We start from the raw sequence: 72089 nt of genomic DNA, 5'->3' as shown, positions 1-72089 counted from the left end.
TTCGGCTTCCAATACAGATAACACTTGAGATCCTCCTGTTACTCCTGAAATACTGATAGGTTCTGCCCCTTTATGATCCGATGGCATTAGGGTGCACTGTGCACCAGTGTCTACCAGGGCTCGATACCTTTGTGGTTTTGATGTGCCAGGCCATCGAATCCACACAGTCCAATAAACTCGGTTGTCCCTCTCCTCCACCTGGCTGGAGGCAGGGCCCCCCTAATTAAGAAATGGATTCGTGCTGCTCACAGGGACTGGACCTTCATTTCTCCTATTCACACTTTGGAAAAAGTGATTTGAGGCCCATCTACCCTGGCTGGGGTCCTGCTCACTGGTAACTGGAGCAGCCATCCTTCTAGAAAAATTCTCTCTGGTATTTCTTTTAGCTTGCAACTCACGTACTCGTGCCTGTAGGGTACTGGTAGGTTGTCCATGCCATCTGCTCGTGTCCTCCCCATAACCACGCAGGGTAAACCACAGGATACCTCGTGATGTGTTCCGTTTCCTTTGAGCTGGTCCTGTAGGAGAGTGTTTTCTCCTAACAGCTGCAACGCGCGCCTGTGTAGGTAGAGAGTCAAGTTTATTCTCTATCCTGGACAGTTTGTCTGACAGTTGTTTAAATGAGTCCTTGTTTTCCTTAGTCAGTTTTTCCACAGCCGAGATGCGTGCCTGCAGTGGGGAAGAAATACTATCTTCATACTGTCGCATACAGTTAGCCATTTCACCCACACTAGATCGTGCCACAGCATCTTCTCCCCAGACTAATATTGACAATGTATGGGTATGTGTCGGTGGAGCATTCTTCACAACCTTCCGGAACATGGATCGGTTGCATTCCACTTCATCAGGATCTACAAGATCTACAATGTCCCGTGGGTGTCTATAAATGATCTCTTGCACAGCTAGTTGTCTAAGGTAGTTAATACCTTTTTCTATAGTGGTCCATTTGCTTAGGTGGCTCATAACATCACCTTTATAGGGATACCTACTCTTTACAGCTGACAAGAGTCGCCTCCAGAGACTGATAGTGTTTGACTTTCTTGCGAGCGCCTTATCAATACCACCATCTCTGGACAGGGATCCCAACTGTCTGGCTTCTCTGCCATCTAATTGCATGCTGTCTGCCCCATTATCCCAGCATCGGAGCAACCAGGTAATAATAAGTTCACTGTCATAACAGCTGAAGTCTTTCCTTATATTTCTCAGGTCCTTCAGGGATAAAGAGTGGTAGGTTATCTCTACGTCCAAGTCCTCCTCTTGTGATAGTTCTGCTTTAGAAGGACCTTTCTTCTGTGATGGGTCTGCTTTAAAAGGACGATCGAGGAAACCCCCATCTGTGTCAGGCCCTAACTCTGCCTGAGAAGGGCCCTCACCTGGGTCATATGATGGCTCTGCCTTAGAAGGCTCTGAGTCATCATCCTCCTCTTCACGAGCTGATTTCTTTCGGTATTTCTTCCTGGTTACAGGAGCAATTGGTACAGATTCGATAGATGCTGGAGTCTGAGTAGATGCAGTGGCTGTCGGGGGAGTGCTGAGAGTCTGAGTAGCTGCAGTGGCCATCTTGGGGGGTGTAGCAGCTGTGGTACAGGCTGCCGAGGTTTCAGTGGGTTTAGCGGCTGTAGCGGCAGTACACACTGTAGGATCTGAGGTGGCTGCATGACACCTACAACTGTCCCTGCACCGATATTTAATCTTATCCCACATCAGAAACACATTCAGGACAAACAAAAATAAAAACATGCCACCTAGACAGCACCATCCTAATTTCGCAAAATCTAGTGGAATCAGCTTGGCAGAAAAGGAGAAGGTGCTATTTCCTGAAGTAAAACTGGAAGTGTAATCATTAACAGAATCAGCTAAAGGACGCCTGGAGCGTGCAGATGAAGTCGCTGCTACTGATTCGCGATTAAAGCTGCCCATCATTGTGTCATAGAGATAAGAGATCGGAATATTAACTGCCCAGTTTATCACAGCATAAATCAGTATCAAACCCCATACCAAAACAATACATTTCGACCAGCGCCCACTGCTAAACTGCATGTAAACATTCATAAGAAGCAAGCAATAACACAGTGCCCACGGCAGGTAAGGCATCATTGCAATACTCAATTGTGAAAGAAACTCCATAAAAAGATGAGATAACACAGCATTCAAAAATGACATCACCATCTTCACTATCTGTTTTAACTTTCCAACCCCTTGTAAATCTCAAAGGAAGAAATCTGTTACTCTCGCAGCTGAGCTCTCGGGGTCTCCTCCCCCCAGAGCCAGGATTCAACTTATCAGAGCAACCTGTTGGAGCTTCTCTCGAGCCCCACGTTGGGCACCAATGAATCTATCACGGTTTAAAGCTGGGCTGGCTATTAACCAGGTGGCAGATGCTCTCTGTTAACCCTCTTCCCCCCCCTAAGGGAAAGGGAAAGGGAAAAGGGAGAGAGACTTATGGGTTGGAAAGTTAAAACAGTTTTAATAAACTATAATAATGAAAAAGAGTATAATAACAATAATAATAGAAATAATCAAATATATACAAATATATACAAAGCCAAGACTGAGAGCTTGGAAATCCTCCTCAGGCAGAGTTGCTCCCCCCAGCACAGGCAGAGGGGAAAATGCAGTAGCTCCCCCTGCCATCACACCTGCGGGCTTTTAACTGGAGAATTGGCAAAGCTGGTACCAATCAGTGGGAGACAGGAGGGCCCCTCCCTCCTGGGCCCCACCTCCAGGAGGCAGTGGATTAGTGATAAATAGGAAAGTGAGAATGACGTGTATGGGATGGAATACTTCGTTGGTCAATCTTGGGTCACCTGCCCTGTCTGCTCCTCCCTGCAGGTGCGACCCCCCCTTCGGCTCTTCACTCATAAGCAGTGAGGAATTTAGCAGTGACCTTGGTTTCTTTAAGACTAATTGGCCTGGTTTGGGCCAAACCAGAACAATAGCTTATCAACAGTTTTGCTAAAACATATGTGCAACACTTCTAAGAATCTAATTTGTAATTTTATGTTAAGATCACAGATGAGTAATTAGCGTAAAACAGTTGTTACATGTTATTTTTCAACAGATCAGGGGCGGGGGGAATCCAGGAATTCTGTTTAGTATTCATAATAGTTTAACATTTGCTAAGTGGCTGTGCAGTGGGGCTAACATCAAATGCTAAAATGAAATCATTGTTGTGACCCCAAAGCATCACGAGGTTGTTTAAAAAAAACATAAGAATAAAGAAAATATGGAAATATTGAGGCCTTTGAATTTGTCTTTTTGGTTTGGTCCACTCAGACTATGTTTTAAACTTCTTCCCAGCACTAGGAAGACTTAAAACATTCTCACATTTCTAAATGAAAGCTGAGATAGTAACATAATCACTCAGAATCACAGAATCAATCATGTTGGAAGAGACCTCTGGGATCATCCAGTCCAACCATTGCCCTGACACCACCATGTCAACTAGACCATGGCACTAAGTGCCACGTCCAGTCTTTTTTTAAACACATTCAGAGATGGTGACTCCACCACTTCCCTGGGCAGCCCATTCTAAATTGTCTCTGGGAATTAAGGCTTTAAATAAACTCATTGCTAAACTGCTACTAAATAATATTCTAGTGGTATTATCAACTAATGATCAATCATGCTTCAGTACAAGCTACAAAATTTCGATCAGGTAAATACTGAAAGCACAGCTCTCAAACGCGTGCAGCTGCTGGGTCCCACTTTGTTCTGTGTCTTTTTTGATCTCAGGCACACTCAGCATGGAGCCAAATCCTATTTCAGGAGAAAGGGACATGCCACCAACATGCCCCCTTAGATCCTAATGCAACAGTACTACTCATCTTACAGCTTCTCTACCAAAGCACTTGAAAGGTATGCTCCTGGAGAGCAGCCCGTAACGCCAGTATTTATTTAAAAGTTAAAATAACTTTTACAGCAAAGATATTCCTTTTTTAAATTTGATAAATTGAACTCAGATAAAACTCTTCTAAAGTATAAATCTTCTACCTGATGTCACTCTTTCAAAAAACGGTGAGTTATCTCAACTCCCAGATATACTGAGAAAATTGAAGATCCATTGCCACAACAAGCATACAAAGCCACACTAAAAGTGAAGCCATAATCATGACCTTATCTTCACAAATGAGACAGAAAAATCACTATCTAGAAGACACTGGAAGTATTTAACAAGAAAAATAAGAGCTTCTCACCCTCAGGCTGACACCAGTAACTAAAATCATTGTCTTTTTATTTGAAAATAAGATTGTATTTGTGTGTATGGAAAAACATCCAGTGAGAGCAAAGAGATCTTGTAAAATTATCTGTAGTTTAGGTTTCAAATGTGGCAGAAGCAATCTGGTAGATATATTATAGGCCAGCAGTCAGAGCAGATTTTTTGAAAAAAACACCAGAAGTGTTATAAAACTATTACGTTTTCTGTGATGTTCTCAAAATTCAGAACAGCCTACTTACAAAAGCACTGCAGGTTTGGGATGATTTTTTTTTCATTATTAGCTTTAGCATTTATTATAACCAAAAGTGATCTTTTTTTTAATCTACACAGTCTGTTTTTGCTGTGTGCTTGCAAATTTCATAAGACTGTCTTTCAACTAAATGATCTGAATTTTCTATTCATACACTCAAGACTGCAATCACTAGAGCTATTTGAAAAATTATATCACAAGCAAGAGCAGGCAAGAATTCATTCTTTTGTAGGCTATGAAAGAGGAAGACATTTATTGTCAGTCTTGTAGGGGAGGGAGGTTGTGACAATAAAAGGTAAGTGACACCCACAGATTTCAACTGCATTGTGAAAAGCTGGGTTTGGTTTCAGAAAAACATGAAAATTGTCACATATTCTTACGGTTTTGCAGCTGTTACTTATATTCAAAAATTCAGCCACGTGTTTAGATTTATTTTGTTTGGTACCAAACCAAATTAGAAATATTAAACCTACTTCTGAACAAGCTAAAACACGGGTATTTAAAACTGCAAAAACTGAGTGTTCACATGATCTTAATAATGTTGAGTAAGTCATACACATGGACACACAGAATCAGACTGAGTAGCATGTTTCCAAATAAGTCAACCCATATCAGTGATCTAACCTGTGGGGCGATGTAGCTCCCAACATTACTGAAGACATCAGAATCTGACCCATAACTCTTTCTGTTTGGATAGATTAAAAACCAAACAAGCATTCTCCTTGCCGAGCACATACAGGGACATGACCATGTATTAAGTGACACCTATGGGAAAGTTCTCTATAATCATCTTCTGGAAAAGGTAATTGTGACTTTTGCGTGGTCTCTCACCTCTGTCATTTGTAGCAGCCTTTTATACGCAGCAGCGATGAAGCCCCCTGGTTTTAGACTTATCTTCTCCTTGTTCTGTGCAACCCTGTCTGCCTCCCAAAGAATGAGGCACACCTGAAAAGCACCATCTTTTGCTTCCACCCATCAGGAAGATGCTGACAGCCTGCCAAGCAACACGAACTTTCACAGTCCCTTCTGATGTTGTCTCCAAACTATCTCAGTCACAGCTGTAGATGCTTAATGGAGAACAGATGGGGCAGATGGGCTGACGAGAGAGTGTAACAGAGCTGGCATGGGTCACCATTCTTGCCACTCCTCCTGGCCTGGATTTCAAGTATGGCACATGGCCTCCAGTTATCTCCATTCTCACTGAGGTATCTCAGAAGGAAATGGAACATGCCATCTTCCAGTGGAAGACAGGAAGGATCTCTCTTTTGATACACAATTGTGTAATACCTTTTCCCATGTCATAACTGCCTTGAAAGATCTAATGTGTAAAAACAGCAGAGAGACTCTTTTGATCATTTTCACTGGAAAGTGTGAGATTATGAACATCATTTTTCAGAGAAATGTATCAATATGGATGAATCTCATCAGCAAGGGTTTCTCCTGTACTAAATTAAAGTATAATTCAATAACAGCAAAATAACCTGTCCTGGCACTGCTTGGAAGAGAGGACCTCATCCATAATGTGGGATACTTATGAAGGATATACCTGTTCTCACCTTGGAACTGATCTGTACTAACCACGACAAAAAGAGAAAAACAAAAAAATCCTTGAAGTTTAATTTCCCAGTGAGAGGAAAGTAATGTGGCTTTAAACTTCTGCTGCCTGAAAATTTAGATGGCTTTCTGAGCAAAAAAAACCCTCAGGAATACTACTGGATGTTGTTTTAAAATTTGGTCTTTTTGTTGTTAAAAAAATCAATGTTGCATAGTTGTGTTAGACAAAATATATGCCATTCTACTTCATATCCCTATGCCAGACATAAATATTATTCACTTTAGAAATTAATAATTTTAAGGCTAGAATACTGCTCATGAATATGGGTAGGCAAGGAACTATCAATGAATTTGGAGAACAAATATTCACAGAACAAGTAGCTACATCATTGTGTACCTTCTAATATCCCTGCGCCCCAAAATCTTGCACCACGCAAACAGCTCAGCTATTGTATTAACATACGACCAAATCAATTGGGAAAATAATTTAAGCAGAAAAATTGAATGATAATTTGGAACTGTGTAAAAGCATTTCAGTACAACTCTGAAAAGCTTCTGCCTGAAGCAATTAAGAAAGATGCCTTTACTGGTTAAAACTACCCTAACAGGTATGACAGCAGCTATAAAAGTATTGCTTGCTGATTAAAAAAACAAGAAGCTGATGATAAATATAAATCAGAGTGTAGGAATCGTAGAAAATTCATAAGGAAAGGGAAGCAAGACAACTCAATCTATCATTATGGCTGAGCTACGGGCAATTTAAAGGCATATTTCTCCACAATTAAGACAGAAAGGAGTCATACAATGGTGCCTCCAGAAAATTATAGCTCGACATCTGGAAAAAGGACAGATGATATCACTGTATGATGGTGAGTAAATGTTCTCCGTTAGTGCATACTTAAGCAAGATGTTAAAAAAAAACCTGGTAAAACTTCACATTATATGTGTTGGGTTGCTGGGGAAGCTCCAAAGGATGGGGAAAAAAAAACCACAAAGAACTAAGTTCTGATGATATCTTAAAGGAGTCAATAGAAAGTCGAAAAAATATATCTGTTAGTGGCTGGACTCTTAATAAAGAATCTAACTGGGGTAATAAAATTCATGTTGATGAGTGTGGGTCTACAGAAAATAAAACATGTTAATAACTTCATGCCTCTTTTTACAAAAAAAATATACTAATTGATAAAAGTAATAAGGCTAATGAAATGTACGTTTCCAAGATGATATACTTTGGCACTAGTGTCATTGCTTCTAGGTAACTGGGGCCTGGTTGTGTGTCCAACTGGATAAGCTGGTTCTTCTGAGAAGTACCACCAAAGCATATGAAGGCCTGGTAGACACACCTTGCAAGTATATTAATCCAGAATCACTGCAGCTCCACATCAATCTTTTGCTTTGCTTTGAAACTAAATACGAAGCTCCAGAGGTGCTTGTCCTCTCACCTCTAGATCTGTTCCTGTTCCAGCTTCAAACTGCCTGCAGCTGCTGCAGACTAAAAGCTGATGAGGACAGCAGAAGGCAGGGGAGCAGATTTTTCTTTCTCAAGAAGAAAACAGGACAAAAGACCAAAGCTACTAAGCTCTACCTTCTTCCTCCTTTTCTCTCTCTGATACACTACCACGGGAAGAAGTGAGAGGAAAAAGAAATAAAAAAAGAAAGAAAAGCCAATCAGGGATTACTTTTTCCAGCCAGAGCTGAAGGAAGCTTGAGGCTTCTGACGTCATTAAGAAACATACTGCATTAGAGCAGCAGCACCGGGGATGCTGGTAATGCTGCTCTGCCATGTCTTCTTGCTCCTTCTATTGCCAACTCCACTGTCCTGCTGCCAAATCTTCCTGAGTCCCTGCAGAAAAGAAGAGAAGAGAAAAGAAAGGGCAATAGTGCAAGGGCATGGTTTCTAAACCACTTTTTCTCTGACTTTTTGCTTGCATCATTTCCTCTGATGTAGTCTAGCCAGAGGCTGACCTCCAAATCACATTGCTGACCTCCAAATCATGTTAAGTCTAATAACTGCTAGAACTGTCCTCCCTCTTTTCTCTAACTGTATCATCATACTTTTGCATCTTTCCACTAATTGAGCACATTGTTTTGCCTTTCTTATTAGACTTCACCCTATTGCCCTGCTCTAGCTATCAGATTTATGAGTTTACTTTGCTATCAAGTTCCCCACTCAGTCTCCCAACCCCTGCAGCCCCAAGCTGGCACACACACATACCCCGCTATGTCAAGCACCTGTAATTTCCTCATTGCTGCTCCCTGCCAATAAGAAATACCCCTTCACAAAATCTTGCTTTGCAGCCTACCTTCAAGCATATTTCTCTCACGATGCCTACAGATAATGGCAGTCCCCAGTGGCAAGGCAAGGAGTGATCTGAGATTACTGTCACGGTTTAAAGCTGGGCTGGCGATTAAACCTGCAGCAGACGCTCTCTGTTAACCCTCCCCCCCCACCCGAAGGGAAAGGGAAAGGGAAAAGGGAGAGAGACTTACGGGTTGGAAAGTTAAAACAGTTTTAATAAACCTATAATAATGAAAAAGAGTATAATAATAATATTGGAATAATCAAATATATACAAATATATATACAAAACCAAGATCGAGCTCCCCCGATGTCGGCAACATCCCCACCGGCACTGCAGGGCAGGCTCCGGGAAGGCCCAGGCTGGGCCTAGCGACGGTCGAGAGCTGGATTCAGGGATGCAGATCAGAATCGGGGGCAGCAGGAAAACAGTCGGAGTCCTCCTTAGACACCGGCCATAGCAGAAAAAGCAAGAGGAGCAAGAGCGAGCAAGTTCGAGACCCTCCTGATCCCCCCGCTTTATACTGAGAATGACGTGTGTGGGATGGAATACCCTTGTTGGTCAATTTTGGGTCACCTGCCCTGTCTGCTCCCCCCTGCAGCTGCGACCCCCCTTCGGCTTTTCACTTGTAAGCAGTGAGGAATTCAGCAGTGACCTTGGTTTCTCTAAGAAAAAGTACAGCAAGAGCCTTACTGCACAACATCCCTACCGGTGCCTCAGCGATAACTACAAACTTCGAGCGTTATCAGTCCTGGAAGCAGACACTGTCTGCAAAAACATGCAGTTAGTTTCAGAAAGTGCAGTTACTTAGAGGAGACTTAGCTGAAAGTAAAAAATCACTGAAAGGAAAATCGGCCTGGTTTAGGCCAAACCAGGACATTCCACCCCTTATTCCATACCATTCACGTCATACTCAGATCACCACTACCTTTTCATTTTAAAATATATACAGATAACATTAGTTTATGATTCATTTCTATACAGAAAAAAAAAGTTCATCAAGTTCATTTAGTTCAGGATTGTGGGTTTCCATCTGGCTAGGAGTCTCTCAGGGCAGGAGACATGGTATGAGTTTTGTCACGGTTCATGCCCATGGGTTGCAGGTTAAAGATGTCAGTCTCGAGGAGGTTACTTGACGCCACTTGCAGCTAGCTCCATTCCCATCACCACTGCTTCAACCTGAAAGACACTTACGAACACTGTTAGTATTATGCAGCAATTAACATCATGCAGTTCAGAATTAAGTATTCTCACCCAAGATCAGATCACCTTCAGGGACACATCGGACTTCACCATCCTGCAGCATCACCCACCAAGTACATCCAGGTCCTTGAGCAAAAGCAATCCCATGAATGGGTTTACCTTTGCCCGTAGCAGGAAGAACCCAGACAGTTTTTCCCAACAGATTCCTTTCATGCACCACAGGGACTTTATCTCCTTCTACTGTATGTAAAAGGTCTGACTGAGCAGGGCCAGCTCAGTTGATAGATCCTCTGGTGTTAACTAGCCAGGTAGCTTGTGCCAAATGCTTATCCCAGTTTTTAAAGGTTCCACCCCCCATTGCTTTTAGGGTAGTTTTTAACAGCCCATTATACCGTTCAACTTTCCCAGATGCTGGTGCATGATAGGGGATGTGATATACCCATTTGATGCCATGCTCTTTGGCCCAGTTATCTATGAGACTATTTTTGAAATGAGTCCCATTGTCCGACTCAATTCTCTCTGGTGTGCCATGTCGCCACAAGATTTGCTTTTCAAGGCCCAGAATAGTGTTCCAGGCAGTGGCATGGGGCACAGAGTATGTTTCCAGCCATCTGGTGGTTGCCTCCACCATGGTAAGCACATAGCGTTTACCCTGGCGGGTTTGAGGGAGTGTGATGTAGTCAATTTGCCAGGCCTCCCCATATTTATATTTCAACCACCGCCCCCCATACCACAGACGTTTTAACCGTTTGGCTTGCTTAATTGCGGCGCATGTTTCACAATCATGGATAACCTGTGCAATAGAGTCCATGGTTAAGTCCACCCCTCGGTCACGAGCCCATCTGTATGTTGCTTCTCTCCCTTGATGACCTGAAGTGTCATGAGCCCACCGAGCTAAAAATAGTTCACCTTTATGTTCCCAGTCCAAATCTATTTGGAACACTTTAGCAGCCTGATCTGCTTGTTGGTTGTTTCGATGTTCCTCAGTTGCCCGACTTTTAGGTACGTGAGCATCTACATGACGTACCTTCACGACTAGTTTCTCTAGCCGAGCAGCAATATCTTGCCACAGTTCAACAGCCCAAATAGGTTTACCTTTACGCTGCCAGTTGCTTCGCTTCCACTGCTTTAACCACCCCCACAAGGCATTTGCCACCATCCATGAGTCAGTATAAAGATACAGCCTTGGCCACTTTTCTCGTTCAGCAATGTCTAGAGCCAGCTGGATGGCTTTTACCTCTGCAAATTGACTTGATTCACCTTGTCCTTCTGTGGCTTCTGTGACTCGTCGTATAGGACTCCATACAGCAGCTTTCCACTTCCGATGCTTTCCTACAAGACAGCAGGATCCATCGGTGAACAGGGCATACTGCTTCTCATCCTCTGGTAGTTCATTATATGGTGGGGCTTCTTCAGCACGTGTCACCTCCTTTTCTGGTGGCATTCCGAAGTCTTTGCCTTCTGGCCAGTCCATGATCACTTCTAAGATTCCTGGGCGATTAGGGTTTCCTATTCGAGCCCTCTGTGTAATTAATGCAATCCATTTACTCCATGTAGCATCAGTTGCATGATGAATAGTAGGAACCTTACCCTTGAACATCCAGCCTAGTACTGGTAATCGAGGTGCCAGGAGAAGTTGTGCTTCAGTACCAATTACCTCTGAAGCAGCTCTAACTCCTTCATATGCTGCCAGTATCTCTTTTTCAGTTGGGGTGTAATTGGCCTCGGAACCCTTGTATCCTCGACTCCAAAATCCTAGGGGTCGACCTCGAGTCTCCCCTGGCACTTTCTGCCAGAGGCTCCAGGTAGGACCATTGTCCCCAGCTGCAGTGTAGAGCACATTTTTAACATCTTGTCCCATACGGACTGGTCCAAGGGCTACTGCATGCACAATCTCTTGTTTAATCTGTTCAAAAGCCTGTCGTTGTTCAGGGCCCCACTGAAAATCATTCTTATTTCTGGTCACTTGATAAAGAGGGCGTACAATCTGGCTGTAATCTGGAATATGCATTCTCCAGAAACCCACAACACCTAAGAAGGCTTGTGTTTCCTTTTTGTTAGTTGGTGGGGACATAGCTGTTATTTTGTTGATCACCTCTATCGGAATCTGGCGATGCCCATCTTGCCATTTAATCCCTAAAAACTGGATCTCCCGGGCAGGTCCCTTGACCTTGCCTCTTTTTATGGCAAAACCAGCTTTCAGAAGAATTTGGATTATTTTCTCCCCTTTGTCAAAAACTTCTGCTGCTGTATCACCCCACACAATGATGTCATCAATGTATTGCAAATGTTCTGGAGCTCCACCCTTTTCTAGTGCAGTCTGGATCAGTCCATGGCAAATAGTAGGACTGTGTTTCCACCCCTGGGGCAGTCGATTCCAGGTGTACTGGATACCTCTCCAGGTAAAAGCAAACTGTGGCCTGCACTTTGGTGCCAAAGGAATAGAGAAAAATGCATTAGCTATGTCTATGGTGGCATACCACTTGGCTGCCTTTGACTCCAGTTCGTATTGAAGTTCTAGCATGTCTGGCACAGCAGCACTCAGCGGTGGCGTAACTTCATTTAGGCCACGATAGTCCACAGTTAATCTCCATTCTCCATCAGACTTTCGCACTGGCCATATAGGACTATTAAAGGGTGAGCGAGTCTTGCTAATCACTCCTTGATTTTCTAATTGTCTAATCAGTTTATGAATGGGGATCAGGGAGTCTCGATTGGTGTGATATTGTCGTCGATGCACCGTGGTAGTAGCAATTGGCACCTGTTGTTCTTCAACCTTCAGCAACCCCACAACAGAAGGATCCTCTGAGAGGCCAGGCAAGATAGACAGCTGTTTAATGTCCTCAGTCTCTACAGCTGCTACACCAAAGGCCCATCTATACCCTTTTGGGTCCTTAAAATACCCTCTCTTGAGGTAGTCTATGCCAAGGATGCACGGAGCATCTGGGCCAGTCACAATGGGGTGCTTTTTCCATTCATTTTTAGTTAGGCTCACTTCGGCCTCCAATACAGATAACACTTGAGATCCTCCTGTTACTCCTGAAATACTGATAGATTCTGCCCCTTTATGATCCGATGGCATTAGGGTGCACTGTGCACCAGTGTCTACCAAGGCTCGATACCTTTGTGGTTTTGATGTGCCAGGCCATCGAATCCACACAGTCCAATAAACTCGGTTATCCCTCTCCTCCTCCTGGCTGGAGGCAGGGCCCCCCTAATCAAGAAATGGATTCGTGCTGCTCACAGGGACTGGACCTTCATTTCTCCTATTCACACTTTGGAAAAAGGAATTTGAGGCCCATCTACCCTGGCTGGGGTCCTGCTCACTGGTAACTGGAGCAGCCATCCTTCTAGAAAAATTCTCTCTGGTATTTCTTTTAGCTTGCAACTCACGTACTCGTGCCTGTAGGGTACTGGTAGGTTGTCCATGCCATCTGTTCATGTCTTCCCCATAACCACGCAGGGCAAACCACAGGATACCTCGTGATGTGTTCCGTTTCCTTTGAGCTGGTCCTGTAGGAGAGCGTTTTCTCCTAACAGCTGCAACGCACGCCTGTGTAGGTAGAGAGTCAAGTTTATTCTCTATCCTGGACAGTTTGTCTGACAGTTGTTTAAATGAGTCCTTGTTTTCCTTAGTCAGTTTTTCCACAGCCGAGATGCGTGCCTGCAGTGGGGAAGAAATACTATCTTCATACTGTCGCATACAGTTAGCCATTTTACGCACAGTAGAACGTGCCACAGCATCTTCTCCCCAGACTAATATTGACAATGTATGGGTGTATGTCGGTGGAGCATTCTTCACAACCTTCCGGAACATGGATCGGTTGCATTCCACTTCATCAGGATCTACAGGATCTACAATGTCCCGTGGGTGTCTATAAATGATCTCTTGCACAGCTAGTTGTCTAAGGTAGTTAATACCTTTTTCTATAGTGGTCCATTTGCTTAGGTGGCTCAGAACATCATCTTTATAGGGATACCTGCTCTTTACAGCTGACAAGAGTCGCCTCCAGAGACTGATAGTGTTTGACTTTCTTGCGAGCGCCTTATCAATACCACCATCTCTGGACAGGGATCCCAACTGTCTGGCTTCTCTACCGTCTAATTGCATGCTATCTGCCCCATTATCCCAGCATCGGAGCAGCCAGGTAATAATTGGCTCACCATCATAACGGCTGAAATCTTTCCTTATATTTCTCAGGTCCTTCAGGGATAAGGAGTGGTAGGTTATCTCTACATCCGAGTCCTCCTCCTGTGATAGTTCTGCTTTAGAAGGACCTTTCTTCTGTGATGGGTCTGCTTTAAAATGACGATCAAGGGAACCCCCATCTGTGTCGGGCCCTGACTCTGCCTGAGAAGGGCCCTCACCTGGGTCATATGATGGCTCTGCCTTAGAAGGCTCTGAGTCATCATCCTCCTCTTCACGAGCTGATTTCTTTCGGTATTTCTTCCTGGTTACAGGAGCAATTGGTACAGATTCGTTAGATGCTGGGGTCTGAGTAGATGCAGTGGCTGTCGTGGGAGTGCTGAGACTCGTTAGAGTCTGAGTAGCTGCAGTGGCCATCTTGGGGGGTGTAGCAGCTGTGGTACAGGCTGCCGAGGTTTCAGTGGATTTAGTGGCTGTAGCGGCAGCACACGCTGTAGGATCTGAGGTGGCTGCACAACATCTACAACTGTCCCTGCACCGATATTTAATCTTATCCCACATCAGAAACACATTCAGGACAAACAAAAATAAAAACATGCCACCTAGACAGCACCATCCTAATTTCACAAAATCTAGAGGAATCAGCTTGGCAGAAAAGGAGAAGGTACTATTTCCCGAAGTGAAATTGGAAGTGTAATCATTAACACAATCAGCTAAAGGACGCGCGGAGTCCGCAGATAAAATCGCTGCTACCGCGGTCAGAATAGTAACAGCCCAGTTTATCACGACATAAATCAGTATGAAACGCCATAACAAAACAACGCACATTGACCAGTGCCCAGCAGTGATAAACTGCACATAAACGGTAACAAACAGTGCACACGGCAAGTAAGGTATCATTACACTTAACTCTGTAAAAGGCTTTATAAACAGATGAGATAACACAGCATTCAAAAATGACATCAGCATCTTCACTATCTGTTTTAATTTCCAACCCCTCGTAAATCTCAAAGGAAGAAATCTGATACTCTCTCAGCTGAGCTCTCCGGGTCTCCTCCCGCCGGAGCCGGGATTCGACTTATCAGAGGAACCTGTTGGAGCTTCTCTCGTGCCCCACGTTGGGTGCCAATAAATCTGTCACGGTTTAAAGCTGGGCTGGCGATTAAACCTGCAGCAGACGCTCTCTGTTAACCCTCCCCCCCCACCCGAAGGGAAAGGGAAAGGGAAAAGGGAGAGAGACTTACGGATTGGAAAGTTAAAACAGTTTTAATAAACCTATAATAATGAAAAAGAGTATAATAATAATATTGGAATAATCAAATATATACAAATATATATACAAAACCAAGATCGAGCTCCCCCGATGTCGGCAACGTCCCCACCGGCACTGCAGGGCAGGCTCCGGGAAGGCCCAGGCTGGGCCTAGCGACGGTCGAGAGCTGGATTCAGGGATGCAGATCAGAATCGGGGGCAGCAGGAAAACAGTCGGAGTCCTCCTTGGACACCGGCCATAGCAGAAAAAGCAAGAGGAGCAAGAGCGAGCAAGTTCGAGACCCTCCTGATCCCCCCGCTTTATACTGAGAATGACGTGTGTGGGATGGAATACCCTTGTTGGTCAATTTTGGGTCACCTGCCCTGTCTGCTCCCCCCTGCAGCTGCGACCCCCCTTCGGCTTTTCACTTGTAAGCAGTGAGGAATTCAGCAGTGACCTTGGTTTCTCTAAGAAAAAGTACAGCAAGAGCCTTACTGCACAACATCCCTACCGGTGCCTCAGCGATAACTACAAACTTCGAGCGTTATCAGTCCTGGAAGCAGACACTGTCTGCAAAAACATGCAGTTAGTTTCAGAAAGTGCAGTTACTTAGAGGAGACTTAGCTGAAAGTAAAAAATCACTGAAAGGAAAATCGGCCTGGTTTAGGCCAAACCAGGACAATTACCAAGGTGGCTAGCAAAGAAAAAAAGTCAACAGGCAGAAGTCATTACATGCGGATACTCTCTTCCAAGAATCAAGTGTCCCTACTACACTGTAGCCATGTTAGGCACAGGTTTAATAAACTTGTGCCCCTGTGTGAACATGGCCTCTGTTTGTATTACTGCACTCACGCTTGTCAACATGCTCACAGCACATTTACCTGTTGCAGCCTTTGGTTGCATCAGTTCTGAAATACTGCCTGTGACCTTTGTCTTTTCTTACATGTCCATGCAGTGTCTAGGGCAAGGTAGCTCTAATCTTTTACTGAGGTTCTTAAACACTACCTTCATATCACAGAATCACAGAACCACAGAATGTTAGGGATTGGAAGGGACCTCAAAAGATCATCTAGTCCAATCCCCCTGCCGGAGCAGGATTACCTAGATCATATCACACAGGAACGCGTCCAGGCGGGTTTTGAATGTCTCCAGAGAAGGAGACTCCACAACCTCTCTGGGCAGCCTGTTCCAGTGTTCAGTCACCCTCACCGTAAAGAAGTTTTTCCTCATATTTATGAGGAACCTCCTGTGTTCCAGCTTGCACCCGTTGCCCCTTGTCCTGTCAAGGGATGTCACTGAGAAGAGCCTGGCTCCATCCTTGCCCTTTACATATTTATAAACATTAATGAGGTCACCCCTCAGTCTCCTCTTCTCTAAGCTAAAGAGACCCAGCTCCCTCAGCCTCTCCTCATAAGGGAGATGTTCCACTCCCTTAATCATCTTCGTGGCTCTGCGCTGGACTCTCTCTAGCAGTTCCCTGTCCTTCTTGAACTGAGGGGCCCAGAACTGGACACAATATTCCAGATGCGGCCTCACCAGGGCAGAGTAGAGGGGGAGGAGAACCTCTCTTGACCTGCTAACCACACCCCTTCTAATACACCCCAGGATGCCATTGGCCTTCTTGGCCACAAGGGCACACACATATAAGGGGCTAACAGAAACAAGAGTAATAAAGCTACATTTTTATGGAGCAACAAGCTCACCTTTATGCTTGGTTTAAATCCTGCAAGAGTATGAGCTGTATGACTCTTCCAGCACGTACTACTTTGCAGGCAAAATTCTGTTTTACTCAGTGGATGTTTACACTCCCTTTAGCCACTGAGATACTGGACAAGTACAGTTTGAACACAATCTAAATTTTGTTCATTGGTTCTAGTTCATCTCTATTTCCAACATAATAGAGCATAAATCTGATCACACAGCTTGGATAATATCATTGTTCACTTTATAGCCATGGCTCACCGTCACACTGGACAAGATCACACAGGGGATAAGGTCACGGAAACTCTCTGTGTGTCTTCTACCCTGTGATGTTATCAGGTACTCAACCCTAAAGCAATAGAAACACACTGATAAAAAGAGGGGAAAGGGAACTGTGATAATAAATCAACTCAACTGCAGAGAAAGTGCCAGGGAAAACAATATTGATTTTTTTTTACAAGTCAGCGCACAGATTTGTCAGACAAAAGAATAGAGATGTCAAAACCCACAGAATCAAACACACTAATATTAAGAGAAAAACAACCTCACTACCTACAAAATGCTAGAGTGTGTGCATAGCGATGTTTATCAGGAAGAGGAATGGTATTTTATCATACTCAAAATGTAAAGGAAATATGTGTACAATGTGTATTTAGCAGCTACTCTTTGCCCCTCACACTGATTTCATATTAAAACATTTTAGTAGGGTCAGGCAGAAGGGGAGTCAGAGTCCACTGCAAAAGGAAAGAGCCTCTGGCCCAGTGAACAAAAGATGCTTCACTCCTTACCTAAGGGAGGTGACTCACTGGTCATCACCAGTGACCATGCAGTTACCTCCCCAGGTGGTGGTAAAGTATCTTGCTTCTCTTCAGTGACTTAGAGGAGCTTTCTTTCTGAAATAGCCATGTTACGCTCCTGGAAAGCAGGGGATTGGTCAGGGTAGGTCAAGCACACAAGATCATATTGGAGAGAGAAGACATTTAAATTCTGTTTCACTAAAGACATGAATTACTAAAATTATATAACCAATTATAATAAATATACTAGATGCCATCATAAACTTTGATTCTCTCACCGAGGATCATGAGGAAACAGTAGTTGTATGAAATGCCAAGTACAAGAATACAAATAACTAGCAGTTCAGAACAGTGATTCACCTGCTATCTAACACTTATCTTTAATAAATAGAGAGAAACTAAGGTCAGAAGGACAATTACTTCCATTATTGTGTCCCATGTAACAGAAGTCCTTAAATTTCATGCAGTTCCTCTTATTTGTATTCCCAAAACCTGTTTGGCTAAATCAATTCTTTTAGAAAGACATTCAGAATTGATTTGAAGATTTCATGAGGTATAGAATTTGTCAATTCCACTGACAATCTGTGCTAATGTTTCAGTGCCCTCACTGTTAAAAATTAGAACTGATTTCTTATTTAATTTTCTATGCCTTTAACTTTCTCCCATTAATCTTTTCTGTCTTAAATTACAGAGCACACTATTTTCTCAACATGAAGGTATTTGGGCATTATAATCACGTCACATTCAAATCTTTTCAGAAAAGTGGATAGATTGAATTCCTTAAAGCTCTCACTATAACTCACTTTCCTCACCTCACAAGTTATTTTTGTGGCTCTTTTACTCAACTCTTCCAATACTTTACAATTCTGGAGCTTTGAGGGGTTGTTACTCCTGTGGATGTAGGTTGCACCTATGACTGCCTGGAGATACACTAGTGTCACTTCCCTAATTCACAAGACTTCAGCTCATTTCATGCTACTGCCAGGAGGGTACCAGGCATACAAATGGCTATATGCCATTGCATGTGTACAATGTACAAACTAATATCGAACCACGGATGAAGCCACTGTATAAACACTACACTTCAGCAACTGCTGATATTCTTTACTCTAAATTTGGCATGCTGTTTTCATTTGCTTGGCCTTGCTTTTATTTCCGTACTTTTATTTCCATTAAATGAGAAGTAATGCTGAAAAAAAAGAAAATAAACTTCCTGTTTCATCTTCACTTGATGGTCAAGAGAATCTTGTTTAGGGAAGAAAGTACAGCATAAGTAGCAGACCAGTTCTGGCCCTCATTGTAAACGTAAATAGCAGTCTTGACTTTCAACACCTACCCTTCACCAGTTGCCAAGATGCTAAAAGAATTATGATCTTTCAAATATTCTTCAATTTTATTTGTACATTCTTTTAACTCTGAAATGGTTATTCCAAATGCAGAAATGTAATGCACAGAAAGAGTTAAAATTTATTTTATACCCAGGTGTTCAATATTCTCTCTCTGAATACTCAGAAAATCCATTCAAATAGTGGCTGTACTGAACTCAGTAAACCCTCTTTTTCTGACATTAGTTCCCCCTTCCAAGCTTCCCAAATGGAAAACATATCCATGCCATGAGCCACACAGCAAAACACTCCCGTGCCTGAGGTTCCCTCCTCACAGGGACACTTACAGTTACTAAAGAAAAGTGCAGCCCACCATAGCCAAAGTTATAGGTGGAGTTTTCAGCACAGTGAAGCAGCAGCCTGTGCTGTGAATTCTTCACATAGAACAGTCAGTTGCTGGTCCCGCCACTGAATTAGAACCTCTTCACGATGAGGAGACAGCACGTAATTTGAAACACGGGCTGATTAAAATGCCAGTATTTGAGAAGGCTTACAGCTAATTTTGTTTGCTTGGCACAGTATGAAAATAACTGCCTTTCCATGATCTCTTCATGAAAAAGCAGTTCAGTGGTAAATGAAATTTCAGAAGTAGAATCTGGGTCTTTCCTGTTTGTTTTGTTTTTCAAGCCAAGTAAAATCGTCTTAAAATGAGGGCTATTAAGGCAGCCTTCCTTCAGCAACTTAAAGGCTCTGAAACCAATAAGAACCTTTAGAAAAAAAGGGTGATAGTGCTAAATGCATTAGGAACAGGAGAAATACAAGCCACTGGATTGGCAGAGCAAGACTTTTCTGAATAAACACCTACTTCTGATAGATGATAAGAAGCAGGCAATAACAAGTCTTGCTGGAAAATATGCTGTTTCCAAAATACACCGGTTTGTTCTTGTTCATGAGGCCTGACAAACATAAAAAAAGTTGTTTCTGTGGATATTGTATGGGCTGTTCACTACCTGGACTTCTGAATTCAAGCCCACAGTTCAAGCCTATGGAGTCCTGGAAAACTTCCACCAAGAGCTCTAACACTGGATTCATTGTACTTATCTACGTATTTTTATGAAAACATCTAGACTTAAAAAAACATCTCATGGAACCATACTTCTTAGACCTAAACAAAAGTCCTATTTACCATGTAAGCAAGAAATTGTCTTTCCTATTACTCTTTCCTTAGAAATCTCTTTCCTGCAAAACATTAAGAATTCTCTTCAAACAAAAAACAAACCGAAAAAATTCCCTGATGGTTCTTAAAGAGGTAGAAAAGCCTCAACCATGTAGGTCTGCTTCAAGATTTTTATGACAAGTTCATACTACTTGTCTTACTAGAAACAAGTTCAAACTAAATTTATCTTCAAACTGCTCGAAAAAAAATCACAGCATACTGATTCCATAATTTTAAGGCTTTATTTTCCCATTTCAAGTGTGTGATTCACAACATGGGCAGCTATACAGAATACTGTGCCGTGGACTGAATCTTTATTCTCTTCCTGAACCAGGCTGCTCTGTATTCCCTGAACTTGGACTCAGGCAGCAAAACTAGGTGCCTGTTCCTTCACAGCTCCAACTGGTCCATTCCTTCCCTCCTTCAGAGTCTCCTGCCTTGCTCACTTTTCTCTATCTGCCAATATGACATCAGTATTCAGCACTGAACAGCAGAGGACCAAAATATTCATGACAAATTTATTCTGCTCAGCCTGTGCAGCTATTTGTCTGTTTTAAAGCTAAGCTATTCTTATGAAAATGTAAAACAACCACAACATGCCCACTGGCATTTTTGCTTTGCACCAGCACATCTTATGAGCCTAACAAGGCTCATCCATCATCTGCACTAACCATGGACTGAGGTGAAAGGTCAGGCATCAGGGTTTGGAGAAAGTCAACTGTAAGGGGACAGAAGGCATGCTGATAGGGAAAAGACTGTATCAGTGTTATCGACCAGCAGCAGTGATTGACAAAGACAATATTGTTTGGCACTACATGATAATTATCCATTTATTTCATACTTTCCTTTTGTACTCTACAGCTGTAAGATGCCATAGGTGCTGCTGCAAGTCTGTGAGAGACTTTTATGACTTCTGCTGTGTGTACAGTGCACAGCATCTCCTCATCCTTTAGAGGTGACCCCTTAGTGAAAGGCTCACAATTTTAGGTTCCACGTTCAGTCATTTTGACCGCACTACACAGATGAGATTTCTTTTTTCCTCCAGAAGATTCAACAACTGGGTGAAAGAAAGCAGATGGTCTTGCCACTGTCAGACTTTCCTGATAGCACTGTCCTGGACATTTTTCTCTGCAGGAATGTTTTTTTAAAAAAATGATCACCACGTTAGACTTCCTTAAAACCAACAAGCTTTATGAAGTCTCCCTCTGAGCAGGGCTTCTCTTTCACTCCCAACTATCCAAACTAGAAACTTGGCAACAGTTTTCCAATTTCTAAGACAATTGCTCTCCATTATTCTAAATCTCTTAACCATAAGATATGACAGCCTAACCAATAAAACCAAGAAAAACATATTCCAGTCTTTTTGTTTCATTTATTCAGAAAATTAAGGAGTAAAAGAACAGCATAATACATGGGATTATTTTAAGAAGAGAAAGATTCCTCAGCAGAGTCTGCTAAACAAAAGCAGGTCATTTTCCCTGAAAAATGTTCTATATCATAAAAGCAGTAAGCAGTAATATAAAAAAAAGTTTCCCAAGTGACATGACCTTCCTTTCACAGTCCAAACAGCAAATGACAGGGACATTGATCTCAGAGGGGTGTTTTAGGAAAACATATCCACAAAAAAAGTACAGAAATAGGATATCCTAGATCTAAAGACAATAGTCTCCACTTCTTAAACTACTGATATAAGGTAAAGGCAGAAATAGAACCAGTCTGTGACTGTCTTCTGAGGACCCAAGGGCAAAGTCTAAAATTTAAAATGTAAGAAGAAATCAGTCCTTAAAGAAAAATAATCAGAGAATTTAAGCCCTGAAGGGAACCTTCAGCCACTCATTCTGACTTACTGTAACATGCATTATGTGTCTTCCAGCTATCCTATGCTGCACTGAAAAACTTCAACTTGGCTGAAGTAACATTTGCCCAACAACTGCAGAAACATTTGCCCTAGGTCTTGCCAAGATGTGTCAGGTGAAGAGCCCCTCGTTCACCCCGCAGCACATTTCAATGCTTGCCCGCTCTCGCTGCATGGCGGCACCTCCCAGGGAGTCACTCTCGTGCCTTTCCAGCCAGAATGAAGATCTTTTCAACAGCCAGCATTTTTTTCACCTCAGAAATACTTACCGCAGTAATCAAGTTACCACAACCTTTTATTTTTCCTTCTCTCAGCTGAACAGCTGGAGGTTTCTAAGTCTGCCCTTCAAAAGCCTTTACATCATTTTTGCAGCTCATTTACGCACTGGCCCCGCTTTTAAAATATGACCACAGCCAGGCTGTGAGGAACAGGGCAGTATTTAGCTTCTCAATATCTGTCTCACTGACTTGGTTTAAAGAGGTAAAAATCACCTACTCATTGATCCTCTGTGCTCGTACCTAAGGATCACATTAGCCATTTTGTCAGCATATCACCGAATTCAGTACTTAGAAAAAAAATGCTGAAAAAATGCTGTTAGTGTTCCAGTATGCCACAGTTTATAGCTAAAAATTATGTCACCTATAATGTGAATGTCAAAAATCTCGCATTCCATTTCCAAAATCCCAGCCCACAATTAATTGGAGATACAGAGACAAGGAGGTGAAAATGTACGTAGTAAAGTGCTAGTCTTTCTTTCAGTTACAGCTTTTCAATGTTTTACATACATGTAAAATAAAATCAGTAACTTAAGGATTATAAACTTTAGTAGGACATTCTTTTTCTGTGCCCAGATCCAGAAGACTTAAGCCCATCAGCCAGCACATTTAACTCCCAGAAGACACCAAAGGAAAGGTCCATATGAAAAAGCCACTCTGTACAACTATTAATCCCCAAGAAGGATGACAGAGCTTACGCTAAGAGTGAAATATGTGCAATTGAGGGTGCTACCCATTTCATTATCGACTGCTAAATGACCCAACACTGCAACCTGCTGCAAGGAAGCAATGATTCTCCTTTCCTCCTCTGCCTGTCTCTTTGCACTAAAGTTCTGGGGTCTGGGATTTTAGCATCATAGTCAGACTGCCTTTTCTTAAGGATTTCTGGTTCCTGTTTTGGTAGGCAAGTTAAGTCAAGACTATTTTAATGAGAATTCTTGACTATGAGACACTGGGGAAAAAACACACCTACCACCCACTTAGAAATACTTCTATTTGCAATTGTAGAATACATTTAAGTGAGTATTTTGGAGCATTAAAATCAGTATCAGTCTCACCTGTGAATTCAAACTCCCCCAGGCTGAAAATAATCCAGAACCCAGACTCTCTTCTCCTGAGAAAGGCTCTTTATTACTCATCAGGCAAGGCAAAAGTTAATGCCAGCATTTTGGTTTATGCCAGCAGGTGGTTTGATTTTTTTTTCCCCTTGCTGTTAAACTCAGTGTAGTTGCAGGAGCCGATCAGGCGTGCTCAGAGCACACCTAGTTATTTCTGACTCCTCAGGGAGCTTAAAGCTGCCCACAGAGTAAGATTTTACACTGCTGAGACCAAATGTTTAAAATAAGGGCAGAAATATTAACTTAGGAAATAGCTCAAAGCTGCTTCTTCCTTTTATCTAAAAAGATTGTCATTTTTTTTTTTGACCACAAAACAGAAATTCTAGGCTTGTTCACACCATTTAAGGCTAATCTCCGCAAGATGGTGGGTTGTTTTAGCTGTCCTTCTCTCTACATAAGTAAAATTTTATGTTAAAATATTATTAAGCTTAGAGTTTTGAGTTTCTCTAACTCTACTCTCAATTACCTATTCACCTTTGGTTGTACTTTAAGGTTATCCAGATGGCCCGAGATGTTTCAAGAACACTGTTTTAGCACTTCTGAAAAATCTCACTAGGCACTTGCCTATCTATCTATCAAATATATTCTTTGGTGTTTTAAATCTGTCCTTTAATGCAGTGTACAGGTAACTGTGCTTAATTGTGTGTTTAATGAATAGGTATTTTTGAGGAAACAGTAACTTGAAATTATCAATTTGTCATTAGAGTTAATAGAATCCATGTATAAAAGTGGTTTTATCATGTAATTTTATTCATGTAAGTAATATAAAGAAAGATGCTTTCCCCAATTCAGTTTTAGATTTGCAACATTTTGTCTGGGTAAGAGAAAAATCATACTTTTAAGGTGTTACCCGAGTTCCTACTTTTGTCTTTCGAGCTATCACAATGACTCTCTATTTAGGGAGCTGACTTCCCTGCAAGCATGGAACACACTTTTCAACTCGAAAGTTTCACTTAAAGTGGGAATTGCTGGGTTTTTGAGCCCAAATCACTGTCAAGTCTTGTATTATGCCGGGTATTGCTGACATGCTTCAGAGACTAAAGCCAGAACAAAAAGTTGGTCCTTGTTCCCAAGAGGTTACAATCTAAGACTCAGCAGCAGAAAATAGAGGAATTAGACATACAAAGAAATACAGGGAGACAATGAAACATTGGTCTACATGATATATCACAATTAAACCACACAAACAGTTTCTGGTGGACCATGTAGCCTAATTGTTCTTTCTGGAAAGGTAGATATGAACCAAGTAAAAGAAACGCTTGTTTTCATCAAAGATCTGCATTATCCAATCTGAATGTCTCCACCATTTCAAAGGAGATAGTGAGCTCACTGGTTTGTCACAAATTTGCTTTCGCATGATTACAATCCTTTTTTGCATAGTTACTTCAGATTCCTATTCCAGGAACTTAAAAGTTCACAAATCTGCAGGTGCAAAGATCCAGTGTCAAACTACCATTACATGACATTATGTCAGAGTACTTAAAATATGTCAAAATAGCAACTGCCAAGCATTTGTTGGTTAAATTCCATTTAGTGATTTGATTCAGAAGAACCTTTCTGTTCCCCTGAAGTATGCCTCTGGCCACTCATGTATTTCCAAGTTCTTTTCCAAGCTGTGCTCTCTCTCAATATTTTTCAATATCTCTAAATACCCATTTTGATTTGGAAAATAATGTCTATGTAACCCCTCTGTGCATCCTGTCATGTTTTAGTACTGTCCTTGGTTAGCAGTTACCTGGTTTTGTTTTGCAATAAAGAATAAAGGCAGCAAAGTCCAACAGGATATATCAGTTAAATTAAGTTATATAACACCAAATAAATATATTTTTTGTCTCAGCATGTGATTACTCTCTTCAGTTGACAGATATGGTTAGTAGGATTACTTCATAAGAAAAGCTGTCTGCATGCAACTGTCAATCATACACTTCATCAGGTTTCAGATATTGTGTTCTTCTAACATTTTGATAAGGCTTAACTTAGACTTCTTCATGCTATACTCCATATCTGACATGCCATTCAATGCACCACCTTTCTAACAAAAAAAATCCACCTTGCTGTATTTATGGCAACAATGAAATAGAATCATAGAACATCTCAAGTTGGAAGGGACCTATAAGGAACATCAATTTAGATATTTCTATTAATGATAGTTTTCCCAAAAATTTTGGGTTTATATCTACTGTTTCCTTTGGCAAGGAGTATCTTGGATTTCTGGATCTGCTACAGAACTCATTACATAGCTTTAAATACTCTGTATCTGATACTATAATATTCTAAACATTTTTAAGTACTCTTATCTGGTAATCAAATCATGCATAATAAAACAGTATCAAACTCTACTTTGGTCTACTCTATCTCTCTATTATAGAGTATTAAATATTAAACAATTTAGATAAAAGAAAAATGGGAAAGAGGTACTCTTCTTATCATAACTTAGCATTAATATTTCATTGAAGTCCAGATGTGACATATTATTAAATAGTGACATTTTCTTTCAGGAGTATTTCTTCTTATCACTGAATTTTTAAATGACACATCTAAAAATGATCTTTTTTTGTATGAAACATATAAATTTTGAAAAAAAAAGTTACAGGATTCTGCATTTCTCAGACTTTTTATGAACTATGAAAGACTGAACCACAGTCAAAATCATATTGTCAGTATTTCTGGATTCTTGACAGTTTCCAAACATTTTAATTTTTTATCTATTTATTGGAAAATTAGAGTTGCATTGAATGACATTAACTTCTATTTTTCAAGCAGACTTCTGTTTTTTTGACAGAGGTGTAAAACTTCAAATGCAAAACTTTGTTCCAGAAGCAAGGAATGAATGGTCATCTTATCTAGTAATCTGAATGAGAGAAAGGCAGGAAGTCAATCATTCATTCAACTGTTTTTTCCAAATATATGAAAATAAATAAACAATAAATTCAGCTATCAGGTTTCTATTTCTCTCCAGATTGTTGAACACCCCTTTCCTGCTTCCCCTAGTTGGAGTTATTACAACCATCTTTTCCACAGGCTTTTGGTCAGTGTACACAGAATTTGTATTGATGGCTTAGCCTTCCAAAGGCATGGCTTTTTTTTTTTTTTTTTTTTTGAAATACATGATCTGTAGCCTGTTACTACATGTATTTATATCACCATGAGCTCTTTCCATTCTATACTTGTTAGTACTAAGGTTGTATTAATGTTCTGTTGAAATGCTTTGTGTCTAGTTAGTTGCATATGCTTCGGCCAACGTGACTCTAGCACATAATCATTGTGTTATGCTCTCAGGTCAGGGACTATTCAAAACATGAGAATTTTATTAAATTGTAGCTGCAATTTTATCTCATTTAAAGTACATTATAGTTTATATGTACTTTCCTCATCCTAAGGCTGATTCTTAATACCTTTAGCCTGACAGTTAATAATGTAGCAATTGCTTGCATTATTTTTAGTGTATTGTGCAGGAAAGGCAAGTGACCCTCGGAGCCTGTACTATTTTGCTGAGATAACTGCACATAGTGAAAGAGAAATAGCTAGTTCACCCATGCACATAACACACAGTACACACACAGAAAAAGAGAGGAACCGGTGAGACAGGTAAGCATATCGTATAGGCACAACACAGACAAGGATGAGATTAGCGACAATATGCTTATCATCCCTGGACAGTTCACATCCTTACAGTTATATCTCTGGTGATCAGGACCTTTTGCAAAGAATGTGATGACCTATTTGTCTTCCTTGGTGTGAACAAAAGGGATTTTTAGGACATCTTGTGAAATCAGAAAATGAAGACCTGGGTAACCACACAGAATACAAGGAAAAAAATATTTCAGGCTCTGGGGCAGAGATATTTTTTTCCTTTAGGACAAAACATTTACCTGTTTGTGCAGCCACTGTCCACTGCCCCAGCCATAAACTCTCAACTCATTCACACTGTTCACACACACATATATCCTTGGCACCTAAAAGCTCATAGGCTGTGAAGAAGTACGGTAGGATACTAAAGCAAAAAAAAAGGACAGGAAAAGAGAAGTTGGAAAGACTATGATAAGAGTAACTAATATGTGTTATCACTTCATACAAAGTTCTTCTGAGAAGGTGGAAAGCATTTGTTAGTAGACAAATAAACTGAATGGGTTAGGTAGTGACATTTTTCATCCTGTTTCCTTTGTTTATTCAAATGGAAAAAAAAAAGATCAATATTCATGAAGATAAAAGCACAAATATCATTGGCAGGGGGGTGGGATTACCATAAGCACTTTAATCACATACCATTTACTTTCTACATTACTTATAGACAAAGTGGAAAATTAACACAAAGTGGAAAATTAGGTTTAGCTACTTTTTGCTCTTTATGTCCATATTAAACAAAGCCACAGAAGTAGTTTGCTTACTTGTATGCTCATTAATAACAGACATTGATCAGCCTAATTGCAAGTGCACATTCACACATCACTGGTGAAGTTATTTATCTCTGCTGAAGTTATTCACCTTTCCCATTAAATTATTAACTCACAATTGTTCTCAAAAACATTTTGTAAGGGCTTCCATAAAATTACAGTATTTAGAAAGAATGCTCCTTGACATTTCCCATGTAATTGTTTTCTGTAGAAGACAGTAATTAAAGATCAACTCCACAAAACTAAAAATGTACTATAATCCATAAAAATCATGCATCATAATGCGGACCTGTGATGCAGCATACTTTTATATTGCCCAAGAAACATTTTTGTATATAAACGTAAGAGAAATTATCATTTTCATAATTTGTCATCACATCACTATATTCTAGTGCTCAGCTTTTGTAAAAGATGGAGTTAATCAGCATCCTTAATTGATTGTCAAAGGAGAGAATTTCATTTCTTCACTCTAATTCTATTTCCGTGTAAGTCAGAACACATCGTGGACAACAGGGGAACAGCTGCCCTTGTCATTTATTCAGAAGTAGACCCAAGTTCACAGGTAAGCTTAACGAAGTCTGTCAGTTCGGTTTACTCCCTGGTTTGCCATAATAGCCTAATCCCATAACCAACTTCAATACAGACATGAGAATTTATTCCTGAGCTCCAGTGTGGAATAAACCAAACTGTTCCCTTGAGAGATAGACTGAGATACATAAGAGACACAGATGATATGATTATGAACAATGTCACATTGCAATCCTCTACCTAAGACAGTCCTTCAGCACTGTCCTTGCATCTTCATAAACTCCAAAATACCTAGTAAAAACAGAATATCCCATTGACAGCACGGTGTAAAGTCCCAGTCTGTTGAGCTGCAAAGCAGCTTTCTGTTGAGTTGCCTGTTACAATTTGTTTATTACAAAAAAAAACCCTCAAAAAAGAAATAACCATGTCAAATGGTCAACCAGAGCAGCCTGTGGACTGGTAGAGATTGCAGACCTGTTAAACATCCAAGGGAGCTGAGATGAAATTTTCCTCAGGAAGATATCATGGTAGCAATATAGGGGAATGGTCTGGGAACTCGCAGTTGCCAGCTATGAAAGAAGCATCAAAAAATGCAACTTCAAAGTGGAAAATATGAAATCTCTGCAAAACAATCATAAGATGCCAGGGAGCATTCTGAAGGAGCTACACACATGTGCCTGCACTGTCTGGAGCTGCACAATATCACAAGCCAGGAAGCAGCAAAAGAGGCCTTTGCGTTCCCTGACCCTGCAATTACATGTTTTGGGGTTTCACTTCAATATTGCCTTGAGTCCATTTACCACTGTAAACATTACATCACAGCTCCCAGAATCCCTGAAGTCCAAGATAGAAACACCTTCACTTCTCCAGGCCATCTTTCTTCCAGTGCAGGTTTTTAAACCTATGGCAGACCAGTAGAACCTCGCATCCATGCTCCCAGCAGTTTCCACCATGGTGAGTCCCTGCCTCCAGTGAAGGAGATCATTCCCATTTCTGTGGGTGTTCTCCTCTTGTGTAGCTGCCTGCAAACAATGATGTCCTTGTTTTTCTGGTCATAAGACTATAGAATTAAGAGAGAGAAAAGGTCAACTAAAATTGTCCAGTCTAATCTTCTGCATGTTTGGGTAATTTTAATGATGCTATTCTCCAAATAATATCAACCTCAAATTACATTTCTGAGGATGCATTTTTTTTATTTTTTCTTATTAAACACAGATTTTTAAAAAATTTCAGAATTTAAGTCATTTATGAGTGTTCATTGATTTAACCATTTTGCTGCTTGCCAATAGAATTCCTGCAGAAAAATAGGCTTTTTCCTTGAAGTTTATGAATTATCTTTTAAATTTTCTTCAATCTTTAACTTAAATTCTTTTCCCATTTCAATTTTTCTTTTCTTGCCTTATTTTATTCCTGACTTTCTACACTATTATTTAGTTCAATCCTATATTGCCATTCAAACAAACGTAAATACATTGTTCCAGACTTTTGAGCAGATCTTCCTAAAGTCCTTTTCTTTGTTCAGGGAACATCCAGTTTACTGAACATTGAGACTTACCAACTGCCTTTGAAGTCACTGACATTGTGGGTTAATGTCCGCTGCTAAACAACAGAGGCAACAAGTGCTGTTTCAGACATCTTAGGTACCTGAGACATCAGCATGGCAGACATGGCCCAGGGACCAGAAGAGATCTGTACCTCCCTGGAGACCAACTGGAAGTCAGCTGTTAAAGGCATCAGAACTAGCAATGAAAGCTTATGTTTGGGCAACTGGCTCCTACCCAATATTTCTTCAATGAACATCACCAGTTGGGAGCCTAACCTACTCATTTCACAGTGGAACAACGGGACAGGCAGTGGCACCCTGATCCTTCAAACGCATAACAAGTTGCTAAGGGAATACTGTATTCAACACCTAGAAGGATTAAAAAGAGCTATGACACCATACGTTTGAATAGGAACTTTGTAATTCTGGATACATATCAAGGGAGGACCACTTTTATCAGGAAGGTAAGAACAGAATGCTTTAGAAACCTAAGTAATAGCGTGGACAAAACAAACATCAGGCTGCACTCCAAATGGAAACTGCACTTATCACTCCTAGGTGTCCCATGCAATCCCCTAGCTCTTTCCCTGCTGAGTGGTCCCTTGCTAAAAGAACAGTTATAAGAAAGACCCAGGGAAGCTGGGTAGCTGTGGCACCGTATCTCTACTAGTACTTGTTGCTGGGCAGAAGATAAATATAGCTGGACATAAGCACAGTATCACATCTACATGGGTTGAGATGCAAGCTGGCCACTAATAGATAGACCTGGACTACATCTGACTGTACAGACATGCTCCGAGATCACTGCCTACTCTGATCTGCCACATAAAACATTTGTGTGAGTGACTGCACAAGTCAAACGTGCTCAATAGCGAAAATCATGATCTCCAGACTACTATTTAGCATAGCCCATATAATTTAAATTAAAGAACAACTCAGCGAGCAGGCACACACAGCTCAGACAGCTGATCACAGAAGATGGTGAAATCAAACAGACAGTGACAGACTGCTTGGGGTAACTTCTTGGGCTACCACAACTGCAGCCAAAAAGGGGCATGTGGACAGGTCCTAATATGTTATCCAGGCTGTTTCAAACCTCTCCCTCTCTCTCTCTCTCTCGTTTGCATGTTTGTTTGTTGAATAATCAATATTGGAGGTAAAATAGTAAGAAATTGAATTATTTCTTACAACAGCATATGATGATTTTAAAGAGTAAACAACCTGTCAAACAAACAAGCTGGTTTTGACACTTGAAACTCAAGCAGCAATTTTTGAGCTACATACAAACTGAACACAACTGCTTAGTCAGAACAAGGCTACTACTGGTACATAACACAAAATTCTCTTGTTAAATATTTAATTTCCCCATCCCTTCAGTTACAGATCAGAAAAATCCCAGCCTCCCATATCACTTCCCTATATCCTCCTAGGGAAAGCACTAGCAAAACAAAGGAGAGAAGTTAATTTCTCTGCCCATTCAATGAACTATAATTTACAACCTTCTTCACAAGTAACAATAGTCAATGCCTGAGCAAGATACTGTGGCACCTGCGTTTCGTCTGTCCTCTTTCATTTCTTCAAGCCCTGGCTAGAAAGAAGACATAACTGGAAATACTGTGTCAGCTCTGCACCACTGAAGAAATCCACTGCCAAGGGGAAACTGTCCATCAGGATATTTTTTTTTTTTACCAGACTTACAGCTGCTTCGTTCCCCAGAAGCAACATGAAGCCGCTGGATCACACCAGTTAATCATGCCACAACATCCCCAGTACTTTCAAGAACAAAAATAGAGCAGGAAAAAAATCTAATCTTTCTCAGCTCCACTTCCCCCCAAAAAAGCCCAGAACCAATAGATCATGAGTCCTTCTTAAGACAGTACAAAGAAAAATTAAAAAGGCCAAACCGAGTGTTTTTCCTTTCCTGTCAAGTTAATGTTGAAACTTTGACACAGTATTTATTTTTTCTTCATCTAATTTCCTGCAAGTGACTATGTTAGAGAAGGAAAGATTTGGAATATATATTCAACAAAAATTAATTCCTTGGGAAAATGGCTTATACCAGATGTCTGTGAGCTGTTAGCCACATGTTGCCGATTCAGTCTTTTGTTGTCATAAGCTACGCACAGTTCCTCCAAGTATCATTCGTTCCTTCTAATGTCACCAACTAATCTGATTGAAAGACCAGACACTAGGCTCCAAATCCCTAGATAGGGACTGCCTGTAGCTGCTAATAATTTACACACCTGGGAAACATAAAAAGCTCTTCTTGTGTTAAGAGGGTTTTATTTTATTTTTAAAAAAGGTACCTCAGATCCACATCTTTCCACATACTCATTCAAACCACTTGCAAACGTTCTTGCACATTTTCACAGTCTTTTGCCAAAATACATAAGATCAACAGCATCAAATTACTTCCCCATCTTTTTGTGATTTTCAGACTCACACTTTTTTGGCTAGTCTGATGGCTGAGGAAATTGCAAGGTGCTAAAATGATCAGATAAAACAAAACAGACCATTACCTCCTCTTACTGGCGTATCCTATTCTCCTTATGCAACTTTCATATTTTAATAATGATAGACTGGGTACCTTCTAGCCATTGTTATTATAAAGCCAATGTACTTACAAGAATGGAATTTAATGGAAAAGACAAATAGGAAATATTTTGAACAAGCATAAACCTTCAACCAAAGAGTGAGCCTGAGCTGAAACAGCACACCCAAAATGAACTTTCTTCTGCATTCAGATCCCTAAACTAACATTTTCACTGAAGCATACATGCTTCTCAGCTATATACAGTATCTATAGATACAGTATATACAGCTATATACAGTATCTAAATATAATACACTTACATAGAAGTTTTTCTATTTTTAAGTTTCTTTACTGAATTCATTTATTCATTAAAATTGAATATCAACATAAAAAGTGTACATTTTTGTGTTCAAAAAGCCCTCTTTTTTCATTGCTATATTGCAGGACTGGAATATTTACTACTTCTAATCTGTCTCTGTGGAAGTGATGTCGAAGTATAGTGCAGTCTAATTTTAAAAAAGAGAAATTATAGAAAACCTTTCTTCCCAAACTTCAGCAGCTGAGCACTAAGGAAGCATCATAAGAAGGCAAAGTGTTAGAGGTTATTCTTCCCTTGCTATCTCTGAAAATGCAACAACATGTAAAATGTGTTATCTTTCCTTTTAATGCAAAGTGAAATGCAGTTTTGCATGCTGTCTCACGTAGATCTGCAAAACAGGAAATGATTGCTTGATAGGGACAATGGCAATCAAAAGCATCAACTATGTTGTTACGCAACATGGAAGTTATCTTGTATCTCAGAAAGCTGCATTTGTTTGAATTGAAGGCATATTCATTGACCTGGAGGCCTGTCAGGAATTACATCATACCTGGAGAAACTCAGTAAAATCAAAGATTATTTTCTCCCGTCCATTTATATTTCCGGCTACCCTACACTTTCATGCTTTTTGTTCAAAGCCAAAACTTCACAGATAAGTTTGGATCTGCTTCTCCAAGTCCTTTCAGTTTACTTTTTTCCACTACCTCTATATTTCCGTGTGCAGACAGAAATGAAAGGAAATAATATTTCTGTAGTATTTCCATTTAACCCAGAAATTGACAACACCTAACTTTAAAAGAGTTCTATTCCTGAACTATTTGCAGTTCCAAGACTCTCCTTTTCTGTTTGCAACCAAATTTACAAATGCTTTCAGAATGGTTGTTCTTCAAGGAACTCATCCTCCAGGCTCAAGAACGGCCCATCCCCACATGTAGGAAGTCAGGCAAAGGTGGCAGGAGGCCCACATAAATAAAGAGCTCCTGACTAAACTTAAACATAAAAAGGAAGCACACAAGAGAGGGACGCAGGGTCAGGTCATCCAGGAGAAATATATAGATACTGTATGAGTGCACAAGGATGGGATCAGGAAAGCCAAAGCCCACCTCAAGTCACATCTAGTGAAGGACATGGACAGCAACAAAAACGGCTTCCACAGGCCTACCAACAGCAAAAGGAATAATAAGTGAAAAAAGTGGGCCTGACACTGAATGGGGCAGGGGACCTGGTGACAATGGACATGGGAAAAGGCCAAGGTACTTCACCTCAGTCTTCACTCATAACACTTGCCTTCAGGAATTCCAGACCCTTAACACCAGTGGGAAAGTCTGGATTAAGGAAGAGTTACCCTTGGTGGGGGAGGATCCCACCAAGCTTTAGCTCTGCTCTGTTGTCCTGGTGGACAACAAGCTGACCATGAGCCAGCGATGTGCCCTCATGGCAAAGGGGTTGCATTAGGTAGAGCATCACCAGCAGGTTGAGGGAAGTGATTCTTTGCCTCTGCTCAGTGCTGGTGAGAGCACATCAGGAGTCTTGTGTCAAAGTCTGCACACCTCAGTACAAGAGAGACGTGGACTTACTGGAGCGAGTCTAATGAAGGGCCATGAAGATTGGAGCATCTCTCATAAAAGAAGTGCTTGAGAAAGCTGGAACCATTCAGCATGTGGAAGAGAAGGCTCCTGGAGATCTTATCAATGTGAATAAAAATGGGGAGATAAAGATGATGGAGTCAGACTCAGTCACATTCAGTGGCAGAGCAAGAGGCAATGGGCACAAACTGAAAAAAAAAGAATTCCATTTAAACATCAGAAAAAACTTCTTTACTCTGAGGGTGGTCAAACACTGGAACAGGCTGCCCATAGGTGTTGTGGAGTCTCAGTCCTTGGAATATGCAAAACCTGACTAGACACAGTCCTGAGCAACTTGCTTTAGGTGAACCTGCTTTGTGCATGACAGTTGGACTAGGCAGTCTCCTGGGGTCCTTCCAGACTCAGAGATACTGTGATTCCAGAAAGGGTTGCCAATCCTGTATCATAAATAACTCAGAAATAAAATCTAGGAACTTCAACATTTGATTTACGGTGTTTGAAAATGCATTTCAGTGACCACACAAGACAGACCTCAACAGTGGATGAGTCGTCTTTAATATATTTTTTTCAAAGGGGCAAAAAAATCTAGCACTCTGCTCTGTCACTCAAAATCACTCTAAATTAATAAAGATCTGAATAACTAATGGAACTTAAATAGTAATTATCTAGTGACTTAAATAGTCACTAAGAATCATCAAGTGGTAATGATTTTGTGTTACACAAGTAGATGCCTTTCAATATTTCATAAATGATCTGGAATTAAATAAAAACTAATTCATTATCAGATTTGTTGATCCACCAAAACCTGCAAAATATTAAGTGAGGTAGAGAGGGCAACTCTGCAGAGTGATCTGAGAAGTAATTTAGTAAATTTAAGCCCATTCTTACAGCATTACCTTAATACAGTCAAATGCGTGGTCATGGATATAGAAGCAAGGAATACCAGTCATATCCCTTGGCTAAAGGACTGTATTCAGGAAAACAGTGACTTCATCCATTATGTCTCTTAAATAATTGCCAAACACGTTGTCCTGGTTTGGCCCAAACCAGGCCAATTGGTCTTGGAGAAACCAAGGTCACTGCTGGGTTCCTCGCTGCTTATGAGTGGGGAGCCGAGGGGGGCTCGCGCCTGCGGGGAGGGGCAGACGGGGCAGGTGACCCGGGGTTGACCAGCGAGGTATTCCATCCCATGCATGTCATTCTCACTTTCCTGTTTGTCGCTGGCCCACTGCCTCCTGGAGGTGGGGCCCAGGAGGGAGGGGCCCTCCTGTCTCCCACTGATTGGTACCAGCTTTGCCAATTTTCCAGTTAAAAGCCTGCAGATGTGCTGGGTGGAGCTACTGCATTTTCCCCTCTGCCCGTGCTGGGGGGAGCGGCTCTGCCTGAGGAGGATTTCCAGGCTCTTGATCTTGGTTTTGTACATATTTGTATATATTTGGTTATTTCTATTATTATTGTTATTATATTCTTTTTCATTATTATAGTTTATTGGGGCTGTTTTGGCTTTCCAACCCATGGGTCTCTCTCCCCTTTCCCTTTCCCTTAGCGGGGGGGGAGAGGGTTAACAGAGAGCATCTGCCACCTGGTTGATGGCTGGCCCAGCTTTAAACCGTGACACACGTGAACACAAACTCCCAGCCCAGCTCTGCCACACAAAACACTACTGTGAATGTATGTACAGAATAACAGTATGCAAGAATACTGATATACCTTACCTCTTCACGTCATTGATAACTACAATGAAGATACTATAATTCTAGTCTCAGCAGTAATATATATAATATATACATATACAGAGGAAGTGCAAAAGTGATTTAGACTGAACTAAGCCTTACATTAAATGAATTCAGAAGTTCCTTCGGTTTAGTTTACCAAAAGAAGATCAAGCAGTGATTTCATTAGAGTGAACGAGTATATTCATTGAAACAAACCACCGCGTGTTCAAAAGGCCCTTTAATCTACTGGAGAAGAGTAAAAGCAGAACGCATAATTCATAGCTAACACTAAACAAATCCAAACAGAATTAAGTCACCATTTTTTAACAGTGAGATAGAATAATGAATCTTCTCTTACAGTTTTGAAATTTAGGTTGCCTAGCTTTCTGAAAGAGTGTAAGAGATTATGAGCTGTTAAACTCTATGCATGTAATGATCTAGGGGTTGTGCTACCTTGCCAGCTTGAACTAAATGATCTAATGGTCCTTTCTAACACAAAATCAATTACTTTGTGGGAGTGTTGAAACAGTCGCATTTAATCAAAGTGCAATTTATCCTTGTCAAAACTTAGGTTCATTCTAAAGCCACCTGTGTGACATGGGTTAAATCTGGGGAAAAAAGCAGGTAATCTGTATCGCCATGTGCCTGTAGCCACATTTTAAGGCATATCCTCTGACAGAAGCTGAACAATAACCAGCCATCTATTGTAAGATAAAACATTCTCTGTATTTATTCTGCCCTTCCTGATTGCTCACTCCGAATGTGCTAACACAAGTTTTACAGTTTTACTGATCTGAAGAATATTTATAGACTCACGACTTGTTTCCAAACAGAACCATGTCACTTTACCAAAGATAAAACATTAATTCTATTAACCAGTACTAAAAATCTCATGAATGTACTTATTTCAACTTATATGTTTCAATTAATTTAGCTGGTCTAATTACATTTCAGTGAAAGTATGATGTTATTCTTTTTACCCTCTACCCTGTCTCCACTATAAGAAAGCGTCCATTCAGAGGTGGACACTGCTTTACACTGCACTGAATTCAGCAGCACGCAGATGGCCACAGTCCCTTTCTCTCTGGTGTGTAAGGGCTCAGGGCACATATTTAGGCTCAGCCCTTCATTCTGCAAATGAGTGGGGAGCAGCTGATCACTAAGAGACACAGAGAAGGGATGGGTGAACGATGGATTTCTGCTTGGAGAATGAAAATAAAAACCTGACCAAGCAAAATGAAAACGTCAGCTTGACAGCAGCAGATAGGAACATGTTTGTTTTCTCAACAATATGGAAAAACGAGGCTACTTTCATTTTGGGGCAAAACAAAATATTTCATTTTCTGACATGAAACAATTTATTTTTACCGTGGGTGTTGCAAAAGCAGCAACGTAATGGAATGGAGAGCTAGAGTTAGACACGAAACCAAGGAGATGATTGCTCTTTTTCCTACAGAAAACCTCAGGTTTACAACAGCCACCACATTACATGCATGAGCCTACTTCACCACTCTCCACCTTAGGAGATCTGAACTCACTTACTGCTCCTTGCAAAACGCCTGCAACATGAAGCCCTTGGTAATTCTGCTGGGATGCTCTGCAACTTTTCCTGTCTAAGCTATTTAAATCTGAAATATTCATTGGGACAACAAGAGAAAAGTATTCTATATCTTGAGGTTTGTAATGTTCAGAGCCAAGAAGCCTGGCAAAAGCATGTTTCATTTAATGTATAAGATCTAACTGATTGGCTACAGCTTACATGAGTTTCCACACCACCCGACAACCATTTCCAAAAACCTCTTGCAAAGGCAATTTGAGATATTCTACTTGTATCTTCCTTTCTCAAGAAAAAATTGAATAACCTACTACCTAACACTCTGAGACTTCCTGTGATATCATCACACAGTGGTAAGTCATCGTTCCATCTCATTTTAGGAAAATGACACTCCAAAATGGCTGTAGAGGCCATGGGACTTGTTTCTAACCAGCAGGTCCCTTCCTACCCCGATGACAACATACCCACTGCACTTTCCTTGCAAAATATCTGGTTGAGTAACCACTAATTCATCTCCTGTTGAATGCAGGGAAGAAAACATCTACTTCTCTGCAGTACACGTTGATGTAGCAGGAACACTATCTTTTCCAACACAATATTTCAAACTATTTCTGTTTCTCCACTACAGAATCATTCAGCTCTGTCACATCATAGCACAGCATTGTTTTTATGAATTATAGGTCTTTCCTGAATACCAAAATGCTGAGGTTTTCATTTTTGCTCTGCCTGTGTACACCTGCAGTTGGAACATAACATTCTGACTCTGCAGACATGCATATTTTCAGTTCTCTGAGCAAAAGTGGTAGCAGGCAGCAAACCAAGCTTTGCTTTGTCCATCTGTAGCTGCAGTACACTGTTGATTAGACCACACGTTCCTCTTCAGGACGGGCTTTACTATCTTCATAACCCTGTGATGGCATAGCCATACCCACACTTCGCTGCAAACAGCCTAATCACCCAATAGGAGCTGTTATTAAAGTAGACGAGGGCTAGCCCAAATGGATTTGATTTTATGGTGACCTTTTTAGTGACAGTATGTTCAGGGAAGGCTTTCTCAGAGGAGTGAAAGAACAGATGGGCAGCCAAGGCTAAGAACTCTGTTCACTGTACTACATGGGACTTTTTTTCTCCCCCTGTGTTCCCCAGATGGATTTGCCTGCTTTATTTTTTGCCTGTAGTTTTAGCACATTTCTAAGGCGTTATTTATACATGTATTCTTATGGCATAAGCCCTAATAGCATCAACATCACTGTTCATCTGAAGTCCATTTAAAGCACATTTGACTCTTCCAACGAACAGTGTTACACAAGACAATGTACATCTTTCCTCAGTTCACTTCAGCTTAGGGCTCCAGCTCTTTTCAAAGCCTCCTTTGTATCCTGTAGCAGAGCATTTCTAGACATGTTCTGTATACGGGTCTTAGTGCTTACTGCAGGACTAACCTTCTGTCATTCCTGATTGTGAAATGCATTGGGTACCAATACAGCAGTGTGAGGAAACAATGTTTTCCAAACAGACTGCTGAAAACATACATATGTTTGTACGCCTTCTCTTTCTCCCAGGACACTTGCCAGACCTCTATCACTGCATCAAGAATGATTTAAAAAAAAAAAACCCAAACATTGGGCATCAAGCAGCACCTACTGTATAACTCCAACTGCAGTACTGAAAATATTCCACTTTTTACATACGTAGTTATTAAGGATGTATGAATTTAGAAAACGTTTTACCGTGTGAGGGTTTTTTTCCACCCCTACAAAGAACAGCAACTGTACCCACTCTGTGGATTACTTCCCCTAGGCCCTCCAGAGCAACAGGCACATCACACTCTGCTGCAGGACACAAGTCATGAAAGAATTTAGTGAATTTAGCTCTGTTTGTGCATATTAAAAACATCCTTTTTTTCCTGGATGAAGCCCTCAAACATTTCTTCAAATTCCCTCTTTCCTCCAGCAATTACCCTCTCCTGGTGAAAAGGGTTTGCCATTATTTTGTTATTACAAACATCTTTTCATGCTGAGTCTTTTATGGATTTTCACATTGTTTTCACATTTTCTCATTGTTTTTGTTCACCCATGCTTTTATTTACCACATTCCTTTAGGATATTATGTTCAGAAGCCTTTGCCCTGACATGTATCCCTCTTCTTTTGGCCACATGTATCTTCTGTTTTAATGCTTGTCCCTGGCCTCACTGTGGCTTACATGCTAGTGCTCAACTCAACTAAAAAGAAAAAAAATAAATCCTGCTTGATATCAGATTACTATTATACTATTATCCATTGCCTTTATTAGGAATTAATTTAATCTAGCAGTGGTGTTATCATACTTAGATATGTTTTGAGGTCTTGTAAACACTTGCAAAATGATAAAATTCCACTACAAGTCTGTCTCTTCTCAAACTACATGCATTTTTTTTTTGTCTTCCAGAATGTGCCACATGATGATCATCTCTGTGTGCTTTTTGGGGACACCAACTTTGTTATGTATGCTTTCTTGCATCCTTACAGTATTTTGGATCCTCCATCATGACTGCAGGGTCAGAAGGCAGCATCTGCACTCCATATATATGTCTAAACCTGCTTCTTCACAGTAAAAAGTCACTTTTGTCAAGTCTTAATCCTGGGCTACACAGTAGCCTCTTTTTTGATACTTTGGTTCCACATATTGCCCATAAACCGATCACAAAGAGAAATAGTCAAAAAAAAAAAAAAAAAAGAGGAAAATAAGGAAAAAGGGGGGGGGAGAGAGAGAGAGAGAGAGAAAATGGCTCTTTTCTCACATCATACATGCAAGTAAGTCCATATGTTTTAATTTTCTTGTATTTTCTGTTGAAAAATTAAAAACTCAGATACTTCATTCTTACATAATCCCCATCTCCTTTTTTTTTCCTTCCAAATGCTTTTTCTCATTTGATAATATTCTTTTTAATTTGAGAAACTAGCATTCCACACTTTATTCACAATGATTGTATATGATGGATTTGCAAAGTGGCATAATGAGGTTCTGATTTGTTCTCTGTTCCTTTCACAATAATTCATAATATTCCATCTGATTTTTGACTGCCACTGACCACTGCTCACCTCTTTCCATAAAGCTATCTATTATCACTCAGAATGAGATTTAGGGTTGTAACAGTCAACTCGCAACCCATCCAAGAACATGTAAAATTAGGACCATTTTTTTTTCCCCTTAAGGGCATCATTATCTATTAATCTACATTGAATTTAACCAGCTGTTTTATCATAGCATTCTTGGATTGCTTTGCAGCTCTTTATCATCGATAGATGGTATCATCAGCAAACTTTGTTGCCTCAGTATTCATTCTTTTTCTGATCATTTTTGAATAGGCTGAAAAGCACATTGCAGCACAGAACAGTGAACTTCATTGGCAAATTCATTCCACTGTGACAAACAATGTTCTACCCATGTTTTCCTTTTCCCTAGTTCATAATCCACTGTTTATCCATATGAGAACCTTCCCTGTTATCCCATGGTCTCTCAGTTCTTGTAAGATTTTGGTGAGAAATCTTGATAAACTGTTTTTAGAAATACGTTTCTTGAATCCAGAGAACACTGACAGACCTGAATTTTTTTTTTTTAAACAAAATATGAAGGCTTATCCTAAGTATATGTTTTCCACTTTCCATCTAATATTGATATCCTTCAGAAAAGTTTGTTCCAGCTTACCTGACACCGAATTTACTGACATGTAGGTCCCCAGATGTTCCTCAGAGATAGTGTTTTAAAAACAAGCATAACATTAGCCATCTTGGGTACCAAGATAGATTTAAATGATTGGTCATGTATCTCAGTAATTCAGCTGTTTCATCTCCAAGTTTCTTTAGAACTCTTCAGTGAATGTCATCTCTGTTTGATTTATTCTTGTCCTTTTCATCCATTTGCTCAGAGACCTGATCCATCAATAACTAGATTTAAGAAAGATCTTCCAATATTCCGCCCGCCCCCGTCAAAAAGGATTACCATCTGGAAAACTTCACCAAGTTCTTGTTGAATGTACATACATATAAAGAGTTTAATTTTTCAGCTATATTGTCTCCTCATTCATATGTTGATCACCTCAGACTTACAGGTCTCCAGCAGGCTTACTTTTTGAACACACTAGGAAACGTGATTTGTTATTCATGTCTATGCCTCTTGCAAGTTGTTTCTTAGATTTCTGAATTTCTGAAAATATTTTTTTTAACTGCCTTTCTGTTCTTATTTAGCTACAATCTCAACATTTTAAGGAATTCTTCACATTTTCAGAAATCTTCTTTACTCATGGCAAGTTTCTCATGTTCTTTACCTATAGCATCTTCCTTTTAGTGTTCAAAGACCTCCCCCCACAACACACACAGGCAATATGCATTTGCTCTGAGTTGTCAGTATGTTTTGGGTTATTTTTAATGACAATTATTCCAAGTGGAGAAGTCTTACTTCTGCCTATACATTTAGCCTTTTTTTAATAAAATTCCTCGCATTTCGTTTGCTATTTTATCTTTGCAATTTTAATTTAAATTTAAGCTTTATTTACTATATAGCATGAGTCTTATTCTAGAACAATTTAATTAAACAGTACTAAACACCCTAAACCAGCCATTTTGCTGTTTTCCTATTGCCTTTCTCCTTTTTTTCCCCTCCAAGGCCCTGCAGTTACAAAGTGAAACACTGTCTATACTTCCTTCCATGTTTTCCACACATTTCAGTACTGACAAGGTTCCCAGTTACACAAAGAAGTATTCTGTGTATGTTTTACTTTTGGTATAAAGTCCTATTTGGAAATCAGGCCACAGAAATATGATAGAGGTTTCCTTCTTTCAGTCTCAGCTTACACTGCATACCCTGCACGTGTGCAGAAGTTACATCTGGCGCTTGTGAGAGCTTCTTCCAGAGTTTGTTATCCACAGGGGCTAGCACTGACCTCATGAAACAGGTTCACAGCCTTGTACCTTAGAGGGAAAACACGCACTTGAGCCACATAGGTACTCAGCAAGCATCTACCAGAGGCCATCAAGTAAGGGAACTAGAACCTACCTTTTTTTAACATCTAAGGATTTTTTGCCAGGCAAACCTGGGAAAATTATTCCCTACTCATTAACACCTCCAAGTCCACAAGAGGCTCATTCATCTGGCCCTATTGAATAGATTCTCTGTTCAACTCTTGCACTGCTGTTATCTCCAGTAGCTCCACTTGCCAGAGTGGTACTCTCTACAAATCTTTGTATCTAGCAACAAATTAACAATCATTAAACTGAAGTATTTTGGGGTGTTCTTGGCAGAAAAAGAGCAGAAGGAAAAAAAAAAGAAGAGGGAAAGCGAACAAATATATTTACAAATACAGAATGGCAAGCGGCAGAAGCCCAACCCGTAAGTTCCAGTCACTTGGAAAACAACTAACTTCAGTTATTTTCAAGAATATCCTTGATTGTGGTGTCCTAAGTTTCAAGATGACTTTGGAAAATTGGAAGGGGTTCTGAACTGATTTATAGCAATGGAAAGCCTGCTTTGCAGCAAATGAGCACACCCCCCCCCCCCCAAAAAAAAAAAAAAAACCAAAACCTAAACCACCACTCATTCATGCATCCAAGACATGATTAAGACATGAGCCAGTTACAAAGTAGTTCTACTAGGAGAACTTTATAATAAAAAGTGTCCTATGATTAGTAAAATATAAAGTTCAACAACATTAGATAAAAAAAAGTGTTAAAAATCCACAGAGACTGATTTAATCACTGAACCAGCTGACCTATGGATACAGGTACAGGCTTTCTGTAGAATCATGCTGTCACGGTTTAAAGCTGGGCTGGCTATTAAACAGATGGCAGGTGCTCTCTACTAATTTTTTCCTCCCCCCAGAAGGTGAAGGAAAAGAGAAAAGGGAGACAGACTTATGGGTTGGAAAGTTAAAACAGTTTTAAAAAACAATAGCAATGAAAAAGAGTATGATAATAATAACAATTGAAATAATTAAATAAATACAAATATATATAGAACCAAGATCGAGCTCCCCCAATGATGATCAAGTCACCACTGGTGCTGCAGTCTCAGAGAGGAATCAGAGGAAGATGGGAACTGGATTCAGGAATTGGGATCGAGGGCAGGTATAAAACGGACAGAGTCCTCTTTGGACGCTGGCCATAGAATAAGAGAGAGTGACCCTCGTGATCCCTCAGCTTTAAACTGAGAATTACCTGTACAGTATGAAATACTTCATTGGTCATTTTTGGGTCACCTGTCCTATCTGCTCCTCCCTGCAAGTGCAACTCTTCCATGGCCTTTCACCACATGTGGACCACAAGAAACTTAGCAGTGACCTTGGTTTCTATAGGAATAAGTATAAGCAAAAACCTTTCTGCATACCATTCCTACTGTTACCTTAATAATAACTATAAACTTCAAGTGTTATCAATCCTAGAAGCGGACATTGTCTGAAAAAAAATGTAGTTATCTTCAGAAAGTGCAGTTACTTAGAAGAAACAACTGAAAGGAAAACCACTGAAAGGAAAATTGATTCTGTTCTAGTCCAAACCAGAACACATGTGTCCTGGTTTGGCCCAAACCAGGCCAATTAGTCTTAGAGAAACCAAGGTCACTGCTAAATTCCTCACTGCTTACGAGTGAAGAGCCGAAGGGGGTCGCACCTGCAGGGAGGAGCAGATGGGGCAGGTGGCCCAGAATTGACCAACGAGGTATTCCATCCCATACACGTCATTCTCACTTTCCTATTTATCACTAACCCACTGCCTCCTGGAGGTGGGGCCCAGGAGGGAGGGGCCCTCCTGTCTCCCACTGATTGGTACCAGCTTTGCCAATTCTCCAGTTAAAAGCCTGCAGGTGTGATGGCAGGGGGAGCTATTGCATTTTGCCCTTTGCCCGTGCTGGGGGGAGCTACTGCATTTTCCCCTCTGCTTGTGCTGGGGGGAGCAACTCTGTCTGAGGAGGATTTCCAAGCTCTCAGTCTTGGTTTTGTATATATTTGTATATATTTGATTATTTCTATTATTATTGTTATTATACTCTTTTTCATTATTATAGTTTATTAAAACTGTTTTAACTTTCCAACCCATAAGTCTCTCTCCCTTTTCCCTTTCCCTTAGGGGGGAGGGAGGGTTAACAGAGAGCATCTGCCACCTGGTTAATAGCCGGCCCAGCTTTAAACCGTGACAACATGGCTAACACAGCATTTCAGCACTGTGCCATTCTCAAAGCTCCAGATCAGAAAACATCTCATCCTACAAGTTCCTAAGTCCATGAATTCCCAAGTTCCTGAAAAAGTCCCAACAAATTCCATCCAAGTCCTGGTACCATCACCTTGGAGGATTTGGTGGATTTCAGGTTTAGATACCACTCTCCCATCTCTCTGAACTTGGAGCTTCTTGTTGGAACAGTTCTTTCTGTTTTTCATAAAATACATTTGCACTGTGCTAAATGAAATATTTAGGACTGCGGCACTACTCAGATTAGTCAAAGTATGTATTTAATTCTGAAGTGCAGTCACAATTGCTATAATTATATATTTTTAAATAGACTGATGAGATTTTTAATTGTAAATTAATATTTCTATATAATATAGAACAAGAGAAATGACCATGTAGTTATATATGTATTAAACAAAAATTCTTGTGGAACAACAGAGGCACAACTTGTTCTTGTCCCTGCCTCAGTAAACAGTACAATAGCATACACAATGTGTAATATCTTTACCAAGAGACATTATGAAGTTTCAAGGCACAAATAACATACAGGACAATGATTATGTCACCTTTGAGAACAGCAGGTAATCTGGATTCAATCAGCATTCCCAGGCAGTTCAATAAACAGACAATAAAAAAAAAAGTGTATGTCAAATGAGCGACCACCTCTTCTGGTTGCAACTCCAAGCCAGGGATGGATAGGTAATGGCAATTAGACTTCGTTAAAGGATGTTGCTTATCCCTGAACCATACTAGGATAAGGATACAAGATAATGAGATAGTGGGATATTCATTATCCCTCAGTGGATACTTGGAACACACACAGTGGGCTCAAAGACTGAGAATTCAATTGACGATGTCAGAGGTAACACAGTTTTCTGGGACAAAATGGAAAAGAGGAGCATCTCTATGAAACCTTCAGCTGTATATCACAACAAGAGGAGATGAAAATCATTGCTATCTGGGGATGGCAGCCCATGGAAGAAAAAGACAAGGACACGTCAAAGGACTAGATTGACTTGTGAATATGAAAGAGAACTGAGAAGGTTTGACGCCCTAAAGAGAAAAGGAAAAATAAGGATAACAAGGAGGAAGAAAATGGATGCTAGCTCTGAAATAAGATAATGAGAATACCAGGCACTGGAAACTGAAGGGGAACCAAGTCAGTACACAGAATCACTGAAGGAAAACAGAAGGGACCTTCAAAGCCTCAGACAGAATTAAAAGTGGCATACAGAGGAGAAGGCTGGAGATTCACAGCACCACGTGGAGAGGCAGGTCTATGTGCCCACGGCCTCCTTATTACTGGCTGTTAGTCTGGTCATGGAAGGGGATCAAAATACAAAGTGGTATTATGTCTGTTAGGTGCAACTGACAGGTGGACCTGCAACTGAGAAGCATCATAAGGAATGTGGAAAACAATGACAAACCCCCAAAACCAATACTGCCCAATTCCCACTAGAAAAAACTATCAAGAACTAACTGCTTCAGGGAAGACTTGCAAACAAGTAGATATTTGTATGAGCTTCAGGGACATCAACTCTCCAGAGAAGGAGTAAAAAGCCTAATAAGAGAATAAACTAACCAATAGCTAAACGATGAGTGGTATAAGAAAACTTCTGTAATGTTTGACTGTTGAGATGCATTTATTGAACAAAGTCATTTTTCAAAAGATAAGTTTGGTTTGAATGCCCGTGGGAATAGCTACCTGGGATCAAAGCCAACACAACTGATAAGAACAGTTTTAAACTGAGAAATGACAGATCTCCAAACACGAGTGGAAAGACAAAATATAGGGTAAATGAGAATTCACAAATGGATCTAAAAAGCCTGTGGTAGCAGGAGAACATATGGTAAATAAAAAGAAATAAGACTGCGAACAGCAATCAGGTAACAGAAGATGACATGCTTGAGTCTGCTCTGTATAAGCAATGGCGTAAGAAACAACTCTGATGTGTAAACAACTCTCAGGAGCTTTCTCAACACAATGGAAGATCTTGAAATACTTTTACAGGATGTGAAAATGAATGTTAAGGAGAAAACAGAAGCTTGATAACTTAGAATTCAGAACTGGAGTGTAGATATAGAAGGACAGATACATTTCATGAAAGATAATATTAAAGATGAGAGCAGTGGGATATGCAACAGGCTATAAGGCATTACAAAGGAAAGCATGTTTTGTGATAAAAGCACATTTTTGAAAATCACAGAATCACAGAATGTTAGGGATTGGAAGAGACCTCGAAAGATCATCTAGTCCAATCCCCCTGCCAGAGCAGGATTACCTAGACCATATCACACAGGAATGCGTCCAGGCGGGTTTTGAATGTCTCCAGAGAAGGAGACTCCACAACCTCTCTGGGCAGCCTGCTCCAGTGTTCAGTTACCCTCACTGTAAAGAAGTTTTTCCTCATATTTATGTGGAACCTCTTGTGTCCCAGCTTGCACCCGTTGCCCTTTGTCCTGTCAATGGATGTCATTGAGAAGAGCCTGGCTCCATCCTCATGACACTTGCCCTTTACATATTTATAAACATTAATGAGATCACCCCTCAGTCTCCTCTTCTCTAAGCTAAAGAGACCCAGCTCCCTCAGCCTCTCCTCGTAAGGGAGATGTTCCACTCCCTTAATCATCTGCGTGGCTCTGCGCTGGACTCTCTCTAGCAGTTCCCTGTCCTTCTTGAACTGAGGGGCCCAGAACTGGACACAATATTCCAGATGCGGCCTCACCAGGGCAGAGTAGAGATAAGATAAGAGCAGAGAATAGATAAAGAGTTGCTGCTGGAATGAAGGCGAAAGTTTATAAGTGATCCCTGGTCAGATACAAATATAGATAAAGATCACAGTAACGTCATTGGAAAGAGAAATACTATTAAATATTGTGACAATAACTATTGTGACAGGATACAAACTTTCTGAAAAAGATTAGAACCGACTATAGACAGTAACGGCAGCTAATGATATGGGTAGAAGCAACCCACTCTTGGATGTTACAGCCAACAAACCTGTGTAACAAATAGCAAGAGCTAACAAAAATATACATTATTTAAATTTGATTTTGTCATCTAATAAAGGTTTAAATAGTTTATCATTGAAAGTTGAGTTAGCATAAATTAAATCAGAGGGCTAAAATGATAGTTTCATAACTCAATTATCAACTTCAAAAGGGTAAACTTCAGTAAACCTAGAGAGCTCTTCAGGGAACTCAAATTAACTCAGGAATTCAGAGACTGAAATGTCTTTAAGTCAAAGATGCTAGAGTAACTAGGAATCTGTATTCCAGACATCTGGAGGGGACTCTAGATATGACTAAATTAAGAACCACTTCAAAGAGTGGGCTACTAGCTACAAGCAAAGAGACAAAAAATGCAGCAAGCATTATCAGGGTCATCTAACCTCTACAACTACACGGAAATGGAATGGGACTTGCCAAATTTTCCAGCCATACTACAGCAAAGCAAAGCCAAAAAAAAAAAAAGCAGATGATGATTTGGTGAGTTTGAACAAAGACCAATGACAATCTAATTTGGGCCAGAAGCCAAATTAGTGTTTTGCATCTGTTTTCAGATTTTGGTGACTGACTATCACAATTACCATGGATAACAACAGGAATATGGAACAGGAATTATCACAAATGAGGTGAAAGTACCAAAAACTCAAAGGACTATGTACTCAACATAATAAACAGTAAAATCTCTTCACAGCAACACCAACAGATATAATAAGGAGGAGACTGCAACCTCCCTCCTCGTTTCCTCATCAGAGAACAATATTGCTGACAGTGCATAAGAAAAGGTTGAAAAAGCCTTGAAAGGTAGAGCTTTGATTTGTGAGGCAACACAGTTTCTGAGGTCCTTGCCTTTGTATGAAGATAGATCTGGAAGATTTTTTGCCATTCCATAAACTCAAAGAGGACCAGGACATGTCAACCGACACTAGCTGTGGCTTTCCACCACCACATGGAAACATGAGTGTGCAAATCCTGAGGATCTTGAGAATTCAGCAACTTTCAGAATCACCTCTCATGCAAAACATATGCTTTGATCTATTCATGCTTCAAAACTAACTCTTCAAACCTAACTCACGCTGCTGAGAAATTCATTCATTACAATCTGCACTATCACTTAGCAGTAAGCTTCAGGCATCTCTTTTAAGTAGCACCCCCCTGCCAACAAACACAATACATAAAAGAACCAAAGATCTGAAACCATCAACAAGAATATGCCCTAACCTAACCACAGGACAAACTAAGGAAATCTTCAAGAATTTCAGGGGGCCACATCTGCTAAACGCTCCATTCCACCAGTGGTCCAACAAAGTGTTGGCAGGTCTCAACATTGGTGGCATCAGACGCTACGCTCAATGCACAATTAACCAGAGGCTCAAGCAGCAGAAGCAAGCACAGAAGTTTGCTCAGTGATGAAAACAGCTCCCAGAGGATGAAAAGAGAGGAAAAATCTCCTCTTTCCACTTCATCAGGCCATGGCAGGCAGATACATTCTTAGCAAGTCTCTAAGCTCAGGACACCTGGGTTTCAACGTTTCAAGTAGGTCCTGGAACTGATATGATGTCACACAAAGTAGCCAAATTTAAGCTAATCTTGATATTTTTTTCCAAATACCAATTACACATCCATGTTGTAATGCTGATGTTGGCATACTCTTCAGTGCAGACAGTGAACAGGCTGTGCCACAGCAGGGTCTTCATTCCAGATGAAGAGGACCCCTAAGTACTTATTTGGCATAACTGAACAGCAAGCAATTTATGCAATTGTGAGTATTTCTAAGAAAAGTTAAGCTATTTCACTTCCTCTTTTGCTGCAGAATTCCAGTCAGATCTGGCACTCCCTTGAAAGCCTGGAAATCTGTGTTAAGGATTCATGAAGAATTCTGGTTTATAACAGAGGTCTTGATGAGGGGCAGAAACTAGCCTGTAAAAAAACTTTCAACTGCTTGTGTATACAGCCTATGTAATAAGCTCAGGTTTCATTCCTTACTGAACCAATAACACTTTTATTATGATAAAACAGTATAATAATACTTCTTTTGAAAAGTATTCCTAGTACCATAAGCATTTTACATTTGCATCATGGAACACAGTGAAGCAATTGAAGATACAGGCAACAAATACCTGAATAAATGCTTTGCAAATACCGTCAATACCATGTTGCCAAATATCATTACTTTTCCTGATTTGGAAAATGATCCCACTAAACTCACGCATTTTTTTTTTCCACTTTAGTCACGTTAAAAGTATTATGAAGAGAAGTTTCTGACAATCATGATTGCTTGCAAAATTTCTTCAAGTAAACTCTGCGTTCTATACAAGTATAAATATATTCATCAGTATCTTGGGTTCTATACAGGTTTTAGCATTCTGTTTTAGCAGAATTTAACAAACACTTCATTTTTTTAACACATCATAATCAGTTTTACAATATGCAAGACAATGGAGTAGTCCCCAAGAACCCGGTATTGCACTATTTCTTTTGGCTACATTCCCAATGAAATCAACAGGGATTTTTGATTAAGTAAAGAGTGCTAGTTATGATATAATAAAAGCATAACAAGGAACATTCACTGAAGGTAAAATATGCTTCTATCTTCATCCTCTGGAACTGAGCTCTTTCTTTAATTTTATATTGCAACATGGTCTCTGCTAAACTAGTCCTGGTAGGCCATAGCTCCTCAGTCTTAACCTTTACTAGAACTCCAAATTCTCAAAAAATCTGCTCAGTAAGTACACACAGTATTTATTAAATGTTTCATTAACTAGTATTTCTTTTACAAAATAGTCCACAGGAAGCTTTAGATTTCAAAACATGGAATGTAGAGCAGGAAAAGAATGTCACATATTTGATTTTTATGCATGATGGATATGTTACAAATGACTTAGAATGAGTTTTTATTTTAGATCTTGATACCGCCTAGAAGACAAAACCAGACAAAATAGGCACATCGGTCAGTAATAAATATTTATTTGAGCTATATTTTATCCTCAAAGAGAGAATGCCCATTTCTGCAGTCTGTTTTCAGAGAGACCTTTATATCTGTGTCATCAGTTAAAATAACACAAAAAGTACATTTTCTGATCTCACTTAGAGAGGTCACTCCAGCCCTGGATCCAGAAGCTAAGGGTGGCCGGATGCCAAGTGGGAAGCCCTGCATACCTGCCTTGTCCTCAGCCACGCATCCATACAATCCACCTTGTTCAAGTGTGAACACAGCTGTAATGCAAGTCAGGTCAGGATCCAATCTCACCTTTTTTCCTCCTGGGTTACTTTTCCCTCAGGTCACTACACAGATTCAGCTCACAGCACTGCTACATGAAAACTTTTGCCAGCACAAAGGATGGGACAGACACATATGCAAGAGAAGGCCGGGGTGGAAGAGGTAAGACCACACCTAGCATCAGCGGCATGTCCTTCAGTCATCTAAGAGTGATTATAGACACTTCTCACTCTAAGATACTCCATGACACTTTTCACAACCAAACCATTAGATTCCTGTCTCAGTAACTACTGTATTGATAACTATTTAATCTTTAGGTCATGTAACCAAAAAAGTTACTTGATTCTTATCACACACAAAGTAGTCCTGTCCTGCCAGAGACAAAAAAGCAATTTCAGCACTTCTCTCAAAGCACGAGGAGTCATTCAGCTACTGCAGACTACAGCAGGACGTGCTGGACTCCCACGTAGCCTATTCTCCACCGCTCTGCAGGTAACAGAATCATCGCTGGGAGACCTTCCGGACTTGTGTGTGCAACTACAGCCTCCTGACCAATCAAACCAGCTCCAGGTGCTGCATCCATTGGCATCAGGACTGAGGCACATAGAAGTGGCTCTTTGAGTATGCATGTGCACACACATACATACAGATATGTTACAAAATAACAGTTACACAGCAATAGGTAACTGCTGTATTTCTACAGTACCTCTGTATTTGCCTTACATGTGTATTAAAGGAATTATGTTCTCCTTATCAATACAATTTTGTTATGTAAAAGGATCTTTGTTACATCCATAAGCCTGTATATACAAAATACACATATATGCTATATATCTATACGGCATCTCTGCACAGAGGTCTTTAGCTCATATATGTATACATACACACACTTGCATTTTTCTTCAAAATGTTACCCAAACATCCCATAATTTAGCAGAGAATATCCGAAGTTTTTAAACCTCCAGTACAGTGTGATTCTGTTGTGAAAAAATAGTTCTGAAATGTTGATTTGTAATACCATAAAAATAAGACTTTTATCTAATTTACTTTCCATAAAGCATAACTTATTGCCTAGAAAAAAAATTACTACTTAAATGACTACTACATTTGATATGATTTTAACTAAACAGATCCCCAGTTTCAGACTAGAATTAGGATTATTCTGTTATTTGCCCTGAACCTCGTATGGGAGCAAATGTATAGACACTGATATTTTGCCCAGCTTTCAAGGAAGCAAGTTCAACCTACAGCCCAAGTAAGCCCTAAAATTCAGTAACTATCTACAGACTGGCAACTATCATAAGCAAAACCTGCCAAGAGACACCCTATTTAAATCCATGCACATGCAAACTCAGAAAAATAACATGCTATATAACCAGCTGCATAAAATGGCTCAAGAATTTATTAACTCTGCTTCTCTCACAGTTCAAACAGATACTTGAACACCCGCATCCCCTTTCACCCCTCAAGAAAACCATTTTATTTGGCTTCCTCAGGTAGAAACAGCAAAGCCAGCGTAAAACCTTGCCGCCCCCCTCCCCCACACACCAGTCTAAAATCCTTTGGCGTGGCAGCTGTATGTCTTAAGACCGAGGAGAGCAGGCTTCACAGAATTTAATTACAGGTGGAAAACTGAAATAACTTTGCAGAACAGGAAGCTATGTCACTCCTCAGTGACAGAACAGCAGAAGAGAAAATGGCTGCAAATACCAACACAAATTTCGTTTCAGTTGCCAACGCAGAGTTCACACACTACAGAACTATGAGCAACCACCCCATCCCAGGCCTGGCTGCAGAGGCTGTTGATTACAGCAGGTGATTCTGCAGTTACCCTGGGAGAAAGTACCTCAGGCTCAGCCAATTTGGCAATATTTACGTTATCTCAACTGTCTCTAAACCGTATGTTCCTCATTCACGGCTGAGATTTCCATCTCTTTCTCACTGGACCACGCTGAATTAGCGGCCTCTTGTAGCTGATCGTTTTAGTGAAGACTGATAACAAAAAACACATTAATGACATCTGCCTCCCAGGTGTTATTTGTCCGAAGTAACCAAATTTGCCCCCTCCACAGAATGACAATTTCCTTGACTTTCTTCTTAATGCTAGAGCATGCAGCCAAATATTTCTTGCTACTTGTGCAACATGTTTCCTATTTTGTGCCATTATCTTCCTGATTTTTCTGTGCTTCTCAGAGTAACGTGATCTTTTCTCTTCCTCTCTGCGTCCTTCTTTCACCTGAGGTAAATGAAGAACTCCTGATTTTAAAAAGCTGCTATCTTACTGTGTTTCTTATCTTTCATGCAAAATGGAAAATTATGTATGTCCTTACTACTCACATATTTAAGGAACCTCTGCCCCCTCCTTGGCTCCCTTATCTCTCAGACGAGTTTCCTGGAAAATTATATCTTCCAGATGTTTGAGTTCACTGAAGTCTACTTCCCTAAAATCTACCATTTCTGTTTTGCCAATAGTCCTCCTAGGCCACCATTCCCTGATCACTGTTACTTGTCTTACTTTCTGCCGCAACAGTCTCAGTTCACCCCCAAAAGCAAAAATCAAATCCAGAATACTTTCATCTCTAGTTGTTGGAGTGCTTTGTTTTTTCCACAATTTGTATCAAAAACATCACCAGTGCATTTCAAGGACCTGTTGAATAGTCTGTGTTCTGCTATTTTCTTTTCCCAACAGAAAACCAGACAGTTAAAATCCTCTATTTAATCACTAAATCCTGTACTCTGGATGATTCTACGAATCACTAGCAAAAATCAAAAATCCCGATCCAGCTGATCATCCTGGTTCAGTGGCTTGTTGTGAACTCTCATTATCATAGTGGTCTTGGGTTTTTCCCCCCCTCGTCACTGAGAAAACCCGAGCAGGTTTAGCTCCCCTCTGCATTCTGCATCTCAGAATACGAGAACACACTTCTGATATTTGGACTCCTCTTTGCCCAGACAAAACTCCCTATTAACTTCTCTGTCATGTCACATCACCTCTCTTCTGTTTCAATTAAATCATAATTTTGATCATGTATTAAGACCTCATGTTTCCTCCTACTTATTCTGTCTTATCATGGTCATCCAAGAGGTCCATCAGACCAAGCCAACTGTCTACATAGACTTGAATAACACTGTACCTCCTAGTTTTTGTCCTGGTCCAAGACTGTTATATAAGCAGTTAGATTTTTTTTTTTAATCTTCCCTCTCTTTTATAGAAAGCTCTCTTCTTACTAGGTTAGTGAACTGGTAAGTTCAATGGTAACAAGTAGTAACAACATACTTCTCCCGGGCAACTAGCGATAGGACAAGAGGACACAGCCTCAAGCTTCGCCAGGGAGGTTCAGGTTGGACATTAGGAAGAATTTCTTTTCAGAAAGGGTTATTAGACATTGGAATGGGCTGCCCAGGGAGGTGGTGGAGTCACCATCTCTGGATGTGTTTAAGAAAAGACTGGACATGGCACTTAGTGCCATGGTCTAGTTGACAGGGTGGTGTCAGGGCAACGGTTGGACTCGATGATCCCTGAGGTCTCTTCCAACCTGGTTGGCTGATTCTGTTGATTCTGTTGATTCCTCTTCTTGTTAATCCTCACGGGCAAGGAGATGTAGTAGGCATCTCTCATTCACTTCAGAAGCAGATTAGAGTTTGTGGCCTCTTTCTGAAGGGCCCCTTGCTACGTAGAAAAAAAAAAAAAGGGCTGGGAGCCAATACAATGCTGGTTCACCATATGATGTGTTCATCATTTTTTCTATATAATGTGATACCTGCTAACCTTCCTTAAACTCCATTTTTGCTATCACTATTTTTAGAGTCCTCCCATGAGGTCACATCTTACTTGGCTAGAAAAGCAGCAGAAACAACTGAATTCAGCTTTCAGCTTCCTCATATCTGTTTAGCCTATGTATCATCAGATCTTTGGATATTATCAGAGGTTTCATCTCATCTGACGAGACTAAGTACACCCAGGAAGCCCTACTAAACAGCCCAAGAATACATTTTGTATTTTAAAAAATCATTTTTTTTAAGCCAAGACATTTCCTCTTTGCTGTCCTGTGTTTCTCACTCTCCTAGTTATTTGCCTGCTGATCTTTTCAGACCTTTCTAACCAAACTGGAGTCTTACAGCCATTAGAAAATGGTTCCAGTGGAGGTTTTAGCCCTGAAAGGTACTAACAAAAGAACTCAATGTGACATTTTGGACAACGGACATTTTGGTTCTATATTAAATTATTAAGTTTTGAGTGAATGATCCTGTGGACAGACTACTTTGGCTATGTAGAATGTCAACTGGTTATACTGTGTCTGCTTAAAATACCTTTGGGAGGATTAAGCAGTACCTTTTCCAAGGGCTATAATTGAAAAGCACCAAAGCTGCATTAAAATCCTCAAAATCAGGTTTTCTTAAAGAACAGCTTTAACTCAGTCTAACAGAAACTGAGGAAAAAAAATTCAAATATACGTTATTGGCGGTGCACTTTTGCACACAGCAAGGACAGGTGGAACAGATGGAACAGAATGGCAGAAACATAACCAAGAATCTCTTTCCAAAATGTCTACAACTTAGGGCGTCAGTCTACCACCTGTCACTAATGTGGGAGTGTTTACATAGCTTCATTATTCTGCTAGCACAGCATATAACCACATCTTCTTGCAAAATTCCAGTTGAGGTAAGTAGTTACACAGTTTTATACCTTCTGAGATTATATCAGAATAGAATGAATCTTTGAATATCAGTTTAAGCAAAACAACACATTTTCCCCTCACAAACTTGAATGAACACTTACATCAATATTTTCAAGAGCTACCCAAGAGTTCCAGGATTTGGTTTTGTCATACAAAACTCAAAAAAACATTTAGTTTGCCTCAGTAAAAGCTGAGGGGTCTTCAGGACCTCTGCAATCTCTAATTGCAGCATCTCTGACACTGTTTGCATACTTCAGGCTCAAGGAATAAACAGCCTGATAAAAAGCACATAACATATTTCAGATCACATTTACTCAGAGAAATCCATTAATCAGTCATGATTCATATGAGTTACTGGTATCCCTATGTAGGAGACAGATAGGAGCCTGGTGATGTTAAATCATGACATAGCCTCAGAAACCCCTTTTCCATTGTGCCAATAAGCATACTAATCAATCACTAATTGTTCCTATTTCTTAAAACTGTGATTTAAACTATGAGCTTAAAATCCAAGCTTTTTTCTTTTATCAAGAAGTTTCTAATTATGCAAGAAATATCTTCCTTTTTTTTCCTTTAAACACATGTCTTCTGGTGTCTCTTTTCTAAGATTTTTCTATTTCTTTTAGCCTATATGCACATTGTAATAAATACTGCTCATGTTGTCAAATCTGTGTTAGTTTTCAGTCAGCCATCTCAGGTATGCTAGCATTACATATCTTAGCTCAGCTTGGGCACTTAAACCTTAATTTAGGCTCATGGATAGCTTCATTGGAATTTTATAACTTACATTGAGTTCTGTGCTGCCATAGCCACGCTCATCGGTTACTTAACGTAATCAGATCCCATTTGTATCTACATAACCTGCAACCATACTGTCTTTCAAAGAATAACCATGTACACTTACTGCAAGCCATGAAAAGCAAACTTAGCACCCTCTCTACAACTTTGATAAAAACCCAGTATTGGCTTTTCATCAGTATCTATTGCAGCTCAGACTTCAGCAGTGCCACGTGTCTGATCACACCACCATCACTCTGCAGATTTTCTATCTGGTCAAGAGTCTGACCACCAGGATTGTTGACTCTAAGGAGCCAAATGCAGACAGTGTCTTAGTCACAGAAATTCCTCATACTCCTGAAAAGTGAAAATACTTTCAACTTAACGAACACTCAGTGGTGCATTTACTTCTCGCTTTATAAAGCTCAGATTTTCTGTATAAGCCACTGAGCTTTTTAGCCTTTTTGTTTGTTTCAAGCCTGTCCAAGCCCCTGCATGAAAGAAACAGTTTTGAAACCCAAGGAGGCCAACACAGCTGGTTTTAACCATGTCAGTGCCAAGTCACATTCAAATGGATTTCCTTCTCCATGTGCAAAAGCAGCTATTTTTAAAAACTGTAAAACTGCACACATCTGGGAGTGCTTACAGTACTAGTAATCTGTATATAGCATATGTTGTCATCACTAGTAGAAATTTCCTCTTCCTTGACTGTAGGCCCAAAGAACACAACTCCGTTTTGAAGCAGCTTTGGTTTATTTGGGCTTAACTTCAGATTTTTGGCCATACACTTATCACAGATTATTAGTAATGTTTCAGTTCCGGAAGTTTCTACCACGTAATACAAAGTCATCGTACCATGCTATAAATATTGAAACATGCATGCCACACTCTATTCTGTATTATCCTACCTCATTATCCTACCTTTATTATCCTATCTTTTAGCTCTTGCACTCTGCAATTCTAAATCCTTAAGAAACAAACTACAAATAGGAGACAGGGATAGTAAACACCCATGCTTCTTGATACATTTCTTGAATAACCTCCAACAATTTTTTCTTCTCTGATGGGGGTAGTTAGTCAGATGGCTACTTAATGGTCCAGTGTTCTTCAAGAAAACAGCTTATGTGCTTATGCTACCCCCGTCCATTACATCTATCTTGGCCTTTTTGTTCCTTAAAAAAAAACTACCAATGTCCTAGAACAAGAGTCTCTCCTTTCCTTTTGTGCTTTTTTTTTCTAGTCCCACTTTTACCAGATAAAGAGCTGCATGCTATGCAGCAGCCCTCCCCTTGCTGCATATTTACTGTTTGTGAGAGTTATTTGGCAAAACCATCAGGGAGCTGTTTCTATTTCAAGGAATTCTGCTAACTCCATTTCATTAAGAAAGTTTCAAGACAAGACTCAACAAATCCCTCCTCTTCACTGAGCTCCCATTCATTACATCTAGCTGCCATTATGGTTTCTATCCCTGAAGCCAGGAAACTGTTCACTGAAAAAACAACTGAGAAAACATACTCTATTCAGGCAATTTGCCTCACCTAGCCCACATCTGCATGATGAACTTCCATGGATGAAATTTTAGGATGTTTTCCTTGTCACTTATTAAGAAGTTATTTATCATATTGGAATCTAAACCAACTATTATTTTAACCCTTACTTTTGCTTTCCAGCTTTCTTCTTCAAATTTCAGAGATCAAATCTGCAGGCTCAGTTATCTCAGTTTTGGATAAATGCATGTTTATGAAGCACAGACAAATCAATTTCAACCAGTTAGAAGGATTCACATTGTGTCAGGGAGCAGCAAGGGCCAGCTGCTCCCTAAGGGAAGGCAAGCCCCAAGCTGAGGAAGACCCAGCACAGGCAGTGCTCCCGCTGACAGGGCACAGTGCCACAACACCTGAACACAGTACATAGAGCAGGGTACCTAAAGGTACCAGGGCCCTCTGATGGTCCCACACAGGGCAAAGTGATGAATGAGGTCTAGAGTCCATGCAGGCAGTCCAGTCAGATGCAAAAGGAGACAGGACTGGAAATAAGGTTACAACACAGGTCCAAAGTCAGTCCAGAAAACAAAGACAAGACAGAAAACAAGCAATAAAGTACATCTAAAGGCACTCATTCAGAAGACAAGCTACCTGCAACACAGGCCTGAGGTCCCTCCAGGAGTTAGAGGCACACCTACAGCATAACTTGAGGCACACCTGAAGTCCTAAGCCTGAGCTGAAATGGAGCTTCTGGGTCCATAGTCACCCCTGCAGAGGCCACAGGTGAGGCTGTTCAGGGTCATTGAAGCCTATTGGTGCTCTCAGAGCTCTGACATTTTGCAGTTTCTATTTATTTCCTATGTGTTTTCTATTTGGATTTCATTTTTATCACATCTACTAACAGTTTTTCTTGCCCAAAGAGTCACTACCCCAGTGCACTTCACAGCTAAACCTGTGTTATTGCTCTCCAGCTGCCTAGACCAGAACTAAAATTTTAGGGTCACTCTTGCAGTTTTATTTGCTGCTTCTATTTTATATCCTTCCATTTCTCCAACAGCTGAATGACTTTCATATCTGACACTTGTGACTATCAGCTCTACCCAAATTTATAGGTATGTTTTTTGCGTCTAGGTCATTATTTCTTTTTTGTTTTGTTTTTCACAGAACAACGAAATAATTGAGTTTGGGTTTTTTTCCCTTAATTCTTCAGTACTGCTAAAATATTGGAAATAGCTCTTGGACATGTTTTTCTTGGGCCTGGTTTGGAAGTGCACCTCACAGACCTCTACAAGATCTGGGTAGCCCAGTATCTTTCAAAGGTTGTGATCTGCCATGCAAGCAGAGCTTGGCCAGGCAAGCTGATTGCCAGAAGAACACTCAATTCCTCCAGCTCTAGTCTTTACATTCACTTATTCTGACCATTTTGGAAAATGGGATATCGAGAAAAATGAACTATGATGTTTATCCTAGTTTTTTCATTTTTTTTCTTTTCTTTTCTTTTTTTTTTTTTAATCCTAGTTTTTTCATCTTTTACCAGACTGACCTTCTTGGTCAGTTTGTTACTGCAAACCCAGTAACACACATGTTACAGGTGTCTGTTCTAACTCAGGCACAGCACTTGCCCAGTCCCACATCCTAACAATTAGTTTCTTCTAAGGCCTGTAGCTTCTTCATTTGCTTAGTGGTGTGATTGGGTTGCTCTCTGAGCTCAAACTGAAGCTCCCTTCTGGTCAGTAGTAGTACGTTTGCCATTTACTACCACAAAGTGCTCCAGTTTGGTCCCACAGGAATACAGATCACCCGTTTGCTCATTGGAAACTGGATCCTAGAGCACAGCCTCTTTTCACTAAGAAGTTGGCTGACATTTATATATCTGTAAGTTGGCTCTACTACAAGTCACAAACAATGGGCTCACAATACCTTTCTTTAATTAGGAATAAATGTATAAAGTAAAATGGCATGAATTAATTTCTTTTATCACAGGCCCAAGTCTTACAGACTTTATGCCAAACTAGTGTTCCCTTTTTAACTTATGACAATTGCCCAACTTCTCTTTCACCTCTCTTTCTCTGCCTCACTCTTAGTCAGTTCAGCAAACTTCATGGATCTCGGTCAACTTCTCAAATATACCTTTGACTTGCACTTAAGTCCCAGGCTGAGATGTACCACTGCATAAGAATTTAAGCCACTCCTTATATGTCTCCTACATTCATGTTTGCAAGAAAAAACATCAGTAAAGTTCCACCTGACTCACTACAATAATTTAGTAATAAAGACAGCCATCACATAACTTATGTTACATAGTTGTGAATCTGTTCATAAGACCTATACTAACGTTTTAATATTAATTTCCACAATTGATGTTCATAGCATACTACACTCAAAAGTGAAAAGCTGAGCGGTGCTTGCATCTCCTGGGTGTCACTGTCCCAGGTAACTCATGCCCTTATAACATTCTTTTCCACAGGCGTCAGAGAATCTTCATGTCTTCTCCCTCCCACACAAATCTCCAGTACAAGTCCATTAAAAAACAGATCTCGGTTATCTTCTGGGTGCTACAAAACCACCATCAGTACTGCCAGGCAGACATAATTTGAGGCCCAAGGTCTTTACTCATGGATTTATTTACTTTACAAACGCAGTCACAGTTTCTTAGATCAGTAAAACCAGGAGATGCTTGTCCAGAGGGACAGCCTAACAGGAGCAGATGGAAAAAGGATGCAACTCTTTGGATCTGCTTGACGTGCAAGGCCGACACCGGAGTGCAGGGCAGAGGGGCTGTGCCCGAGCTAGGAGCAGGCGTGACCCCGGGGCAGGTCGGGGCTGCCTTCACCTCACCTTTGCCAGCCCAGACAGCCCCTTCTCGCCAGCCCTCACTTCCCCACCGCACAAGCATTGCTTGGGGGGAGAGCGGGAGGGTTACAGGGTTACCGCACGCTTCACTCCCGCCCCTCCCCGCAGCCCCGCGGCGCAGCCCCCTGCTTACCCCGGGCACAGCTGCGGGCAGGCGGCGCCGGCAGGAGCCGCTCCGGGCCCCGCTCCAGTCCCCGCGGCTGCCAGCGGAGGGCGCCCGCCCCGCTTCCCGCCCCACAGGCAGGGGGGGCGCGGGCCCGCGCAGCCGGCGCGGACGCGGTGGGCAGCCCAGCCCGGCCCCGCGGCCGTCACCCCGCCTCGTCCCGCCGGCCGAGCCGCCGCCGCTGCCACCACCACCGCCGCCGCGGGTAGAAGGGGCCTAGGGAAGCGCCGTGTCCCCTCCCCGGGGCGCTGGGGAGAGGGGCTCGGAGGCCGGCTGCCCGGCGCTGCCCGAGGGGCAGGGAGCCGCTGGCCTCCGCCTCGGCTGCTCGGCGCTCCGCAGAGGCAGAGCACCCTGCGCGGCGTCGGGATAACGCATTTCCCGTTTATTTCCTTCCCGCCCCCCCCCCTTTTTTTTTTTTTAACAAAAATACCTTTGTAGTTTATTTGGTAATTTAACGGCATATGATTTAAATCAATATAAAATTCAAATACTTTTGTGCCACCTGTTGGATTTTGCCACTAATTACATGTGTCTGGAAGCACACTTCTGTGTTCAGTCTGGGAAGTATTTCCCGTAATGTTACTAGGTGCCCTTATGAAAATATTACTTTCTTTGCTGTTTAGAAATACTTTCCCTCTGGGCAGGCAGATAGAGCTGGTTTTTTCCTCATAAAAATCTAATCTATAAATTACAGACAACATTCAAAGAAGACGCAGTGCGATGCAGGGCTGGAGTCAGAGTTCTTGTTATGATGCATTAATTATTTGGAAAGGTTATTAATGGAGAAACTCCTGTCTGAAGGCCCGGGAGGTGTAAATGGCTGCTTCTAGACAAGCAAAACCATGAACGCACCTGACGGTACCCGTGGGTCGGGGAAAGGGAGGCATACACCAGGGCTGTGCTTCCCTCACGCCTGTGAACACACAAACAAGTACCAGCACTACTGCTCAGACTATCATCGGTCATGGGCGGTCGTACAACACAAAGCATGCCAAGCGTTATACAGTTGAGAATCTCTCAAAAAATAATTTTGTTCAACCCTTCTTCAAGAGCTGTCAAGTCATAATGTCAGGACACATTTTATTGTAGAAGAATAACCTGATTTTATTTGACATTACAGTGGCCAGATTTACTTATTATACAGTAATATTATTTTAGAATGCCCAGGTATAAATTAACTGCAAATAAAACCACATTCCTGTAAGAATCTGAAAATTAACCAACGATTTCTTCTGAATTTCACTAGAACAGATAATGACCTGTGGGTTACCTGGAGACTTGTTATTTCTTCTCTACATACAATCACACCACAGATAGCTTGCTGTTCTTTGAGATCAGGACATGTAGAACTATGTACAGAAATGCAAGTGCACGGGAAAGGAGTGGCCCGCTCTTTCTTCTTCCCAGCTGTAACTGCTAAACTGAATGCGGGAGGTCTCCATGATGCCACCACTTTCAAACAGTGATAGGTGAAGGGCCCATCTCTGCTTCTCATGAAATGGTGGGTGACTGCCATCACTTCAAGGGATGGGAAAGGACACCAGATCCCAGAAGTGTTCTTCCATGGAAACACCAGAAATAACTAAAACCCAAAAATTGCTTTAATTTGCCTCCATTTGTATCTTCTTACATTATTTTCCCATTTTTAAACAGAAAGTACAGAAGACCAGTAATGTATAAAATTAGGAGTTGGCATTTTTTTCAGTTTTGCATACAAATACAGCCATCTTTTTGGTACGTATGTTTCCACAGTGCGTTCTACTTTTATGTTAAAATGTTAAAGTTTAAAAAGACATGAAGTACTGTTTAATGAAAATATGCACATTTTCTAGACTGTTTGTGCTTTGTAACCCAAAGCTGACAAAAGACTTAAATACAAAATTAAACCAGAAAATTAATAAACCGTATCAGGCAAGTAGTATGTACAATGCAGTATTTCGGTGCTGACAACTGTCAATCTGATTCACAGAAGGCTTTAGTGATAAATTTAGCTGAGTCTTCTATTAGTGAACAGTATCTTTAAACTGACTCCATTGACCCCAATTTTATCTACTTTGTATCTTGTGATAACCCTGCTTCAAAATCTTCCCTGGTTTTATCAGGACAATTTTCCACTCTTTGAACAGTCATAGATGGCCACAAAATGTACAAGATGATAGAAAAACACACCAAGTAAAATCAAAGTGTTTACACACCAGTATTTTGCTCTTGGCAAGTGCATAAGTGACTTCACAAGATGCAAGTCAGTGCACATTACATATTACACATTGTCTTTTTAGACCAGGCTGTAGGCAACATGAGCACGTCCCAGAGCCCCAACACAATGGCTGTTGTTTTGTTCAGTTTCTAAAGACTCATAAATAGCATCTCAGGCTTTAGTTCCTAATGTGGTAAAAAAAAATATGATGGCTTGGACTAAACTGAAACACAATTATTTAAAAAATGCACAACTGACTTCACCTTCATTCCCATCAACTTTCTTCTCATGTGGATTATATTAATTATTTGTTGTAAATTTATTGCTACATATTCAAATAAGCCAAGAAGCAGGGAAAACAGTGTCTTACACCATTTGAGATCTTTCCTGCAGAAGAAAAAAAAAATTAAAAAGAAACAGTTCCCATTTAGCTAGTACTTTTAAAAACAACTGTAAATAAGTTGATGAAATCTCTTGTGCAGTGGAATTTAAAATTTAAGGAGTCTTTCTTAGAGTGGAGGAGTCAGTAAAAATTTAGTCATTGTAAGCCAAAATCCAAAGAGGAGTACATTAATTAGGGAGGAAACAGTGATTTTTCTAATCCTCTTAGCAAACCTGAGTAGACTTCTTTGATGCAGACAAGGTCAGGAGAAAAAGGTTTGGCTTGGTATTGATACCAATCCTTTCTTGAAGGAAGGAAGAACTATAAAAGATCTAAAAGGAGCACCCCACAATAATGTCAGAGACCTGCAGACTTCATGACACATATGATGTTTCAGCTGCATGAAGCCACAAGGAACACAAATACAAAGATTCACTGTAGAGGCAGTTGGATCCCTGCGTGGGAGGGAGGGAGGGAGAGAGGGAAGGAGGAGGGAGACCTTCACTCGCTGGCTGAGCTCTTTGCAATCTGAACTGCAGAATGAGGTAGCCCTTTCCAGTGACACACATGCCTGGAGGCAAGCCCAGAGAAGGAAATCCTGCATGGAAAGAAGAAGAAGGGAGGAAAGAAGAAGGAAAGTTGAAGGTTCTCCTTCAACCAGGAGACCATATGGCTTAATCTAGGAAACTATCTGAGTTAGAAAATGTTGCTCTTAACCTCTTCTTCCCAGCAAAGATCTTAATGCTACCTAGGGTTGTGACTTTCATAAAAAGGCATCCTTTTCAATTCTTCCATTATTTTCATTGCTGTGCTATGATTTCGCAGCTCACAACATAATTTTAGTTTTAATGCTTTTGTTTTACAGGCCACTCAGGAGGGAGTCAAGTTCCTTTTTTCCATTCCTCTGGATTCCAAAAGCCTTATGTTTTTCTCTTCTCCCTTTCTATATATTCCTTCAGATTACTCCAGGAGCAGCAATTTTGTTAACTGATCCATGTGACACCTTGCTTAATTTATGCTCTTCCTTAATTCTAAAGTAGACATAAAAAAATGGGCTAATTGTGGTGGCAGAGCGGTTGAAAACATATAAAACTCATTTTTATCTCTTGGAATAACAAGGTTACATCTACACTTCAGACTCCGTTTTTCCTGGAAAAAAGATTCTGTATTGACTCCAAAAAGGCTATAAAATATTTTCTGTACATGTGGAAATATACTACTTTGGGCAGAGTTTGGAGAAATGTTCACAGACCATGTAGAAATTTATGGGATATAGTTTTCCTGGTTCATAAGGTATACATTTTAGGTGACGGTCTCTGTCTTTCAATAACTCTGGGAGGAACACTGACTTTAAAAAGTGCATCCATCTTCCTAGACAAAGAAAAAGATCAACTTCCCAGAAACTTTTGTCACGGAGTCAATTCTTACACAATGACATGTAATGCTAAATAAATCATTTTTTGAATTACAAATTGCGACTCCATCACCCTGGACAAATGTTATTCATCTGAGAGGGGAAAAAAGGATGACTTAAGAGTAATTGTCTACAAGTATTCAAAAAATAATCTGGTTTGTCACTCCCATTTTGGAGTGCCAGTGCTGAAGTTGTTACCAGCTTTTAAAATCTTTACTTTGACTTTCAAGTAATGTGTATGTGGTTAAAAGCCAATTAGAGAACAGTGGTATGATTTGGTGATGCAAGGCAAGTGGCACAGTTTAAAGTGTCATTAAAAATCTACTGTCTTTACAGACTTAGATAAAGCCTTTCTTTCCTTTAGTCATGCTTGGATGTCCTATTCAGCGTAGTTACCAGACTGATATTAACAAGAATTAATGTGCAAAAGTAATGCCCACATTTTCCATTTTTTAACACAGTCTCTTCAAGGTAAGTTTTTTTCAGCTATTTACAAAGAACAATGACTGATTATACATTCAAGCAAAAAGAACTGTTCTCTCTGGCCAAACAATGTGACCCCATCCTCCATCACTGCCCTGACTAGCTGCAAGACGAAGGTTGTGTTCTTCCCTCCAGTTCACACTAGCAGAATTTATCTACAAGTGTCAGCAGGAAACAGTCAATTTACCTGACAAATCATAAAACAATATTTTGTGATGTAAAGAAACTTTGGGCTGTGCCAATGTGCCAATCAAGAGGTATATATGATGAATCATCAAACAGATATTTGAGGGCATGGGGAAAAAATAAATCTAGGTTTGGCCCACATGCCAGTCAATCAGAGATTGCCTGCAGAATCACGAAACACAGCCGGAGACAAGAGAAAAATTTCTGGACTCTGCCAGGGTGCTGGGCCTATCAATCACGGTGTGGCTGATGAATCATGAAACATACTCTGCAGCGTGTCAGCACACATACACAGTTGGCCCAGTTCTCATCATCCTGAGTTTGTCTTGCAGTTAAATTGACTGAAGGTGAGCTATAGGACTGTTGTTTCTCCCACCTACTGACCTCCGCAACCAGCCACTCTTAAATCCTCTTGCCCTGCCCTTGGTTAAAAGTGGAGATTCAAGACAAAGGTTCAGCATGAAAGCAAACACAGTTTCGATGTCAGATGGGTTGTTAACATGCTGCTGAAAGCTGTTGAGCACATATTTTGACAACAGAACAGACACCTACAAGAGTGGTATTCTCTTCAAAGTTTTCCATGTTATTTACATGGCGATTTAATATAATACATAATAGATATGTAGTATAATACATAATATAAAAAAAAGGTAAGAAAAAATAAATCTGGAATTCAGGTCACTGTCTCATCAGAAATCTTTTTACCTAAGCAACTCCTAGCTCTACTTTGATTCATTACACCAGGGGAAGATGGGGGGACGCCATGGCACTGTTATTATTTTTGTTCTCCTGTCTCAGACAAATTTGTTCAGCACAAAATATTTCTCTTATGGAACAACTCAACCTTTTACAACTTCTGTCATAATCATCTGGGTGAAATTAACATTGTCTGCCAGTCTATTCTCCTTTGTCTTGTGATCAGCCCCCACTGCAAATATTCTAATAGTACACTGCAAAGCATTTTCCCTGATTATGTGAATACTTATCTTGTGTGACATTTTCTAGTTAACATAAGATTTTTGAGTTTAAAAATGTATGGTTGAAAAAGCAACGTTTTTAGCAAATCCTAACTCTTGTAGAATTTGAGTACTCATTGTGTCCCTCTACGTCATATTGTTTAGGGTGCATTTTTCTAGACCAAAGCAGAACTTACCACACCAGCAGGTGTGGTATTTGCATAAATGACAGTGGCAGTCACTTTTTAAAAAAAAAATAGAGGCAAAGAAAGAGCCCATCCTCACGCTACATTTTTCCAGCTATAGTCAGCAAGGCTGTATGATGAACTGGTGAAAGGTTCTTGCAGGTACTCCAGCAGTAGGTGTTCTCTTTTTACATGAAATAGTCAGTTTACAGAAAGAGCAATCAGGGTCCTGATTCCCCATGAGTATGCTATCTAGTTCCTTATGGACTCTCTAACATGGTCATCATTTCATTAAACAGATTTTTCAGACTTTTCTAATGACTCCAGCATTCAAGCGGCATAGCAGAGAGAATCCTATTGTACATGTTTCTTAAAACAGCATTCAGAAACATCCTAAGCTGTAGGAAATTTAGCTAAAACATGTTGTTCTGCCATATATAACATTATAATCAGTTTGATAGAAAGAAGTTTGGTTCCTTATGCCAGCAGACAGGAAATCCATTACTACTTTCATAGGAACAGGTAAAGAAAAAAGGATGTTTTGAAATAAAAAACTGAATTATCATTATCAACTAAGGAAAAATTTGATTCAGTATTTTCTGTAACTTCTGCTACTTCTTAGTACCCATTAATAGTTTATTTTCTTCTCTGATAGCTATTAGCATCCCTATTATTATTCAGAAACTGAAATTTATGGTGGCAACAGGTCAACAAGCAGTTTAAATTGCAAAATATACTGTTTACAAAAGATTGCACCTTAAATTTAAGTTGGTAACTACAGTCAGTGTCTTTTGATGTCAAGGTGATAGTAAGCATGTTGCAAGATTACATCTATGAATAATGTACTACTTTTGGAGGAGGTGCCGGGAAAAGATCATAAGTTCTGGGAAAAAAATGCATGTATATATATGTACATTCATGTATATTCTGAACAGAAGTGTATATATGTCAAAGAGATAATTTTTTAAGAAATCAAAGGATGGCCAATATCTTTCATCATTCTTCCTAATAATTAATTCTTGTCACCATTAAGGGCTCCCAAAAACTTGCACATATAGTCCTGTTTCAAGTTTAAAATGTGTTGATAGGAATAAATAATGATGGAGAGTAAATAATGATGGAGAAGTTACAAAAAAAATATTACTTTTGAGTCTTCAATTTGAATAAAACTTCACCTTTCCCTCTTGGTAAGGTGTAATATAAATATACTGCTCCCATCCTATGCTGCGAATATCAGCTAGATAATCAGGTGATGTAAATCAACAGGGCTATGCCAATTGACATCATCAAAGAATACAACCCTTTATGTTTATTATTTTAAAGAGCAAGTACTTTTCCTACTGCGGTCAGTAAATGTCCATTTCTTTATTTCAAGGTGAGTTGTGCCACATTGTCAGCCTTGTTTACTTACGCTTCACTGAATTAGGCTGAAGAGGATGCCTGAAGAGGATGCAGAAAAAATGACTGTATAATATTCATGAAATAAAGACCTAGTCCAGTTCTCTCCAGGATGAAAATATGCATTATCCTTTAGAGACATCTGCCAACTCAGAAATATGCTGATTTGCCAGCCACTGCTTGTTAGAGCCACCACTAATAAACAAACATTATAACTTGGAAAAGTGAATCCTTCTAAAAACCAACATTTGCAAGGCTTATTGTATACAGATGCTGGTTTATTCCAGCAAATGGGTGCCAGATATGCACAGCTGTTTTTCTGTCACTTTTGATCCACCTCAGTACGTCTCCCCTGCTAGTTCTGTCTGTACATTGTTGAATGCGTTAGAAGGCAAAAAGTTCATTTCTCCTTTTGAAACTTTCACTTATCTAATACCCCTCTACCTCATATTTCTGTGGGGCTTTTATGTTTCTATGATGTGGAAGCCACATATGATGAGAAGGTGTTCAAACACCAATCATCTGATATAAAAGCTCCTACCTGAGTTCCCAATGAAATTAAATAAAAGCCTAAAACAATAATAAGGTGGAGGTGCTAGTCCTTCCTCTAAGAAAGCCAAACACTGATACTTTTCACTTAACTGCCTGAAGCTTATGATTTAAAGGCTTGTTTTCTCAGCTGATAGCCCCAAGCTGTGCCCCGTTTCTCTACAGACAAAAGGATAAGAGCAATGGTGACAAGCACACACCCCTTTTATGAATCAGAGGAACAGTGCTCTGCTTGTTCCCTAGGCACCAGCCAGTTGAAACCTGAGCCTCAGTGTTACAGCTTAGCACTTACCAGCTGGCTTTCACGTGAAAGGCTTTTAAAATATATACATCTACACACACGCACACACACATACCGCGTAAGATATTTTTTTATTCTGATGACAGTTACAGAAATATAGAAAAAAAATTAGCTCTAAATCATGTTTCTTGTTGCAACTGAGTCTCTATCTTCTCCTGTGTACCTTGGACAGGGGGAACAGATTGTGCCTCTCCTCTTTTCATCAATCTTTTATGTATTTGAAGGCTAATGTCATATCCCCCTTCAGATGTTTCTTCTTTAGGATAAATTACTCCAGATTGTTTTCCTCATAGCTGATATTTCCGAGTTGGATAGTTTGTTCTTGCTAATACTTAAAGTGTGTTGATAGAACAGAATGTTTACTTATATATCTTGGCATGGCATTTCCATGTTTTATCATCTCAGTGAGATGTTTGCCTTTCTTTGCAACAGCCTGACATTGCTTCCTAACCAATTCATCCTATTTGCTGCCCCACAACCAGACCAGCTCTACACTTGGTAGAATGGACAGATTCTTCAAGTACCATCATATTCAGCCCAGACTGAAACAGGGGAGTCTGATACATTGAGTTTTCTCTACCTTCTGGATTTCTTTGGGCAAAAGAATGCAATAGAGTTCCTCTGACTTTGTAGATGTTTGTATCTGAACTAGTCATCCAGTATACCTTTGTAGTTAATGGCAATAAAAAGAAATAGGCAATTCTGTGGTACAGTTAATCTCACTCTGCTATACACATCTCAGGTAGGTCAAATGAATCACTCACTATCTGATTCAAAAGTCAGGAATGAGAACAAGGAAAACCGGGAAACAGAGGAAAACAGGTTTATCAGGGCAGATGGAGAAAATATTGAGAAAAAGAAGAAAGTGTTAAGGAAAAGTCAAGAGGGAAGAAAGTGGATATAAATTCTAAAGGCTTCATTGTTTTTTTAGAAATAGTTGCTAAGATCAAGCAAACAAAGGGTGTATTTGAGAACTGAATGGAGAAAATCCAAAGTGAAAATAAGCTACAAAAAATGTAATAACAGAATCTGTACGTATTGAGAACTTCTCAACTAAGCAACTTAACTACTCACACGGAGAACTTCTCAACAGTAGTAGCTGAGAAGTAGTACTTTCTGTTAAGGAATATAGCATGTCTACTGGAAAAGAAAATTGTTTCTTCATGGAAGATGCAGGAAAAAGAAATAAAGAACTGATGTATGTAGGAAGCAAAATTTGGGGCTTTCTGGGCTAGATACTGAAGTGTGAGAAAGAGACAAAAGTAGATAATGGAGGAGAAAGTGGAGTGATTCAACTGGAAAGGCATCAGAATAAAGGGAAAAGAAAAGTAAAGAGGAAGAGGAAGAGAGGTGGAGAGGAGGAAAGGCCATGGGCTGAACTGTAGCTTAAAGAAAAGCCAGTTAAATAAGGCTGGATTAGTTTTATCTACCTTCAGGAAAAAACATGCTGAAGAAGCATTACGTGTAATTACACTGAAAATATGCTTTTGCAAGGCACTTTTATTCCTTATGTGAAAAAAACAAGAAGTGAATGTATTACAGGAACACTTTTGTACTTGTTCATCTTGAAATATCACAGAACAACATTTTACATTATGATGTATCTTTTGCAAGTTATGTTAAGCAAATGTTTTAAGTGTTCCTTACTCAAACTAGTCCTTAAGTAGATTAAAACAGTAGAAAAATATATGAAACCATTGTAAAAATTGTTTTGAGTTCTATGCTTTCATTACTTTAAACACCTTACCTGGAGGTTTTTCTGTATTCAACTCATGCACAGAAGAAATTGGCCCAAGAAAAGAAACATTCCTGGATAATGGAAAGCAACATGTGTGTATTTCTAAAAACAGAGAAACTCTTTGAACACCTTCCAAAAAATCCAAGTATATGCACACATTCTTCCAGCTAAAAGGAGAGTTAACACCCGCTGTCTTCTTACATGTTGCTGTATTTTATCTTGTGTATTTATGTAAGTCCTGGTTATATCCTGCAGTTGGTGCATTAAGCATAGTTTTGGCTGGGTGTTCTTCCCCCACCCCGCCCTCATCCTTGGTGGATCTTAGGAAGGAATTGTGTCTCAGGAGAGGAGGAAGAAATTTTTTCAGGTAATCCCGTCAGATCAGAAATGGGCAACCCTCATTATAACATATCTTAATCCTGCCATCGTCTATCCTGTCTTCTGGTTCAGCTAGTGGAGGTAGAAAGGAATAAGGATGAGAGCAGTACTTTCTACCCTTTTCCCCCCTCTTGGTATTGCTCACATTTGAAGAAGTAGGAAGGAATTGCTTAAAGAATGAGGAGACTGCAATTACAAAAAAGATCTAGAAAGAACTACTACTGTGCTTTCTCCTTTGCTTCTGCAGTCGTTTCACACTCACGCTCTTATGGTCAGTGAAAGTGAATGACTGTTGGAAACAGAATTAATGCCAGGTGTTACCTTCTGACAATAAGTTTTAAGTCCTTTCTCATATCAAATCATTTCAATTATCCTCATATTAACTGGTAAAATGTAGCACAGGGGCACAGTTTAAGGAAAGAAATTTTGTGACATCTGTAGTAATTGCATCTCAGAAGCAAGCTCAGAAATATCCAAAGAAAGGGGAGCTGCTTCAACCTAAATAAAGCATAAAATTGAACAAGAAGCAAATTCAGAAGTTCTACTAAGAATGGACAGTAAGGGGCCAGGTGATGGCAGCTATGCTCACATGGCTCCAAAACTTAATCTTATGGCCAAACTCAGTGTGCCACCAAGGGATATATATTTAGGATGCAAATATTCCTTAGAAACATTTTAAAGATTCAAGAAGGTAGTTAAAACATTATTATGAATATAAATAAGTCATTCATGGGACAGAGAGCTTTAGAAACAGCATGGAGTCTGCTTTTCTCTTCATACAACTTACTATTTCAGCCAGAGATGTCTGACAAATGAGAAAGGCAGCTAAAGACAAAGGCCCTGAAATGGCTCACTTTTACCTCCTCATTTTGGCCATACTTTTATAACTTCAAGAGTTGGCAATGCAGAAAAAGCAATGCTAATGGAAAGGAACATGGTACATATCATGGTTGGAAATTAGAAAAGCAATGAGGAAAGGTGAAAGGGTATTTGAAGGGTGAATGAGCAGCGTTTCACAAACAAATGAAGTCAGTGATGTCGAAGAGGTCAGCCATCAGTGTTTTTGTAGTTTGTACAGCAGGGATCTTAAGTTTTTATTTAAAAGACACATGTAATTGTACAGAATAAAGAAGTAAATATCACTTGTACCATGTGTAA

Source organism: Nyctibius grandis, chromosome 3 (assembly GCF_013368605.1).
Source record: "Nyctibius grandis isolate bNycGra1 chromosome 3, bNycGra1.pri, whole genome shotgun sequence".
NCBI lineage: Eukaryota > Metazoa > Chordata > Aves > Nyctibiiformes > Nyctibiidae > Nyctibius > Nyctibius grandis.
Note: the sequence above shows the minus strand (reverse complement) of the source record.